The sequence below is a fragment of the Pinus tabuliformis genome, chromosome 1_1 (assembly GCF_031772625.1).
Source record: "Pinus tabuliformis cultivar Carrire ecotype Pingquan chromosome 1_1, CPIR1, whole genome shotgun sequence".
NCBI classification, from domain to species: Eukaryota; Viridiplantae; Streptophyta; class Pinopsida; order Pinales; family Pinaceae; genus Pinus; species Pinus tabuliformis.
In genome coordinates this window covers 923,460,820-923,532,908 of record NC_142297.1, presented here as the reverse complement: position 1 = coordinate 923,532,908, position 72,089 = coordinate 923,460,820, and the positions used below count along the sequence as shown (strand labels likewise).

At 37.6% G+C, this 72,089-nt stretch overlaps 1 protein-coding gene across 1 annotated transcript; it reads right to left on the bottom strand.

The window, feature by feature from the left end:
- Positions 1 to 44,491: 44,491 nt before the first annotated feature.
- On the bottom strand, positions 44,492 to 50,082 carry LOC149217458 (uncharacterized). The gene is made up of 4 exons (XM_089391370.1): positions 49,619 to 50,082; positions 49,205 to 49,417; positions 46,501 to 46,656; positions 44,492 to 46,417 (listed from the first exon to the last, which is right to left on the bottom strand). Exons 1-4 carry the CDS (start codon positions 49,790 to 49,792, stop codon positions 45,194 to 45,196), a joined length of 1,767 nt encoding a protein of 588 aa, XP_089247496.1. The 5' UTR covers positions 49,793 to 50,082; the 3' UTR covers positions 44,492 to 45,193.
- Positions 50,083 to 72,089: the final 22,007 nt, after the last annotated feature.

Sequence of the window (72,089 nt, the reverse complement as noted above, 5' to 3'; positions counted from 1 at the left end):
TTCTTATCTTGGATTCCCAATCCATAAATAATATATGTCCTCTTCAGCCACGCTTATCTTGGATACATGTCCCATCCTCAAAGAGTGTCAGTACGTTTCCTTTTGTTGCATGCTTTATCCTTAAGGAAACCATAGATGCTTATCCATCCCTCCTATATTCTCTCTCCATTTCCTTCACTTAGACTTATGATTGTTAGTCCTCATCAAGTGCTTGACATGTGAAGAAGAGAATGCACATGTGATGTCCAATACCACTCCCTCTCAACTAGACAGGATATCCCCATTCCCTCTTGATTTAGGGAATATATCCTTGGTCCAATTCAAGGAGACTCCTTTGCTCCCTCTCAAATCTAGAGGAGATTCTAAACTTCCTTTTTATTTTGGAAGTCAACACCACAAGCCTTATAGCTTGTCTCCATAAGAATATTGGCTACATGTTCTTGATGCATGGCTCCCTCTTTCCTTCGCATCTCATTGTATTGAGATTTCCTCCTTCTGAGGTATCATGGAGCCATATTCTTCTCCAATCTTGTGATAGGATCTAGGTCATCAATATTTCACATCACTTTCATCTTGTCATCATAAATGAAGGCATTATATTGAGCCTTTCCAAACTTTAAGTTGATCATAGGTTCCTCATGAAATTGATCTCCTTGTTGTTGTAAGAACTTTGTCCTTCAGGTTATCTTCTCGCAGTTCTACCTTTTATTCATAATATGAACACATCTTTACTTCATAATTGCCAAAATAATATGTTGATCTTGTGTCAACATTCATCATATATTCCCGTGATATCCTTCCAGCTAGAAAAATAAAATGTTAACCATATAACCAATAACAAAAATATTAGACTTACCTCATTGTGATGGATTTCTCATCAAGGCATCAAAATCCTCATGGTCCATCTCCACACAAACCTTCCTTCATGCATTAGAGTTCCGAAGGATCGAACTTGATTACCAAGTTGCAATTTTCTTCCAGAGAATATACTAGTGAGAAATTCTTGATCCTTCATTCATTCTAGAGTAAGTCAAATTATTCATTATATAACCATATAGAAGATATATCAAGCATATTTTATGACCAAGGCTTTTTACATATGAGTCCTACCTAAGAGATGCTTCAAATATGTAATTCTATGCTTTTATTCAGTCATCTAGCTATGTGCCCTAAAATGAGCTTGTAACCTTACCAACTACATTACTTCATCCTTCTAGAGTATTTTTTCCATAGTAACCTTGTCATAATGCTTCTTCTAAGAACCTTTGAGGATGATGCTTCTTATAGGATATTTATAATCCATCTTAGAAAAATGACTATCTCTAATCATAATGTTAGACAATGTATGGATGATCACTATGCAAAATGGTCCCAAGCTTCTCATTCTTCAAAGACTAGATGATTTCTACAAAGCAACTCATTCGATTAGACTCTAAATATGATACTATCACATGCTTCTATCTATGATGTTATGCATTTACCAAACCAGTATTCACTTAGAGAAAATAGAAATGCATGCTATTCTAAAGGAAATACCAACTTCCTAAATAACAAGGAGGATTCCTTCTTCAATAATAAATATTCTTGACATCTTCTTCCTTTGGTTTTTTCTCCCATTTCCTCAATTATGTGAGATTCACTTCTTTCCTTTATTTTGTTGTTTTTCTTGTTTGGACAGTCCCTCTTAAATTGTCTATATTCATTGCACCCAAATAATTGAACCTTCGACATATAAGGCTTCTTCTTGGACTTCCAAATATTCCCTTCTTCAGCTTCTTAGTGAGACTGTTCATTTGATTCAATATCATCCTTTGCATTGATTCTAGTTTTTTCCAAGATGCATTGAGCCCACAACTCATCAAAAGGAGTTGAATCTTTCTTATAGAAGATGATAGTTGCAAAACTACTCCATTATGGAGGCAAAGCATTTAGTACACATATGGTCATTTCAGAATAAGAAATTGTTTCCGCAAACCACTGCAATTGATCTCTTATTGGAGAAATATTCATAAGAAAGGAGTCCATGTCCTCGTCCTTTGACTTCTTCATTTTATATAATTTGTTTCTCAAAGACATATTTTGACCTGATGTACTTATAGAGTACAAATTCACTAGCTTGTCATACATAGCCTTTGACGAATTCAAGTTGGAAACAAATGGAACAATATTATCCTTAATGGATTCCACAATGATCATGTATGCCCTTACTTCCCCTCTCTTGTATTTTGCTAGCACTTGATTCTTGTCTTTGCTAGGTTCAGTGACTTTCCCAAGAACGTATTCCATTACTTCATGTTATGTAAGTTTTAGGTCAATCCTTTTCTTCCATGCTAGGAGTTTTTTTGAACCAGTGAGCTTATTGTTTTCCTTGCAAAAAGAACCCATATGACCTGTAGATTCAAACATATAATAACAATATTATTCTTACTTGTTAATCAAGATTCTTCCCTTCTCTAATGATGTCTCCAACTACCTTGATGCTTTCAAGATATTCAAAGAGACTTCAATGATGTCCTTGAGAGATTTATTCTAGGATACCTTCAGCAACAACTTTCAAAGAGTGATGAATGATACCAATATTCCTTAATGCTTCCTTCAAAGATGTCCTTCTAGGTAGGTTATATCAGCAAGATTCAATCTTGCATCAACTAGCTACCAGCTACACCTTCGATCCTCAAATTCGAAAATGAAACTTAGATATGCTCATTTTGATCCACAAATATTGTATGAATCCTATTTCTAGTACAACATAGTTCTTTTAAAAGTTTCTACTTTGAGTGAGATAGATCTTTCAAAGGTCAAAACAGAATATATGCTCTTCCATCAACTTGATATTGCAACTTCATCTCCTGCAATTCAGACTAGCAACTTAAACCTTCATTGAGGCTTGTCAAAACCCTAATTCTTCAAACAAACCCTTCTTTGTGTCCACAAGATTATCTTTCCAATTACCTTTTTCTTCACCTTAGCTCTAATTCCATGTTGGAAAATTGTAATATAGTAGCTATCAATTCAGATTTTCCTTATTCATTAATACTTGTTTGTGAATCTTATTTATCTTCTTGTGTTTCTTTATTAGATATTTTCACCAAACAAATATCAAGATCAAAACAGTAAAGACAATGGACACAAATATTAGGCTCCAACGTATGGAAAAAAACCCTCCAAGGGGAAAACCTAGAAAACCTCTTCTCTTCTTATTGAATTTGCTTCAAATGAGAAAACCAAGATTGAAACCCTAGACCAAGTCCTCCTCCTAGCACCAAGTCAACCTTCCAAATATACCTTACAATTAGGTCAAAGTCAAATAAAGTCAAAACTAATCTCAGAACCCCCCTTGCAATAGAATTTAGAACCTGCAATTACTTCATAAATTTCAGCCCCTGCAACTACTCCAAAAACTCGCACGTGTGAGAGAGAACTAGGGAAAAACTTTGATTTTCCTTCCTTCAAGCTATTGCTTCCTTCTTCCTTGTCTTTCTTGTTTTTCTTCCTCAAATTCACATCGCAAATTGAGTTCCTTGATTACAATTTAATTGGTAAACAAATGAGGTCAAACTAATTCTATTTATACTCTTCTGTGTGTATTGAATACCCCTTTCTGGGTCGACTTGTCTTTACTATGGTCGACTTGTGCTAAGAGGCTTCTAGGACTTTCTAGACTCAAAAAACAAAAATATTTTACAAGGCACATCTTCCTCGGAAGCGTTTACAATCATGATGTTGAATCTCTTGACTCGTGATAGTATATCTTATGACCTAACCAACCCTAAAAGCAAGAAGAAAATGCTTTTACATACAAAATCATAAATAAAGAGCATTAAACCCATGCTCTAAAATAATAACATTTTATTTTCTTATTTTGTTTGTTACATAAGATACATATTATAATGAGTACAATAACAATTATGACAATCGAAACTAGTTACATTTCCAACACTCCCTCTTAAGTAGGGAGGCCTTAATAAATGTACAACTATTACAACATCATTCTCAAACAGAAGAGTTCTTATAAGAAGAGTTGGATTGATAAGCCAACTGTAAGCATAAAAAATTATGATCAACAATATGTTTGAGGCCTAACTAGACAAGTTAAAATTCATTCAATAGCATTATGATGGGAGGCTTTATGTGTGATATCACACTACCTCTACAAGGCACACACCCCATCTGGATGTTCACAAGGTATGTCCTTTTAGGACTATTCTTATCTTGGATTTCCAATCCTCAAATAATATTTGTCCTCTTCGACCACTCTTATCTTGGATACTTGTCCCATCCTCAATGAGTGTTAGTACATTTCCTTTCATGGATGCTTTATCCTCAAGGAAACCATAGATGCTTGTCCAATCCTCCACCATTCTCTCTCCAAGGCCTTCACTTAAACTTATGGTTGTTAGTCTTGGTCAAGTGCTTGACACATGAAGAAGATAATGCACATGTGATGTCCAACATCACTCTGTCTCATCTAGAGAGGGTATCCCCATTCCCTCTTTATTTAGGGAATAAATCCTTGCTTCTATTCAAGGAGACTCCTTTGCTCCCTCTCAAATCTAGAGGATATTCCAAACTTCCTTTCTATTTGGTAATTCTACACCAAAAGCCTTATAGTTTGTATCCATAAGAGTATCAGGTACATATTCTTCATGCATGGCTTTCTCTTTCCTTCACATCTCATTGTATCGATCTTGATTCCTTCCAAGGTATCATGGATCCATATTCTTTCTTCAATCTTATGACAGGATCTAGGTCATCAATCTTGCACATCACTTTCATCTTGTCATCATAAATGAAGGCGTTATATTGAGCCTTTACAAACATTAAGTTGATCATAGCTTCCTCATCAAATTGATCTTCTTTTTGTTGTACGGACTTTGATCTTCAGGTTATCTTCTCACATTGCTACCTTTTAATCCCAAGATGAACACACCTTGACTTTATAATTTCCAAAATCACATGTTTATCTTGCCTCAATATTCGTCATATATTCTTGCAATACCCTTTCAAGTAGCAAAATATAATGTTAACCACGTAACCAATAACAAAAATGTTATACTTACCTCATAATGATGGATTTCTCATCAAGGCATCAACATCCTCATGGTCCATCTCCACACAAACCTTCCTTCATGCATAAAAGTGCCCAAGGATCAAACTTGATTACCAGGTTGCAATTTTCTTCCGGAGACTATACTAGTGACAAAGTCTTGATCCTTCATTCATTCTAGAGTAAGTAAAATTCTTCATCATATAGCCCTATATAAGTCTTATCAAGCATATTTTATGACCAAGATGTTTTACACATGAATCCTATCTAAGAGATACCTCAAATATGCAATTCTATTATTTCATTCAATCATCTAGCTATGTGCCCTAAAATGAGCTTGTAACATGACCAACTACAGTCCTTCATCCTTCAAGAGTATTGTTTCCATACTAACCTTGTCATAATGCTTCTTCTAAGAAACTTCCATGATGATGGTTCTTATAGGATCAGATCTTGATGATCCATCTTATCAAAACGACTATCTCTAACCATAATGCTAGACAATGTATGGATAAACACTATGCAAAATGGTCCTAAGCTTCTTATTCTTGAAAAACTAGATGATTTCTACAAAGAAACTCAATAAAGTAAACTCTAAATATGCTATTATCACATGCTTCTATCTATGATGCTATGCATTTACAAAACCAAGATTCTGTTAGAGCGAACAACAATGCATGCTATTCTAAAGGAAAGACCAACTTCCTAAAGAACCTTCCAGGGAGGATGCCTTATTCAATAGTAAAAAATTATTTACATCTTCTACGTTTGGTTTCTTCTAAGGTTCTCCCATTTCCTCAGCTATGTGAGTTTCAATTCTTTCCTTTATTTTGTTGTTCTGCTTGTTTGGACAGACCCTATTAAAGTGTTTATATTCATTGCACCCAAAGCATTAAGCCTTGGACATATATGGCTTCTTCTTGGACTTTCCAAATCTTCCCTTCTTCGGCTTCTTGGTCCTCGCAATGGAGGCTTGAGATTGTTCGTTCGATCCGATATCATCGTTTTCCTTGATTCTAGTTTTTTCCAAGGTGCATTGAGCCCACAACTCATCAAAAGGAGTTGAGTCTTTCTTAGAATAGACACTCGTTGTAAAACCACTCCATTCTAAAGGCAAAGCATTTAGTACACATATGGTCATTTTAGAATCAAAAATTGTTTCCTTAGGCCCCTGCAATTGATCTATTATTTGAGAAATATTCATAAGAAAGGAGGCCATGTCCTCATCCTTCAACTTCTTCATTTTATATAGTTTATTTCTCAAAGACATCTTTTGACCTAATGTACTTATAGAGTACAAATTCACTAGCTTGTCCTACATAGCCTTTGAATTCTTCAAGTTGAAACAAATGGAACAAGATGATCCTTAATGGATTCCACAATGATCATTTGTGCCCTTACTTCCCATTTCTTATATTTTTCTAGCTCTTGAGTCTTGTATTTTCTAGGTTAAATGACTTCCCCAATAACATATTCCATTACTTCATGTTATGTAAGTGCTAGGTCAATCCTTTTCTTCCATGCTAGGATATTTGTAGCTTATTTCTTTCCTTGCAGAAGGAAACCATCTGACTTATAGATTTACACATATAATAACAATATGACTCTTACTTGTCAATCAATATTCTTCCCTTCTCTAATGATGTCTCCAACTATATTGATGCTTTCAATATCTTCAAAGAGACTTCAATGATGCCCTAGAGATATGTCTTCTAGGATACCTTCAACAATAACTTTCAAAGAGTGATTAATGATACCAATATTCCTTGATGCTTACTTCAAAGATGTCCTTCTAGGTAGGTTAGATCAATAAGATTCAATCTTGCATCAACTAGCTACTAGCTACACCTTTGATCCTCAAATTCGACAATGCAACTTTGATATACTCCTTTGATCCTACAACTACTACATAAACCTTAGTTTTGGTATAAGATAATTCTTTTAAAAGTTCCTCCTTTGTGTGAGACAGATCTTTCCAAGGTCAAAACAGAATATATGCTCTTCTAACAACTTAATACTACAACTCGGTCTCCTGCAATTTCAACCTTCCTTAAGGCTTGTCATAACCCCATTTCTTCAAACAAACCATTCTTTATGTCCACAAGATGATATTTCCAACTTCCTTTTTGTTCACCTTAGCTCTAATTCCATTTTGGAAAATTGTAATATAGCAGCTATCAATTCAAATTTTCCTTATTCCTTAATACTTGTTTATGAATTTTATCTATCTTCTTGAGTTTATTTATTAGATCATTTCATAAAACAAATATCAAGATCAAAATAGTAAAGATAATGGATAGAAATATTAGGCTCCAAGCCAGGGAAAAACCCCTCCAAGTGGAAAACCCATAAAATATTTTCTCTTCTTATGGAATTGGCTTCAAATGAGACAATCAAGACCCAAACAATAGACCAAGTCACCGCTCCAAAGAGACCTTCCAATTAGGTAAAATTCAAATAAAGTCATCCAGAGAAAACTCTTCCACAACTACACTAATCTCATAATTTTTCTCCCCCTGAAAAAGATTTCAAACCTTCAATTACTTCAAAAATTTTGGCCCCTACAACTGCTCCAAAAACTCACACATGTGAGAGAGAACTATGGAAAAAAAATTATTTTCCTTCCTTCCAACTGCTTCTTCCTTCTTCCTTATCTTTCTTCCTCAACTTCACACCTCAGATCGAGTTCCTTGATTACAAATTGAATTGGTAAACAAATGAGGTCAACTGCTTCTATTTATACTCTTTTGTGTGGGTCGAATACCCCTTTCTGGGCTGACTTGTCTCTATGAGGGCCAACTTGTGCTAGGAGGCTTCTAGGACTTTCTAGACTCAAAAATAAATTATTTTACAAGGTACATCTTGCCCAAAAGGGTCTTACACTCATGATGTTGATTCTCTTGACCCGTGACAATATATCCTATGACCTAACAAACCCTACAAGCACTAATAACATGGTTTTACCTAGAATACCATCAATATAGAGCATGAAACCCATCCTCTAAAATAATAACATTTTATTTTCTTCTTTTTTTTGTTACACAAGATGCATATTGAAATGAGTACAATAACAATTATGAAGATCGAAACTAGTTACATTTCCAACACTCACTCTTAACTAGGGAGGAATTCATAATTGTACAACCAGTACAACATCATTCTCAAACTGATGAGTTCTTATAAGAAGAGTTGGATTGATAAGCCAACTCTAAGCATCAACAATTATGACCAGCATTTTCATTGAGACCTAACTAGAAAATCTCAACTTCATTCAAGAGCGTTATGATGGGAGGATTTATGTGTGATACCACACTACCTATACAAGGCACATACCCCATCCGGATGTTCACAAGCTATGTCCTTTTAGGACTATTCTTATCTTGGATTCCCAATCCTCAAAGAATGTATGTCCTCTTCGACCACCCTTATCTTGGATATTTGTCCCATCCTCAAATAGTGTTAGTAACTTTCCTTTCATGTATTCTTTATCCTCAAGGAAACCATAGATGTTTATCCAATCCTCCACCATTCTCTCTCCAAGGCATTCACTTAGACTTATGGTTGTTAGTCTTGGTCAAGTGATTGACACATGAAGAACATAATGCACATGTGATGTCCACCATTATTCCCTCTCAACCAGAGAAGATATCTCCATTTCCTCATGATTTAGGGAATATATCCTTGCTCCTATTCAAGGAGACTCCTTTTCTCCCTGTAAAATCTAGAGGAGATTCCAAACTTCCTTTCTATTTGGGAATTCAACACCACAAGCCTTATATATTGTCTCCATAAGAGTATCGGTGACATTTTCTTAATGCATGGCTACCTCTTTCCTTCACATCTCATTGTATTGAACTTGCTTCCTTTCGAGTTATCGTGGAGTCATATTCTTTCTTCAATCTTATGACAGGATCTAGGTCATCAGTCTTGCACATCACTTTCATCATTTCATCACAAATGAAGGCATTATATTGATCCTTTCCAAACTTTAAGTTGATCATAACTTCCTCATGAAAGTAATATCCTTGTTGTTGTATAAACTTTGACCTTCAAGTTATCTTCTCGCACTGCTACCTTTTAATCCCAAGATGAACACATCTTGACTTCATAATTTCCAAAATCATATGTTGATCTTGCCTCAAAATTCATCATATATTCCTACAATATCCTTCTAGGTAGAAAAATAAAATGTTAACTCGATAACCAATAATAAAAAATATTATACTTACCTCATTGGATGGCTTTCTCATCAAGGCATCAACATCCTCATGGTCCATATCCACACAAACCTTCCTTCATGCATCAGAGTGCCCAAGTATTCAACTCCATTACCAAGTTGCAATTTTCGTCTGTAGACTATACTAGTGAGAAAGTCTTGATACTTCATTCAATCTAAAGTCAAATTATTCATCATATAACCATATAAAAGGCTTATCAAGCATATTTTATGACCAAGATTCTGTACACATGAATCCTACCTAAGAGATACTTCAAATATGCAATTCTATTATTTCATTCAATCATCTAGCTATGTGCCCTAAAATGAGATTATAACTTGACCAACTACATTCCTTCATCCTCAAATAATATTTTTTCCATACTAACCTTGTTACAATGCTTATTTTAAGAACCTTCCAGGATGATGGGCCTTATAGAATCTTGATGATCCATCTTAGCAAAATGACTACCTCTAATCATAATGTTGGACGATATATGGATGAACACTATGCAAAATGGCCCCAAGATTCTAATTCTTGATATAATAGATGATTTATACAAAGCAACTCAATCAAGTAGAGTCTAAATATGCTACTATCACATGCTTCTATCTATGATGTTATGCATTTACAAAACCAAGACTCTCTTAGAGAAAACAACAATGTATGCTATTCTAAAGGAAAGACCAACTTCCCAAAGAACCTGTCGGGGAGGATTTCATCTTCAATATTAAATATTCTTGACATCTTCTTTCTTTGGTTTCTTCTATGGTTCTCCCATCTCCTCAGTTGTGTGAGCTTTGCTTATTTCCTTTCTTTTGTCATTCTGGTTGTTTGGACAGTCCCTCTTAAAGTGTCCATATTCATTACACCCAAAGCATTGAACCTTGGACATATATGGCTTCTTCTTGGACTTTCCAAATCTTCCCTTCTTCAACTTCTTGATCCTCACAATGAAGGCTTGAGACTATTAATTTTATGCGATATCATACTTTCCCTTGATTCTAGTTTCTTTGAGATGCATTGAACCCACAACTCATCAAAAGGAGTTGATTATTTCTTAGAGTATATGCTCATTGCAAAACTACTCCATTCTGGAGGCAAAGCATTTAGTACACATATAGTCATTTCAAAATCAAAATTTCTTTCCTCAAGCCACTCTAATTGATCTCTTATTTGATAAATATTCATAAGAAAGGAGGCCATGTCCTCATCCTTTTACTTCTTCTTTTTATATAGTTTATTTCTCAAAAACATCTTTATGTATTTATAGAGTACAAATTCACTAGCTTGTCATACATAGCCTTTGACGTCTTCAAGTTGGAAACAAATGGAACAAGATGATCCTTAATGGATTCCACAATGATCATTTGTGCCATTATTTCCCCTTTCTTGTATTTTTCTAGATCACGAGTCTTGTCTTTTCTAGGTTAAATGTCTTCCCTAAGAACATATTCCATTAATTCATGTTCTATAAGTGCTAGGTCAATCCTCTTCTTCCATGCTATGAAAATTGTTGAGCCAACTATCTTATTTGTTTCCTTGCATAAAGAACCCATATGACTTGTAGATTCAAACATATAATAACAATGTGATACTTACTTTTCAATCAAGATTCTTCCCTTCTCTAATGATGTCTCTAACTATCTTAATGCTTTCAAGATCTTCAAAGAGACTTCAATGATGTTCTAGAAAAATGTCTTCTAGGATACCTTCAGCAACAACTTTCAAAGAGTGATGAATGATAACAATATTCCTTAATGCTTCCTTTAAAAAATTCCTTCTAAAGTAGGTTATATCAACAAGATTCAATCTTGCATCAACGAGCTACCAGCTACACCTTCGATCCTCAGATTCTACGATGCAACTTAGATTTGCACCTTTGATCCTACAATTGTTGTATAAACCCTAGTTTTGGTACAAAATAGTTCTTTTAAAAGTTCTTCCTTTGAGTGAGATAGTTATTACACCTTCGATTCTCAGATTCTACAATGCAACTTAGATTTGCACCTTTGATCCTACAATTGTTGTATAAACCCTAGTTTTGGTACAAGATAGTTCTTTTAAAAGTTATTCCTTTGAGTGAGATAGTTATTTCCAAGGTCAATGAGGTCAAAACAAAATATATGCTCTTCCAACAACTTGATATTGCAACTCGATCTCCTGCATTTCCAACCTACAATTTCGACCTTCCTTGAGGCTTGTCAAAACCCTAATTCTTTAAACAAACCCTTCTTTGTATCCACAATATGATCTTTCCAATTTCCTTTTTGTTCACCTTAGCTCTAATTCCATGTTGGAAAATTGTAATATAATAGTTATCAATTCAGTTTTTCCTTATTCCTTAATACTTGTTTATGAATCTTATTTATCTTCTTGTGTTTCTTTATTACATATTTTCATCAAAAAAATATTGAGATCAAAATAGTAAAGAAAATGGACACAAATATTAGGCTCCAAACCAAGGAAAAACCCCTCTCGTCTAAGGAAAAAACCCAAAAAATATCTTCTCTTATTATAGACTCTGCTTCAAGTGAGATAATCATGACTCAAACCCTAGAGCAAGTCCTCCTCCCAACACCAATTCAACCATCCAAAGGGACCTTCCAATTAGGTAAAAGTCAAATCAAGTCAACTAGAGACAAACCCTTCTAGAACTGCACTATTCTCAAAATTTTGGCCCCCCCTGCAGCAAAATTTTGGACCTGCAGTTACTTCAATGCTTTAGAAGCTCACACATGTGAGAGAGAACTAGGGAAAAACTTCGATTTTCCTTCTTTTCATCTACTATTTCCTTCTTCCTTGTCTTTCAAGTCTTCCTTCCTCAACTTCACACCTTAGAACAAGTTCCATGATTACATATTGAATTGGTAAAAAAAATGAGGTTGAACTGCTTCTATTTATACTCTTCTGTGTTGGTGAAATACCCGTTTTTGGGCTAGCTTGTCTCTATTAGGGCTGACTTGTCTATGTGAGGAAGCTTCCAAGACATTCTAGACTCAAAAATAAATTCTTTTAAACGGTACATCTTGCCTGGAAGGATCTTACAATCATGATTTTGACTCTCTTGAATCATGACAATTTATCATATGACCTCATGACAATTTATCATATGACCTAACAAACCCTAGAAGCACAAAGAACATGTTTTTACCTAGAAGACCATCAATAAAGAGCATGAAGCCCATGCTTTAAAATAATAATTTTTTCTTTTCTTATTTTGTTTGTTACATAAGATACATATTGAAATGAGTACACAATAACAATTATGAAGACCGAAACTAGTTACATTTACAAATTTTGGCTAGCACACTCAAGCACACAAACAAGTAAGGTGCAGCCAAAAGCACACTAAATAGCCCCTACGTCACAATATCTAAAGAGACTTGTGAATAAGAAATGAGTTTGAGATAGTAAATAATGAGATTTAACCGTGACGATCCTCTTGACTTAATAATAATAATAATAATAACAGAAATAAAAAACCATATAAATCTAAAAAATTGAGCCCGTGATAGGTATCATCTCTCTGTATTTGGGGGAAAAGAGTTACGATCACTCCTTGTACATTAGAAAGGATAAATGAATCTCTTTTTCTTGGCCCATAAAGAGTGATGAAGGGGGAAATGACATTTTTTCTTAGATCAATTAATATTTGTCAAACCTAGTGGATTTGAAGCCTTAAACAAACGTGAAAGAAACAATTAAACCACATAGTAAACTAAAAAACTACACATACCAAGGAAATCAACCAAATGTGAATGCATGTTGAATATATATTCTTAATGGAGTCACCACTTATATTGTAAGGAAAATCCCTTTGTTTCATATGAATATTCCCATAAATTTACCCCTAATCTGTGACAGAAAAATGGATATATCATGATAGAAAATTTCTTTGGATATAATAGAATTAATACTTATTTATGCCTAAGAAAGATAATATTAGCATGTATGTCTAATTTTTTCTGGTTTTCCTCATATGATTTGACTAATGTAGCTTTAAAAATCAATGCCCCTGCTCCGAACACCTGTTGCCTACACATAAGAGACCAAAAATGCCAAACTCAAACTAACATGATCTACTCAAGGAAAGAAAAGACTAGATCTATCAATTACTTGCATCAAATGATGAATACACAAGACAAATAAAGGGGAAAACATGAAGATCTATATTAATAAGAGAGTACAAATACATCAACCAATGGTTATACCTTAATTATTTATTAAGTATTCTCATAGCTCCTTGGTTCCATACTCCTGCTTGGATCACACCCCTAAGAATGGTTACTCCTAAATGTAAGCTCATTGCAAGAAGTATATCTATGATATTTTAGCATCATGTAGTCACGTGCATTCTTTCTCTCTATACTTTCTCATAGGAATGGTTTCTTCAAATGGACTTGGTGAGGAGGTGAAAGATGAATCTAAAGCCCTAGGTATCGATGAATTCAAAGTCCAATACAAGTTCCCAAGCCATTAAATGAGGTAATCCAACTCTTCTCAAACTGATCTCCTCAAGAAAGAATAAATTTAGAATCCTGGTAAGATCAACGCTTGCTAAGTGTAACAATTGATTATCACTTTTTGCAAGAAGGAAAAGGGTGATGTATCACTCCTTATTAGTGGTTAAGGAGGAAGGACCTACATGATTTATGTTTTTCAAGAAGTGGTGAATGTGTCTCAGCATAATGACATCACTAATTCCCTCAAATAGACTTTAGGGTGAAAAATAAGGTTATAACATGATGTCAAACCTTTTAAGTCAAAAAATTGATAACCATATGGAAAGCCAAAATCAGTGCCTTCCATTGGTTTGAGACATTTTACAAGATTTTTCTTTCTAATCTTATCCAATCCAAGTTGGTAGGTCAAAAGATGTACTTTTGAATCAAGATTTTTCTTGATAAGTTGTCTTTGGTAAGCATATTCAAAAGACATTTTTCTACCAATGCTTTTCCAAATAGATTAATGTCATTCAAACCCCATCCACCTAATGAATTAAGAATTACCAATTTCCTCCAATTGACACAATGTGTTCCCTTGTAATCACTACATCCTTGCCAAAGAAATTTGAAGCAACACCTTCTAATGATTTCTATAATCCCTTTGGAGATGTCAACCAAAGCATGCTAGTATACGAAGATAGCCTCCAAGATAAATTTTATCAATAATAAACACCCCTTCTTGGATATCAAATGGTTGCACTATTGTGATATATGTTTTCCCATTTTCCCAAGCAACCAATTCTAATTATCTTTCCCATCTTTATTAGGTTTTGTATAACAACTCAAATATTTGACCCCACTTTTGAAATGTAAATGGAAAATGGAAAGTATTAATCAATTTTCCAGACCTTCTTCCAATCCAAAATTATACATGGCTACTTTGACATCATTAAATTTCATCCTTGTGGATTTTCTGTAAAGAATAATATATTACTAAAGAATGTCAAAACACTAGCAGAGAAAAATAAAATGGAAAACATCATCAACAAACAAGATTTGAGTCAATTTCTCTCTAGAACCCACCTTAATGCCTTGTATGATATTATTCTTCTTATGTCATCCAAGGACCTACTTAGATTGCAATGCAACCCCCTAAAGGGTTAAAGAACTCAAATGTTACTCCATTTATAAGGGGACAAGGGACATCATTTCCTCAACCCCCTAGAAGGATTAAAGAACTCAAATTCTACACCATTGACTAATACTACAAAAGAAATTGAGGAAACTCATGTGGTTATCCATTTGATTAAATCATATGAGAAACCTATCTAACTAAGAAATAATCTAAGATAAACCATGGAGACACTATCATAGGCCTTGGATAGATCAAATATTACTACCACTACTAGGATTTCTAAAAGTCTTAATGTGTGCAACCTTTCTTGTGTAGCATGAGTTGCCTCATGTATTTGCCTTCCTTCTAAGAAGCCAATTGTTTTGTCGAAATGAAGTTTGAAAGTAGATATTTAAGCCTTAATACCAATGCTTTGGAGATAATCTTATATATGAAATTGCAAAGAGATAGGCCTAAACCCCTTAAAGGTATCAAGGAATTCCACCTTTGGTATTATATTTATAAAAGTAGATTTAATATTGGAAGGAACCTTTCTCAAAATTATAACTTCCTCCACTACTCGAAGAATATCATCTTCTAATACATCAAATAACTCCATAAAATATTCAACTATCCAACCATCTAGACTAGGATTTTTGTCTTTCTTAAGGGTACTTAAAACATTATACATCTCATCCTTTGTGATAGCCCTATAAAATCTCTCATTTTCTTTAGTAATCAACCTTAGGACAAAAGAATCACACATTTAAGATCTCACAAATATTAACTTCTACAAGCTCCTTAAATAACATTTTAAAATGGTTAACCCTTAATGCATCCAACTCCTTAATATCCCTTGCCCTACTTCAATCTTCTCCTATCATTTTCCAAACGATATTACTATTTTTCTACATATGATTGGAAAGTTTTTCAAAAAAATACTATTTTGGCCCTTGCTTCTAGTTAGGTGGCCCCTATTCTTCATTCACCAATCCAAATCCTCATCAAGTATTAGCTTGCCTCCTTGTGCCTTCAAATGTTTGATGCTAATAAAGTACTCTTCATTAAGGATCCCCTAATCCATCTCCCTTGCCAAATATTCTTGATCCTTCTCCACCTCTTATAGTTGTGTCCCTTCTTTCCTATATCTCTCCCAAAGCTAGGAAACCACATTTTACTTCACACGTTTTAAAGAACATGTGAATTGTTCACAAGAAAAATTTTCCAATTCATGTGAAAAACTTTTCCACTCGCTAAATACTAGAACTCTAAAATTTTCTTTGGGTATCCAACTAGAATTGAATTTAAAGGGGGTGCCTATCTTGTATCTCATATTGTCAATATCTAACCATTTTGGCTAATGATATAATATTGTGAAGGTTTCCACCCAAGACATTCACTTATCCACTTCCTGTAAATGTGTATCTTTAATATTTCGAGCGACAATTTTTTAGCCTATCTTCCTAACTTATTAACATTAGCTAACAATACCTTCCTAAGGAAACTTATAATGGGACATGTCCCAATTAAAGGACCATAGTTATCATTATATGCTTACTTAGGTTAATTTCTTTTATATATTTCTCTTAGTATAATTTTAAATGGACTTCCAACCAATAGAGATTGTCAATTTCTCCTAACACATCCAACCTCAAACCCCTAGCAAGGATACATTCCTTACAAACATGTTTCTTTGCTCTAAGTAAGCAATAACCTTCCTTGTTGCCCATGGTCTCCGTTGATCCTAGGATCATGGTAATTTTCTATATTAACCAAGATATCCCCTACCAGTTCATTAGGATTAGGTTTTTGAATCATATTTGGACTACCTTAGGGATTTTTGGTAGGGTAGGGATTTTCCAAACCACCCATTATCAAACCCATCAAAACATTGTCACTTGTCGCAAAAATATAAGAGAATTGACCACCTTACTTGATGAAGCTAAACTATCAATGGTGTGGATCTTATTATCCTTTTTGGTATAGGAAGGTACATATCAAGTAGGGCCTACATCTCAAATGTCCACATGATATTTATCATTTCCCAAGGGAGGACTCAAACCAACTATTGGAGAAATAGAAATATCCCCAATTAGTATGTTAGGGCCACACTCAATTATTCCTCTAAATTTGTGGAACCTTGCAACACTCCTTTCCCATGCCTTGGAAACTTTCAATACCAAAATCATTCATCATTCATCAAACCTTCATCACCCTCATCTCTTAGCAAGACCCCCTTCTTCCTTGAGGCCTTTTAAGTTTAGGGTTTGGAATAATCCTTAAAGATATGTCCATACAAATGACACCTAAAACATTGAAAAAGTGTGTTAACATAGTCTAGTAGTTGCAAGTACCTCTTCTCTTTTGAAACTAATTCAATTATCTCAAAAAATCCTCTACTTACATCAAGATCAACTAAAATCATTGTAATCAATATTATCCTTTTAAAGAGAAAGAAAAAATCCACAATAATAACTTTTCCAAGATGGTTGCTAATTATGCTTAAAGCTTAAATAATCTAGAATTCCATGAGGAACCCTAGAAGTTTGTTTCTACATTGGTGTGCCTAACATGGCCTCTTACCTAACATAAAAAGAGGGTGGTAAGGTTTTATGGGAAAATATGATATATCCATAAACCAAACCTTTTTTAATACAAAAAATGCATCTTCTTCCTTGTGAAAGACAATCTAAGCTAAACTATTGCTAATAGGTGAGCTTCTAGTGTATAACCTAAACTTAGGCCCCAATTCTCCTCTACCCATCTCAAAAGGCAATCCATGACTATCCTCTTGTAATATTGTCTCTAACTTACAATGACACATACCTCATTGAATTCTAATGAATTTATGTTCTTTCTACTTCCTTTGATCGATGTCTTCTTTGTGTTACCTTCCCTGCAAATGAATCAAGTCAACCATTGAACCAATGAACTCAAAAATTTCCTTGGAATCCAAGAAAACCACCTATTCTTTCAACACTTCCTTGATGATTCTTTCTTCCTATTGGTTTATAGGTTTCTGACATGAAGGAGGGTGTTAATTTTCTCAGATATGGATTTCCAATATGGAAAAAACAGTTGAAGACAACACAACTGAAGATGTGGCCTATCTAGGAGGCCCTTATAATAGTCATCATTGATCATGCCATTTAATTTTTGGACTCTAAAATCCCTTAGCTTCACATTGTCTAGAGTACGGAAAATTGATTTTATCTTCCCCCAATGATTGATACCTAGTATCCAAAATCAATTCTACACTTGGTACAAAGAAAAAGACTCGATTTTCAAACAAAAAATCATTTGATTAGTACACTTATTGAATCTCTTCTTCCATGGCCATCTCCTTTAAAATTTCCACTTATGTACTTGTCCTAGTATCTTGTATTTTTTTTAGATGAAGAAACCTCCAACTAGCTAGTAAAAGAAGTTGATAAAGACAATGGTTATGGATATAAATTGACCTATGGGGTATGAGAAACTCCCTTCCCTATTGTTGACTCCTTGAATATCTCCTTATAGTAATGCACAAACTACAAGTCTATATTGTGTAAACCTAGCACATCCTAGATAACTATAGGAGTGGTGGTGCAAGGTCTCCCATTCATGCATGGCCACCAACCTTCACATAATAGTTTTATCTGTATATAGAAGCATGCTGGATGTAGATTTCCTAAGCCTCATAAAAAAATCTATGAAAGATGGTATCCTCTTATAATCCCTCATTTTAAAGATGTATAATGACATTGATTGAACTGTTATCTTCCATTCCTTGCCAGCCACCCTAATCTTCCATCATGTAACTGTTATAGATCTTATTTTTAACCTAATCCACCATCTCACAACTATAATCACTAGTGAATCGAAAACTTGACTTCCATTTCTATCCAAAATCACTAATCTATTGTCTCATAATTATTTTAAATTCTAACTCTTTACCTAATCCACAATGTCACGACCCTAAACCCCCAAATTGAACTTATTTGTCTTTTCACTACAAACCTGTTTGATCTCCATTTGTAGGTTAACTACAAGCCCTTTGATTTCCCTATATGATTTAACCACAAACCCTTCAATCTCCCTTTACCATGTGTGTGTGTGTGTGTGTGTAAAAGAAAAATAAGTATTTAGGAAAAAATAACAATCTTTTGTAAATAAATATATATCACAAAGTAATTATTTATGGAAATTTTAAAAATAAAAAAAACTTAAAAAGAATTAAATATTTTAAAAGTGGGAAAAAGGAATTTTTTTTTTAGGGGGTGGGGGGGAAGGGGAGTTCTTAGAATCTCTTATTCTTTCAAACAAATATTTGAAAAACTTGTCCTTATGCAATTGCACTAGAATTGCACCTATGTAGAGGACATTATTGAGATAAAAATAAACCTCATAACATTGTGCTCTATTTCCTCATCACCAAAGTGTATAACTCAAAACTTTAGGTTATTGAATTCTTTTTTCTAACTTGCACCCTATGTGATTGAAAATTCACCTTTATAATAACCTACCTCTAGTTCCTTGGTAGTCTAGAGCTCCATGTTGAATGCCTCCAACAATGTTTCCGTATATCCTTAGGTTTAGTGTGTTTTCCATTAGGAAAGGGGCTATTCAAAACTAATGTTACAGTATGGGTCTTCATAAAATTGTTGTGGAGAAGAATTCCATATCTTTCTATGTGAAATAGTTTGGTTTCTAAAATTCTGAACACTTTTAGTGAAACTTCACTTCCCTCTATACTTTCCACATAATATTAGCCTCAATCTTTAAAACATCTTCTAACAATACAATTTTTTTGCTAAATGAAACTAATTAGATGGGTTTAAGGAAACTTTATCTATTTTCAATAAATATAAATATTAAGGAACCATGCTTGGAGGGAAGGGTAGAAGGAAGTAGGTGAATGAAGAGTAGGGGCCACCTAGCTAGAAGCAAGGGACCAAAATACTAGGAAGGAAAGAGGTGAATGGAAGGCCCGATTAGTTGCTAAAGGATTCTCTCAAGTTGAAGGAATTGACTACAATGAAATCTTTTCCCAAGTCACCAAAACGAATTCCATACGCATTTTTCTAGCCCTTGCTTCCTCACATGGATGGAAGGTCTGTTGGATGGATGTTAAATCCACATTCTTGCATGAGGATCTACAAGAAGAGATATACATCATGGATCAACCTCCTGACTATGTTCAAAGTGACTCCAAAATTGTTTTCCACCTCAAGAAATCATTATACGGTCTTAAACAAGCTCCTTGAAAATTTGAAAATTTTGAAAAAATTGTCCTTATGCAATTGAACTAGAATTGCACCTATGTAGAGGCCATTATTGAGATAAAAATTAACCTCATAACCTTGTGCTCTATTTCCTCATCGTCAAAGTGTATAACTCAAAACTTTAGGTTATTGAAGTTTTTTTTCTAACTTGCACCCTATGTGATTGAAAATTCACCTTTATCATAACCTACCTCTAGTTCCTTGGTAGTCTAGAGCTCCATGTTGAATGCATCCAACAATGTTTCCCTATATCCTTAGGTCTAGTGTGTTTTCCATTATGACGAGGCTATACAAAACTAATGTTACAATATAGGTCTTCATAAAATTGTTTTGGAGAAGAATGTCATATCTTTCTATGTGAAATAGTTTGGTTTCTAAAATTCTGAACACTTTTAGTGAAACTTCACTTCCCTCGATAATTTTCATATTATATTAGCCTCAATATTTAAAACATCTTCTAACAATATAATTTTTTTTTCTAAATGAAACTAATTAGATGGGTTTAAGGAAACTTGATCTGTTTTCATTAAATATAAATATTAAGGAACCATGCTTGGAGGGAAGAGTAGAAGGAAAGAGGTGAATGAATAGTAGGGGCCACCTAGCTAGAAGCAAGGAACCAAAATACTAGGAAGGAAAGAGGTGAATGGAAGGCCCAATTAGTTGCTAAAGGATTCTCTCAAGTTGAAGGAATTGACTACAATGAAATCTTTGCCCAAGTCACCAAAACGAATTCCATACGCATGTTTCTAGCCCTTGCTGCCTCACATGGATGGGAGGTCTGTTAGATGGATGTTAAATCCACCTTCTTGCATAAGGATCTACAAGAAGAGATATACATCATGGATCAACCTCCTAACTATGTTCAAAGTGATGCCAACATTGTTTGCTGCCTCAAGAAATCATTATACGGTCTTAAACAAGCTCCTTGAAAATTTGAAAATTTTGAAAATCTTGTCCTTCTGCAATTGAACTAGAATTGCACCTATGTAGAGGCCATTATTGAGATAAAAATTAACCTCATAACATTGTGCTCTATTTCCTCATCGCCAAAGTGTATAACTCAAAACTTTAGGTTATTGAAGTTTTTTTTCTAACTTGCACCCTATGTGATTGAAAATTCACCTTTATAATAACCTACCTCTAGTTCCTTGGTAGTCTAGAGCTCCATGTTGAATTCCTCCAATAATGTTTCCCTATATCCTTAGGTCTAGTGTGTTTTCCATTATGACGGGGCTATAAAAAACTAATGTTACAATATAGGTCTTCATAAAATTGTTGTGGAGAAGAATGTCGTATCTTTCTATGAGAAATAGTTTGGTTTCTAAAATTTTGAACACTTTTAGTGAAACTTCACTTCCCTCGATAATTTCCACATAATATTATCCCAATCTTTAAAACATCTTCTAACAATATAATTTTTTGTTCTAAATGAAACTAATTAGATGGGTTTAAGGAAACTTGATCTGTTTTCATTAAATTTAAATATTAAGGAACCATGTTTGGTGGGAAGAGTAGAAGGAAAGAGGTGAATGAAGAGTAGGGGCCACCTTGCTAGAAGCAAGGGACCAAAATACTAGGAAGGAAAGTGGTGAATGGAAGGCCCGATTAGTTGCTAAAGGATTCTCTCAAGTTGAAGGAATTGACTACAATAAAATCTTTGCCCAAGTCACCAAAATGAATTTCATATGCATTTTTCTAGCCCTTGCTGCCTCACATGGATGGGAGGTCCGTTAGATGCATGTTAAATCCAACTTCTTGCATAAGGATCTATAAGAAGAGATATACATCATGGATCAACCTCCTGGCTATGTTCAAAGTGACTCCAACAATGTTTGCCACCTCAAGAAATCATTATACGGTCTTAAACAAGCTCCTTGAGCTTGGTGTGCAAAATGGATAGCTTTCTTCTTGAAACTGACTTCTCTAGATGTCATTTTGACTCACTGTCTATGCCAAGAAAGTAGGAAGCCATCTCATAATCCCTATTCTTTATGTTGATGACCTTGTCCTTGCTAGAAGTGACCCTAAACTTTTAACCCATGTGAAGTCAAAGATTAAGAAGAAAATTGAAATGATAGACTTAGGATATTTTCATTGTTTCCTTGGCCTCCCAGTCTTGCAAATTCATGAAGGAAATTCTCTTTCCCAATCTAAGTATGAATATGACCACCTTCACCATTTTCACATGGAAGATTATAAACCAAACTCTTCTTCCTTTCAATCTGCAGTCAAACTTACTTCCACCTGCACTACACCTGAAATTGATGCCACTTTGTATAGTCAATTAATTAGCAACCTCTTATATTTGACTCATACCCATACCGATATTTCCTTTATTATCGCTCTTGTTTCCCATTATATGCAAAAACCACATGAAATTCATTAGAAAGCAACAAAAAGGATTCTTCGATATATTCAAGGTACAATTAATTTGGGATACATTACATTTCAAGGGGGTCTCCTTTGTTGGTTGGTTTCACTAATTTAGATTGGGCTAGCAACCCTGATAATTGAAATTCCATTGTAGGTTATGTTTTTAGTCTTGGATCTGGACCTATCACTTGGGCTTGTAAAAAGAAATAGGGTATTTCTCTTTCTTTGGTAGAAGAGGAGTATTGAACAACAATTAATGCAAGTCAAGAATTCTTGTGGCTTCAATAGATCCTTTAAGAGTTTGGATTCCAACAACATCATCTGACCACCCTCTGGAACAACAATCAGAGTGCCACCGAGCTTTCCAAAGATACTATTCATCATTAGTGTAACAAACACATTGAGCTACAAATTCCCTTCATTAGAAAAATCATTAATCGTCGAGTTATTGAAGTGCACTTTGGCCCTACAGATGATCAAGTTGTAGACATTTTCACAAAGTCTCTTATAGAAGCAGAGTTTTCTAAACTTCGATCTATGTTAGGAGTTCAAGAAATTGTCATTAATGTTTCCTTCTCCTATTGTGTAACCTTTGTAAATCCATCAATCCTATCCCAAATTTTTCTTGAGGGGGGATGTTAGGATATTTAAACACTCGGGAGTTGGTTAAGTTCAACTTGGTCTAATGTGACTATTAGGTAAATGTGTTTCTTTAGTATGCATTAGTTGCATTATAATCCAATAGTCATGATATGTTATAGACATAGAGTGATCAAACAACTCATATTTTCCTCAATACTAATAGGGGGATGTTAGGATATTTAGACACTTGGGAGTTGAGTTAAGTTCAACTTGGTCTAATTTGTCTATTAAGTAAAAGTGTGTTTCTTTTGTACGCATTAGTTTCATTGTAATCCAACAATCATGCTATGTTCTAGACATAGAGAGATTTGATGAGTGATATTCTCCTCTATAGTAATGACTATTGATCCTTGGGCTAACACTTGATTGGTCCATGATCTCTATTTAAAGAGCATGGAGGGTCATGGTTGATGGTTGATTGTGAGAACTCTCTTATGTAAATAATTTTCTTTTGCATTAATAAAATTTCCTCAAGTGACCACAATGGCTTGGGTCATGGACTATTTCCCTCTCAAAGGATTTTAACCACATAAAAAATATTGGCGTTGTAATATTTGATCTAGTCCTATGAGTGGTTATTGAAGGTGTTCATATTGTATAGAATACCCCATTTACCTGAACAATTAATGAACTGAGATCAACCCCTAAGAAAACAAAAACAATAAAATTATAAATAACTCTAAATTTGTTGAATTTAGGCTTCTATGATCCATAACAAGTTTATTGAGAGAGGTTTAGGCGAAAATCACATCATCATTCATTTGTCGATGCATTTCAGTGAAAGACCCTAAGGATCGAGTGTCAAGGGTTCATCTTTGTTGGCTTGAGGGGGCCTGAACCAGGTTCAGCATTAGTTAGACAAACAAATCCCTACACTACTGGCCCTTTCTGCATTAGCCCGTGGAGTGCAAACTGAAGTCTCACCCGAAGCAATATGGGGGGATGTTGGAACCAAGTTTCCACACCCTTGAGATGGTATGATGTCGGTTTATTCCAACTATTCCTGCCTTCATGTGGGTAGCTTCGCTCTCTGATCTATCCTTCAATGCCTTCACAAAGTGGTACAATCGGCTTTTGCGCAGCCCTTACCAGGGGTTGCAGTCTTTTCGTGTGGCTAGAGTAGCGATCTGCGTTGTCTCTCAAACTAGGCTAAGTATCTTACTTATCTTAATAACAGATCTTAGTTAGCTTCGTGAAAACAGATGTTCTTACTGGAATTCACTTAACCAATACAGTTATACACATTCACGCATCATATAAGCATTAGAAGTGAAATTCATACCCAATATAGCAGATGCATAAACAGGAAATAAAGACGCATAAATGATAGAAAAAATCTCTTTATTAATAATTCCAGATGATTACAGACTCGACTCGCCTTGCGCACTCAACTGCAGGGGTCCGCGTACTCAGCAGCAGACTACTAGGCCTCTACGCACTCAGCTGCAGAGCCTCTACCTATGCTACGACCCAAAACTTAGACTTACACTTCAGAGCTATCTCTCATACATATTCATTGCTTTTCCATATTTTATTAGATGCCTTTGACTACTTAGAGCTTCGCTCTATTTATACAATCCCATGGTCCACATACCATAGGTAGATCTTCTATAGTCGGCATTACATAAGGGTAGACAACCCTATGACTCCTTAACAACTACGTGCTCTGCGCCCACAAAATGCGGAGTCTTTACATTGGAATTACCAAATCGGACCAAAATCTAGGCTCTAAGCCCCAAAACTGTCCTTGGGGGATCCCGCACCCAACAGGCCCCCAACACAAACATCGTGACTCGCCCTCCAGTCACTCTACAGGTGTGGATATCTTAGCGCAAAGACCTCCCAGCGCTGTGCTGGATCCCTACAACTTCAGCAGCGCACTAAACGGTTGTTTGTTGAACTTCCTCCATGCGTTGTTCGGTGACTGTTGTTGTTGAACTGCTACCCTGATTCCTCTACTAAGTTGCTTACAGTTGCGCGAGCTTTGATTCAATGGAGATTATAATTGTATATGCTTCATCATCGATCCATGGTTGTAGGCGCGCTTTTAAGACTGCTTCCTTATGCCAAGCGGAATCTACCTGTTCCTTGAGCGCCTTTGCCTGTTGCATCCTTGCAAGCCTCTATGTAAGGGCAACCATCTGCGTGGTCCCTTTTACTTCGTCATACTTCTGTTGTAGCTCGCGCGCCTCTGTCTCTAGGTGCTCTACATTCGGGTCCTCCTATAGGGTAGTTAGGACCTCGAATGACTGCTCGAACAACTACATGCAGTATGCCACTGCATTGTCAACTGCCGTTGTTACTGCTGTAACAGAAATGGTTCGTTGTTCCCTGATTTTCGATGGAGTTGAAGGCTAAGCCTTCAACTGCAGTTCTATGATCTGCATATTCGAATCCAGCTGAACCCTGGCCATCTCTTCTCTAGCATCGCACACCTCTGTGGCCAATTTATGAATGCGCGCCTCCACTGATTCTTCTACCAGAATGTCCAACTCTGAGACCATTCAGCAAGCTTCCTCTATCACCTACATAATCTGTTGATTCTGCTTGACTGCCTCATTGTGTTGCAAGCCCAACTGTTCAATGTTGATGCGCTACTCGCTCATCACCTGCAATGTGTGACTCTCCCTGGCTCGAAGTTCTGCAGTGACTCCGTCTTGCAAGAGATAGAGCGTCTCCCAAGGGAGTGCGGACATATTTAATCCGACCCCTTTCAAACTACTGACCGTGGCCCTGTCAGCCTCCTTCTCTGTAGTAAGTGCCCCATCTGGTAGCACTATCATGTTGGTCACCCTTATGCGCAACATTTCCTCGACAGTCGAAGTGTCGATCGCGAGGCTGGTGGACACTATGCCAGCCTGTGGATTGCATACCTGCAACTCCTGTAACTCTATCCTGAGAGCCCCCAATAGCAATTGTTGTTGTTCCTCAAACTACTAGAGGGCATCCACGATGACATCCCTCACCGTTTCAACGATATCATGCAAATCCCCCTCAGTGAGGGTGATTGGGTCGAAGGACGTTTTGGATGCCTTGGTTTTCTTCCACGACACTGTTTGCTCGTGTGGTCACGGACGCTTGAGTTGGGTGGACGTCATCTACCGGTCCACGCCACCTTGTTCTATGTCTGTCTCTAATGCAGGAGAAGGTGACTTATGTCCTTCGCGCTCTTCTTCTCTTGTTTTTTGTTGTTGTTCCGCCAACCTCACAGCATCGCATGCTACCTGAGCCTTAACCGCTGCTTCTTCTTTCCTGTGCTTTTCCGCCAGCTACGCCATCTGAAGTTTTGTCTCTTCCTTCTTGCACTGCATGGCGGACTTCTCTTTTTCCACCGCGAATCCAACTAGAGCATGCCACTTCGGCAACCAAGACTCAAGGACTGCAAATATCACATCGCCAATCGCCAAATACAGTAAATCATGCCATGTCTTCATAGGGTCCTTCCACCCCCTGATGAAGACATGGTGGAAATCTGCTTTGAACTCTGCAAAGCTCTGTAAACTATTGTAGACTATGGGCGATAACCGCGACTTGTGATTGATCCCCATCTGGATATTCATCTCCATTAGTATCCAAAATATCTTGCTCTCCTTTATCCTCTGCGCGTCCCTGGTCGCCCACAGCGAAGCATACTTCGCTGCCTCTGGAAGGTCCGGCACAACCAAAGGGAACTAGCTATCTTTGGGCAGCTCCCATGCCACCAGTACGATCGACAATAGGAGCCATGCATAATGAAATGTTTTGCCCTACTCCTGTGCCTCGTAATAGTTCGCAAGGAACTCACTACATAGGTAGTTCGCCCAGTTGAACTAGACTCCTTTTGTGCATTGTGCCGCTAGTGCAACCACTGGCATGAGCACCTCATCCGCGCGGCACTTCCACATCACCTTCCCTGCCAATATTTTTGTCGCGGGCTTGACTGCAGGGTTGTTGATGCTGGAGATGGCATACCCTTGCTTCTTCTTCTCCAACTTAAACTTCTTTTTCATTGCCTTCGCAAGGGCCAACTCGCCACATTTTCCCTCTGAAATGTTTGTTGGATCCTCCCTTGAGCAAGGTAGTCATGTAATCCAGTGAAAAAGATGGTCTGTGATGGGGATGGGCTCCTCCAGCCACAAGCAACCATCATGCACCAAGTAGAGCAGCTTCTTGATGACGAAAACGGTCACTAGGGCACAGTGGTAATGCGGCACCCAGAGAAGGTTCAGTAACCCTACTTTCTCGACACCTCTAAGCCATTTGTGTGGCTCCAACTCAATCATTCCATTCGTCGCGTCCATCTTCTGGCACATTAGCTTCGTAGTCACTAAATTCGGGAACTTCTCATGGTTTGTGAGGTCCCAATCTTCAAATTTCAACACGGGAACCCATCCTAAGTGTGCTCCTTCGACACCTTGGCTTTACCCTTGCGCGGAGGCACATATTCAGGTATTTAGGTAATAGGGTCTGCACCCTAGGTTTCAACTTCCATCTCCCTTCTCATGCACTAAGATTTCTTCAGAATCCTCTTCGTCGGCCTCCAAATTAATAGCCTTCCCCTTTTCCTGCAAGGTGAGCTTGGTCCTCTGTGGATTTCTTGGGGAGACGTGCACTGGGATCATGGCCTACTTATCCTTCTTGGGTCTTGGTGTTCGCAGTGATTTAGGGACCTCAACAATTATTCTGGCACTCTCTTGGGCTTCCATTTCTGCAATTTCCTGCGCAGCTTTCTCGGTTGTCACTACTCCTATGTCCATGGCTTCTTTGGGTGCTGACATAGCACTACTCCATATTTCTTTCAGTGTCTCTGCTAGTTGCTCAAACAATGAATTTGCTTTCAAAGTCTCGAATAAGTCTCAGTTCATGAATACTCAAGCGTGCAACAACTAAGTTCTCAAATTGCCAAGTGTTGTTTGTTGGACAACCACTTGTAATTTATAGCGCCTTTTGAATTTTAATTCGACCGTTCCCCCCACATTCAGTCCATTAATGCTAGATTGGCGGCAAATTTTCAAGAATCTAGCCCATAAAGTTTGCCTTAAATTCCCGTCTCCCGCTCCATTTTGAATCAAATCGTGAATAGTGACTTTAACGGTTACTTTCTGGCAGATCTGTGCACCAGCGCAACTATCTTCATGCTGTCAAGGACCCTGTGACACTTCGCTACTGCGTGCAGTCTTGACATCGCGTAGTTCCTGGGCAGAGTATATTATAGTCCCACGCCTCCTTTCAGCTGCCTGGAGTGCTAAAACTATGCCACTTTCATATAGTCACATTGTTGGATCGCCGGTGTATGGCTTCAAGCGACTACCATTCAGCTTTCCTAGGAAGGGTTCTCCATTTAACTTGATCAGTTGTACTACACCTCTGTCGGTAATATCCTTAATAATATATGGCCCGAACAAGTGCATCTAGAACTTCCCTGGGAATTTATCAAACTTACTATCATACTACAACAACAGATTATTTACCTTGAATGTGTGCAGCTTGATGTGTCAGTCGTGCCATGCCTTTTCATGTTGTTTTTGGACCTGCTCATGAAATCGAGCCAAAAATCATTCTTCTTCGAGCTCATCCAACTAAGCGAGCCTCTCCTCCAAGGCTCCACGATCTGTCATACCTATGAGCGTTGTTATGTGCAAACTAGGCACAATGTATTCCATAAGCATTACGGTTTCCACTCCATAGACAAGCCTAAAAGGTGTCTGTCCCGTTAGTGTCTTGCATGTTGTTCAATAAGCCCATAACACTACAGGTTGCGTAGGTCTCAATCACTTCGTTGTGCATTGCATACCTTAGTTAGTGCATTTTCAAGCACTTTTTTGAACGCCTCCACTATCTTGTTAGCTTGTGGGTGATAAGGTGTGTTTTTTTGGTGATACAACTGAAATTCCTCCATTAGCGCGCTGATCGTCTCGTTCAGGAAGTGTGTGCCACGATCACTCATCAAGATCTTCGGACATCCAAATCGCGTCAGTACATGTTCAAATAGAAACTTTGTGGCAATCGCGGTCGTGCAATCCTTCACCGACTGCGCTTCTTCCCAACGATTCAGATACTCCATCACAGTGATAATATACCTCACACATGTCTTTCCTTGAGGTTTAATGGGTCCTACAAAATCTATTACCCATTTTTCGAAAGGTTGCAACATCGTTTGTGGATTCAAAGGCACTTCATCCTTTCATGATGGCCTACCTGTTCTTTTACATACATCACATGCTTTTGCAATATGATTTTGAATCCTGATGAAGGGTTGGTCACCACAACCCTGTGCGTAGAATCTTCTGCACAGTTGCTCGTCCTGCATAATGTCCTCCTGCGGTGCCCCCATGAGCGCTCGCAAGGATGCTGCTTCGTTCAAACTCAAGTACATACCTTCGCATTATCTCATCATTCCCCATCTTGTATAGATGCCCAGTAATGATAGAGAAGTTTTCTATGCACACCACTAATTCCTTCTTTTGCTGGACAAAGTATCCTTCCAGCGCAATTCCAGTTGTTAGAAAGTGTATTATATCTTCGAAATGTCCATCCGCTATGCGCACAACAAAGAGTTGCGCGTTAGGTAATCCTTCCTCCAAACTAGTAGGTTCCTCCCTTGTCTCGATGCACGACAGGTGATTTGGTCCTGCATTCAATTGTCCAGGCTTTACAACGAATTCAAAATCATACTCTTGGAATAATAAAAGCCATCTGCAAATTTTCCCCCCCAACACAGGCTTATTGACCATCTACTTTAGCGCAAAGTGATCTGTATACATCTTAAAGTGGCCTCCTAGCAAGTAGTGTCGATACTTCTAGAGTGCATACACCATAGCTATCCCCTTGCACTCAGTGGTGGAATAATTCTTCTCTGCATTGGATAACCTGTGGCTTGCAAACGTGATAGGGTGATCCAAGCCTTCTCCGCCATCATGTGTTAGTACTGCCCCCAGCACTATACACGATGCGTCGACATGTACATGGAACTCTTTCTTCTAGTTTGGGAAGACTAGAATTGGTGTAGTAACCATCTTTTCTTTCAATATATCCAGGATTTTCTTACAGTCATCGTTCCAGCAGAACGTGACATCCTTCTTCAACAATTTTTCCATCAGCACGGTGATCTAGGCATAGCCTTTGATAAACTTTTTGTAATACCCTGTATGTCCCAGAGTAGCGCGCAGCTGTTTCACACTTCTCAGCACTTCCAAGTTCAGAATCACCACGATCTTCGCGGGGTCTACCATTAGCCCTTGTCTGCAAACCACATGCCCCAATAGGTTCCCAAAAGGAACAAGAAACAGAAACTTCTTGAGGTTGAGCGCGATTTGGTATCTTCGACAGGTATCCAGCATCAAGTGCAAGCTCGCTACATGGTGCTTAACCAGCCCAAAGACAATCCAGTCATCGAAATAGACCTCCAAGAACTTATGAATATACTCCTTGAATTCCGCAACAACCACGCGCGAAAATATATCAAGCGCATTCTTCAATTCAAATGGCATGACAGTATATTGAAAACAACCCCACTCAATTGCGAAGGTTGTCTTGCTCCTATCCTCTGGTGCGATTTTGATCTGGTGGTACCCCGAGAACCCATCAGTGAAAGAATATGCTTCCTGACCACCTACATTGTCCAACACTTCATCTGTGAATGGAGTTGGGAATGGATCATGCACACAAGCGTCATTCAATTTTCTGAGATCCATGCATATCCTTATCTCGTCCTTCTGCTTCTTCTCTTGCACCACCATTGGGCTTACCCAATCAGATTCTTCCATAAGCTCAATGATGTCTATTGCGAGCATTTTGTCTAGTTCTACGTGGACCTTCTCCTCATATTTTGGATTTAAGCGATAAGGCCTCTACTTAACTGGCTTCGCATCGGGCTTTAATGTGATCTTCATCACTCCTAGATCTCCAATTATTCCTTTCAAATCCGTGAACTTGGTCAGGAATAAGTCCTGATATTCGCAGAGTAATTTAGTGACCTTATCCACTGTCGCGTCGTCCTAGTAGTCTCCGATCTTCACGAATTTGGTTCTGCCTCCGTACCAATTTTCACCTACTTAGTTTTCACTGATGCGGTTATATCAGAGTTCTCAATCTATGGTCCTTGAACCTCGCGGTGGCCTTCTGTTTCTAGAATGTTAATATTCTGCGGATCCTCATCCTCCTCTTCAACAGTTACATTATAACATTCCAGCGTGCGACTCAGCTGAGTATCCCATTCAAGCTGAATCAGGTCTAAAGGCTCCTGTGGTATCCTAAAGATGGTTGCTTTTACCTCTTGTAGTGCTTCATCAATACTATCCCACCCATCCTCAAAACTGAAGGTCATCATGAATCCTTCGCGCAGGATATCCCATTCACCTATCCCATGGCGGAGCTCTGTTTCTATATACCAGTTCATTGGTATAACATCTAGGGTATGACAGAATAGGTGCACCCACTTAGGTTGTGGCTTTTCTCCATAGGCCTGCGTCCACTTGGCCAGATGCATGCACGGATCATCTTTTCCATCATACTTTATCAGTCGCATCTTAGGCTTCCCAAATCATGTTCGCATCATTCTCCTACACTCGCACCAATCATCAAAGCTTCCTTTGTGTGTACCCCACCACCTTGCGAGCATAGCGCACAGTACCCAGTCCAAGGCCTAGAAGCATTGCTTTTCCAGCACCTCCCTTTCGAATGCATCCAAGAAGGTATCTACCTCATTTAGACCATCATAAGTAGGCATATTTATTTCTTCTGATGACACGCAGTGCAGTGACCGGGTCATCATATTGTAATTCAGCGTAGTTACCTCATGTAACCGATTCTGCCATCGTTCTACTTCTTCTTCGAAGTCCGAAGTGCAGAAACTCTCGCACTTCCATGTAATCCGTCCATCCATAGTGGGATTCACCCAATCTTGGTCTCGCGCTATTATCTTGTAGATGGAGTCCAGATCATCATCACTCTCGTAGTTGTAGACTAGTTCCGTATAGCGTGATCCTTCAGCAGGATCCAAGGGTACTATTACGCGTAATGACTTCTTCTCAAAGATCATCTTCCGCTTCTTCAGATTGATTACCCCATTCATATCAGTGGCCCAGTAAATTCCCAGGAGCATGGGGTAGGGATTGCTGCCATCAACAATTTCTATTACTTCAAAATCTGTCAGCGCGCTCGCTCCCTCAATATCCACAGTTACTCCCTGCAATCGCCCCATGGGTATGATTTTCTGTTGGTTTGCCATTCTCAGCTAAATCAAAGACCATTGCAGCACAGGACTTCCCATTCGCTCCCATGTCTATTTCAGTAGAACATTCGCATCTGATCCCAAATCCAAGATGACTTGATCCATTTTGTATTATCCGATCTCGCAGTGAGTCTCATTTCACACCCCATCTTTGTTTTATGTTTTCCGATCTTTCGGACACGTGCGGTTCACTTGGCACGGTCCCAACACATCTATTGATAAGTTCCTGTAACCCTTTCACAGCCTTACTGTCGCACAGTAACTTCATATAGGTTTCCAGGAAAGTAGTGAGCATAGAGGGGTCCATCTCTGGTTCTGGCTTATCTTTGTTTCCTGAAGTGGAGGCCTCAGCGAAGCTCTTCTTAGCTTCCATGAAGGTTTCCCAAGCGCGCTCCAAATCAAACTCAACTTCTTTCGTCGGGGCCTTGCGAACCCAGGTGTTGTCTTCCTGTTGTTTCCCTTTGTCATCTCCTGTCCCGATTCCACTTTGGAGCACAATATTAATGTTCGGATCTTCCTCATGTGGCTCAAACTTGATCATCTACAAGTTCTGAGTCAGGGGAGGTGGTAGTGCTCCTTTGTCACGTATCCTAGCTATCAGCGTAGGACAATCTTCTGTATTGTGATCAAACAGCGTGCAATACTTGCATGACAGACGCGTTGGATTAGTGCAATTGTGGGCATAGTGTACTGGCCCTCCGCAATTGTAGCAAATCAACTGTCTGTGACCTCTACTAGGTCCTCCTTTGCCTCGGCCTCGTTCGCACCCCTGAAATCCTATCCACGACATCCCTGCATTCTGGTCAAGGGGTCACGTTTCGGCATGAACCCTGTAGGCGGGAGTTCTATCCATCATCAATTCATAGCTCCTACAAGTACGCTCGTCATGTCCCACCGACCTACAAAATTTATAGAACAACAATTGCGGAGATTATGTATACTTCTGTAACAAGTGGCAGTTATCCGTGGCATGATTTTCGGCTACTTGAAAGATAGTGCACCACAAAGCAGGAGTCGTGCTAGGTCTTGCTTGAGTTTTCGGCCTTAGAGGCATTAGTCCTCCTCCTGCAAGGTAATTTGTAAAGACCAGGCAATGGTCTTTGTCATGACCCTAACTCTTGCATTTCACGCACCACACTTCTTCGCGCACTTTTGGTCAAATCGTCCTATCCTATTTCAAGATTTGCATCTCAAGGCACAAATTCTTCAGCTGGGCATGGATCTCCTGGACTCCCAGATTAGGTCTTGCATCGGGGTAACATGTAGTCTCATAAAAATCTCCAGGGCCTCTGCCTGAGTTGTTATCTTCCGCTGCGGCAGCGCACTCCTTAGGTGTGGTAGTAGCAAAGCTACAAACCACTTGCAAGGTTGTCCATCTGTCAGATTCATATTGGCTTCGCGAATCGTACATTTCAGCCTTTGATCTAGTTCCCAAGGCATCTCGCCTGGTAGCATCGTGATCTCTTTGAATCCAATAATTGACTACGCTTCAGATTTAGGCCTACTAAATTCCCTATTTAGTGTTGCTTCGATGTCTGCTACTCTCGCATTCGGGTTATTGTTGGAGTACTTAATATACCAAATCAGCACGCGATTCTGCAGGGCACTAACCAGTGTTGCTTTCTTTGTATGGTCATCTTTGACACCTTGAGCTTCTCATACAGCCTTCACTATGAACTAGAATTGGTATGGATCCTCATTTCCCAAGCCTCTGAAAAAAGGCAACTTCACTGTGTTCACCATACTGAATCGCAATGGTGGTGGGGGTGGTATGGGTGAGGATGGAGGTGATGGCGGTGAAGCCGACGGTGGTGTGGGTGGAGGTGGTATTCGCGAAATTCTTTGTCTTATCAGATGAATAGCACTTCACAGAGAGACCTTCGCGAGCTCTTCCTCGTCCCCTCATGGAGGTGAAATCAAGGGGCTATTTTCTAGACCCTTATTTCCTTCATTCTTGTAAATTCTTCTGCTTTGCGTAGACCCGAACATCAAGGTAACTGCATAACACACTTTTCTCACAACAGAATTTTAATCCAAGTATTCAACAATTTTACGTACTTACCTCATGGTCCTTTGAGAAAGTGTCGCTCTGCCTCATTGTAGCTGACTGAGGTGTCAATCGCGAACTCAATAACAAATCCTCCTATAATGTGATCGAGCCAATGATCGATGGCGCGCGCGATCTTATCCTCTGATGCTTTCAACCTTCGCACTAGCTCTGGGGTCCACACAATAGGACTGTCAAGTTTCCACCTTCCTTCGCTATATGTTAGCTTCGCTATCCACTCGTATAGCTCAGTAGGGAAGGAAGCGAAAAATATTTCGTGGATCTCCGTATACAGGTAGCTATCTAACCACTTTTCTTTTGACAGTCGCTGGTTTCTGTTGCCCTGCGCCGCGAACTCGTGAATTCTTCTATCCAACTAGCCTTTGATTTCTTTCTTAGGTGGATTCCAATGATACGACATCACACATCTCTATGTAGATTTCGGTCCCGGCAACGGAACCATTTGCTGGTTTGAGGGGGCCTGACCAAGTTTGGCGTTAGTTAGCCAAACAAATCCCTACACTACTGGCCCTTTCGGCATCAGCCCGCGAAGCACGGACTGAAGTCTCACCCGAAGCAGTATGGGAGGATGCTGGAACTAAGTTTCCGCACCCCTGAGATGGTATGATGTTGGTTTATTCCAACTATTCCTACCTTCGCGCAGGTAGCTTCGCTCTCTGCTCTATCCTTCAGTACCTTCGCAAAGTGGTACAATCGGCTTTCGCGCAGCCCTAACCAAGGGCTGCATTCCATTTATGCTACTAGAGCAGCGATCTGCACTGTCTCTCAAACTAGGTTAAGTATCGTACTTATCTTATTAACAGATCTTAGTTAGCTTTGCGAAAATAGGATGTTCTTACTGGCATTCACCTAACCAATACAGTTATACACATTCGCGCATCATATAAGCATTAGAAGTGAAATTCATACCCAATATAACAGATGCATAAACAAGAAATAAAGACGCGGAAATGATAGAAAACTTCTCTTTATTAATACTTCTAGATGATTATAGACTCAACTCGCCCTACGCACTCAGCTGCAGGGGCTCGCGCACTTAGCTGCGGACTACTAGGCCTCTGCGTACTAAGCTGCAGAGCCTTTACCTACGCTATGACCCAAAACTTAGACTTACACTTCAGAGCTATCTCACATACATCTTCATTGCTTTTCCATATTTTATTAGATGCCTTTGACTACTTAGAGCTTCGCTCTATTTATACAATCCCATGGTCCGTGGACTATGGGTAGATCTTCTATAGCTGACATTACATAAGGGTGGACAACCCTATGACTCTTTAACAACTACGTGCTCAACACCCACAAAATGCGGAGTTTTTACATTGGAATTACCAAATCGGACCAAAATTTGGGCTCTAAGCCCCAAAACTGCCTTTGGGGGATCCCGCGCCCAACAATCTCCCTTTCATCCAAGGGATCACCGCTAAGATTGCAAGAATCCTTAGGAGGCATAATGTTCCCTCTACCTTTAGACCCCTTAACACCATCTATAGCTCCCTTAGATCGGTAAAAGACCCTATTGACCCCAAGGACATGAAAGGTGTCTATGTTATTCCTTGTTCCTGTGGGACCCCCTATGTTGGTGAGACTGGGCGCTCTATTAATCAAAGGATTCATGAGCACTCAGCAGACATAAAACATGGGAGGACCCGGTCTTCTGCCTTGGCAGAACATGTGGAAAAGACTAAGCATCACATATGTATTGAGGAGGCCCGTGTTATTGCCAAGATTGCCCCTTTTCATCACCGGAAGTTTAGGGAGGCCATAGAAATTGAAAAAAGGCCAAGAAATCTTAATAGGGATGACGATTAGAAAATTAGTAGTTGTTGGATCCCTGCCCTTTCATCATAACCCCCCGTCCCTGCCCCTTGTGTTGTTCTTTTCAGTGAGATCTTCTCTATTTGATTTTTCCCCCCTCGTCTTCTGGATTGTTTGTTTTCCTTTTTATCCCTTCTCTGCCCTTTGGTTTTTATTCAATTTTTAATATTTTGGTTTTTATTTTACTAGTTCTCTTCTAGATTAAAAATAAAGAACTGAGTAGCTCTGTTTGAATAAGTAATATAAATATTTTTAAATTAAATTACTGTATAATTTTTTATTTTTTATTTTACCAAAACATGGATGAAGGTATTTACCCGTTACATATAATTAAATTAGTTAATTATGAATTAACTAACAACTATATTCTGTCTCAATGACTTGAATCTACGTTCCCGCTGGTTTTATTTATTGTTAAATAATTGAATCTACGTTCCCGCTGGTTTTATTTATTGTTGCATATTTAACTAGCTAAGTTAGTTATAATAATCTTTTATTAATTTTTATTAATATTATAGTATTAATATTGATGCCTTCAAATATAATTAAGCAAAGTTATTTATGAATTAACTAACTAATTAATAACAACTATATTCTTTAATGACTTGAATCTATTTTACTAGTGGTTTTAATTAGAATTTTTTTGCATTAATTAACTAACTAGATTAGTTATACTTTTAATAGACTTTTATTAATTTTTAATATTTCATATACTATTAATATTATAAGTTTTTATTTATCTATATAATTAGTAAATACAATAAATTAATTTAATTCAAATATAGTAACAAATATAACATAACTAACTTTCAAATTAATTTTCTGATTTCTCCCCTATCCCTTGGTCCAGTCCAGTGAAACTTAGCCATTTTCTAGCCTATTATAGTTATTTCCTAGTCAAATATAGCTGTTGGATGATCTGCACTCTCTCTATTTAACATGTAGCCTTGATTTGGTCCTTCAACTTGTCCTGACAATGAATCACACTTATTGGTTCGAAATCCGTCGACAAATGAATGATGATGTGATTTCTGAAACCTCTCTCAATATACTCTAAATTCACAATATTAAATTACCAAAAAAGAAAGAAAAAAGAAAAAAGAGAGAACCTACAAGTTTAACAAGAAGATGATATTGCAAATATTTCCTAATCAAAAGTTGTAGCCAATGTTAGTCTTTTGAATAGAGTATACTCCAAACACTTTTTGTTCCTTCAATGTTAAACATGAGCTTAATGATGGGATGATATTGAAAATATTTGTTAACCGAAACTTGTACCTAAAGTTGGTCTTTTAAACAAAGCATATTCCAAACTCTTTTCGTTGCTTCAAAGTTAAACATTAGCATTGGATGTTTGATTACCAAAAGGAGTTGTCTTTAGTGCGATTTTTTGAACATTTTCGTGCTAGGATCCGGTGATTATTTTTCATGAAATCTTGATTTGTGTTATTTAAACTGGCTTTTTGACTGTATATATGGATTCAATACCCTAAAAAACCCCTAGTGCACTTCGATTGTGCAAGGGTTACCCATCAAGCTTGTGATTGCTTGTGATTTCAATAAATTGCTACTAGATTTTAGAGAAATTAAACCGAAAAAACCCACCATAAAAGCTTCTAAAAATCTCACTAAAAACAACTCGTTACCAAAATTTCCAAATTACATTGATGGTGACACACAGTAGTCCAATCCACAGGCTTGAAACTTGTTACCAAAGTTGTCTTTATGCAAATTCTTTTTGTTTCTTCAATTTTAGTCATTAACATTGGATATCTGATTACCAAAATCTCGAAGCAGTCCAATCCAAAAGGCTTGAAATTATGCTTCTAACTATTAAGAGGAGACATAAATAATCAACAAATATTTTTATTTGTTATTTTCATTCCCATCTTTAGAGCATGGAGTGGAAAAATATTACTGAGCATTTTGCCAAGCGTTGCCATCAGGGTAACCATCCTAGAAGCCAAACATGCTAAAATTTTGTTTAAGAAGACATTCAATCTTTGGACTTCAGTGATCTTAAATATGCCAATATATTTAATTGATTGCCAGTATTAAGATTGATTTCCACAATATATACTAAGCCTGCATGGATAAGTGTCTTGTGAGCTTAAATATATCAAATTAATCCCAGGTCCAATGCTTAATAATAAATACTACTGCAGTTTTCCAACCATCTACTTGCCTGGAGGACTTCTCCCATAACGATGAAATCATTTATGAAAAATCAATGACTTACTCTGAAATTCTCGGTTATTTAAATACCATTGAAAATACCAACTCCCACCAGCCATTTTAAAATACATAACATGCCATATAACATAAAATTTAAGAGAAGGTTTTATACATTAATTTGATATCTAGCTAAATTTTGATTTTAAATCAAATCACTACCATTATAATATATTTTATTGTTAAAAGAGAGAAAATAACCTTAATGAACTCCATTTAAAGTAGAAAAGAAATCTACCACATTTTATTTACATGCACATCAAAAGTTCCTCTTCATACTATCATAGGCGTTGTGACTGCCTCTTTAACTATTGTGACAAGCCCCTTTAACCTTGTTTGATTACGGAGATGAGTTCTAACATAAAATGATTCTCTTTGTAATAATTTGCTATAAGAATTGCTGCTTTCATAAAGAAATGGGTCTCTAATCCGGTTTTTAATCAATCTGCCCGACATTAGGCACTAAAGCTCTAGAGTTCACTAAAGTTGTAGAGTTGTATTAATGGATAACATGAGTGAGATTTCTTGCAAGTCGATTTTAAACATCAAAATTTTAGAGATTAGAATGCAGTTGTCTATAACGCGACTTTTTGAAAGTCTTTCCGGCGAGTTTTTCCGGTCCAAATCCGGCAGGAATTTATTAGAATGGCAAGTTTGATAGCTAGTTTCTGCACAATGAAAGCGTCCCAGGGTTTTCGAGGGTGCTGAATCCAAATATGCAGTTAAAAAACCATTTTAACTGCAACAAATCAAGATTTAACCTCAATTTCTTCCACCGGATTCCGTCACCGGAATCTCCAAAAAGTCGCATTATAGACAACTCCGATTAGAATTGGTAATGGGATTTGTTTTCATATTATTTGTATATCTTTTTACATTTCGAGATTCTCAACATTACTATTTCAATTATTTAAATACCATTGAAAATACCAACTTCAATAAATACCATCTTGGTTATCTAAATACCATTGAAAATACCAACTTCCACCACCGACCATTTTAAAATACATAACATGCCATATAACATAAAAATTTAAGAGAAAAAAACATTTATACCTGGATTCTTGCTAAATTTTGATTTTAAATCAAATTGCTACCATTATAATATGGTGTTGTTGTTAAAAGAGAGAAAATAACCTTAATGAACTCCATTTAAAATAGGAAAGAAATCTATCACATTTTATTTACATGCAAATCAAAAGTCCCTATTCATACAATCATAGGCGTTGTGATTGCCTCTTTAACTATTGTGACAAGCCTCTTTAACCTTGTTTGATTACGGAGATAAGTTCTAACATTTGTAATAATTTCCTATAAGAATGGCTGCTTTCATAAAGAAATGGGTCTCTAATCCCTGTTTTTTATCAATCTGAGGCACTAAAGCTGCAGAGTTGTATTAGTCGAGAACACTGCTTTCATAAAGAAATGGGTCTCTAATCCCTGTTTTTTATCAATCTGAGGCACTAAAGCTGCAGAGTTGTATTAGTCGAGAACACGAGTAGGATTTTTTTTTAAAGTTGATTTTAAATATCAAAATTTTATAAGTTAGAATTGGTGATGGGACTTGTTTTTTTCTACACTTCGAGTATATGGGAGAGATAAATTTTTTGCAAGTTGATTTCAAATATCAAATTTTAAAAGTCAGAATTGGTAATAAGATTGATTTTTCTTCTACCTTTCGAATGTATGGAAAAGATAAATGAAGCGGATATCCAGGTTTTCTTAAATTAACCACCAATAATATAATTTGAAGCCAGTATCCTAAATTTCTTTAATGGTAAGGCCAGTAAGTTCAGGGGACACCCAAAGGTAAAATTTGTAATTTGTTAAGGAGTTTATCTAATAAAGAGAAAACATTTTGGAAATGATCATGCTACAACTACACCCTTGAGTTTCTACGAGTCTTCTTCAAGGTAGTTGAGATTTCCTCTCCAATAATTTGGCTTTGTTATGCATATTATCAATGAAACTGGAACTTTCATTCCCACTTAGCCCATTTTCAAAAAAGTTCTCTCCTTTTGATTTCACTAGTTCAAAATCTAGCAACCTGGAAACCATCCCATCCTAGTCTTCTAAAAAAAAAATTTAGTATTTTCAATTAAAACTAGCACTAGTTTAAAATCTACCATCCTGGAAACCATCCCTTTCAAAGTAGTCTTATTGAAGAACCATCCTTTAGGATAATCCTCGCCTCGCCCTACAGCAGTTTTCATTCTGCCAAAGTTATTAAGGAAGATAATCCTTATTGCTAAATACTCCTTATTTAACTTTTTGCAAATTTTCCTCCACCTCTCCTAAGAAGCGCTTGTATTCAACACATTCTTGGATGCTCTTTGCCACCGAACTTCAGCTATGAAAGTTTCTCTTTAATGATGCTCAACTGAGTCGACCATTCAAAACCTCAGCTAACGCCAATTTCTGGACTGAATTTTTCTTTACTGCCTGCAAGCTCAAGTTCATATCTTGCTTAGCTGAGCCAACCCTACTGGACATTACTGGGTGGATCTTTATTTTAGAGTGATATATATACTAATAATAATAATCTATTAATTTGTGATAATTTATTAATTTATTTTAAGATCACAACAAAACTAAACACCAAATTGGTGTATAAGACTTTTTTGTTTATGGGACAATGAATTTTTCTCTGTGCAGTTATTTGACTACTAAAATTTATGGAGGCATGCATACTCTAACACTTTCTGATTTGACTGCTAAAGTCTATGGAGGTATACATACTCTACCCCTTTCTAGATTTGAACTTCTGACCTCTTAAGAGGAAACACATATCCTTAACCCTTAGGCCCACTCAAGCAAGTCAAGAAGTGTTGACGTACAGTCAAGCAAGTCTAATTCAAACCATTCTTAACTTGCTTTATCAGAATCAAAGATGTAATTGAGGATCATTCAACTGCTAAAGCCTACAGAAGTATACATACTCTACCCCTTTCTAAATTTGAATTTATGATTTCTTGAAAAAAAATCTCATGTTCTTAACCATTAAGCTCGCTCAACCAAGTGAAAAAGTGTTAACTTACTTTTTCACTTATAGTCAAACAAGTCTAATTCAAACCAGAGTCAAAGATGCAAGTGAGGATCAAATTTAAATGCTGAGCTACCTTCTGGACCGTCCATGTCTCCATAGGACAGGCATCTAAAAGGACTAGATAATGATAAATTCGAAGCCAATGAGATCACACAAATAAATAATTTTCTCACACATGCTCATGTCCACAGGAAAATAAACTAGGGAAATAAACTAGCTCAGCAGCTTCGAAATCATGCCATGATCCAATCAAGTAAATGGTCGATCAGCTTGCTAGTCTAACACAGAGAGGTCCAGTCTAATTCAAACCATTTTCAACTTGCCTTATCAGAGTCAAAGAAACGTTGTTTACGGGGAACGGTTTCCCGTACCTTTGTCGTTTCTCGTTTCGTTTCCGGTTTCCGGTTTCTGGTAACATAGAGGACAGGCATCTAAAAGGACTAGACAATGATAAATTCGAAGCCAATGAGATCACACAATAAATAATTTTCATACACATGCTCATGTCCACAGGAAAATAAACTAGCCTAGCAGCTTCGAAATCATGTCATGATCCAATCAAGTAAATGGTCGATCAGCTTGCTAGTCTACCACAGAGGGGTCCAGATTCTGATAGAAGCACTGCAAGCCCATGTTACCCAAAACGAGAAACATGAAAGGGAATGCAAAACGGATCCTGCGTGGAAAACAAATATTCTCAGGTTTCACAAAAGTAACATTTCTGGGTTTTGGGGTTTGGAGAGTAGGTTTTCCTTTATCTGGATTTCTTGTCTCTAATCTGATCACTTTCGTCAGAGTCCCCCAAAGCTTGTCATATAAATTTTATTTATTCATCATCTCCAAAATGGTTTTGCAAAATCTCCCTATTTTACTGGAAGTTTCTCATGCTGTGCCTACCTTAAGCAAGAACCTAAACTTCCAAAACTGAGCTTGAAAAGGAGGAGATGTACCTTCGTCCGTCCCTGGAGAATCAGATCTATCAGATCCTCAAGTAGATATGAACGTACACTTGATTTTCTCTAGCAATGATAGAATTGTCTCCGTTATGTCCACTTTCTATTGGCCCGAGTCCTGATTGTGTAGATTGACCAACTATAGAAAATCTCCAGGTCAGTTGAAAACATTGCTGCACACTTCCACACCCTCGAGTTGCTGAAGTTCTTTTTAACACAATCTGATAACATTGATTGGTAATTGGGTCTCAGGTTTTGATGTTGATTTTCTCTTTGCATACTCTGTAGTAATGTCCAAACGCAACCATCCTTTGAGATGTCTTAAAGGTACATTTCATTACCTTTATTCCCCTGAAAATCTTGTATCCAACTCTCTACTTGATGATCTCACAGTAAGGGAGTTTGGCTACTTGATGGTCTCACAGTAAGGGAGGTTGGCTACATACTATGTGGGCAAGGAGATCTTCTGAAGCAAAAAGAAGGGCATTCAAGACTATTGAATAAGGCTGAATCAATAGAATGTAGTGGAATAGAACAGAGCATCCAAAAAAAACCCATTAACTTTTGTAAATAAAGATTAAAAATAAAAATAAAAGCAGGAAAAAGGAAAAACTGCGCTTAAAATTTCACAATGAAAAATGAAAGGAGATAATAATCCCCGATGGTCGTACACATTAAGGGAGCTTGGCTATACACCATGTGAAACAAAGGGCAGAGGGGCAGTGAAAGATAGTTTCATTTGTGGATGAAACTTTATAGCAAAGATATCCTTGCAAGGTATTATGTACGCACTATTAGGTATCCATGTACTTGCACATACAAGATTGTATAGCCCAATAAAATCACAGGAGCTAGCATTTTTACTTAATGTGTATAGCCATGTGACAGGAGACAAAAATAACTTTAAAACCCTACATTCCATAGTAATTATGTACTTACAATAGGTGTCTATGTTCTCTTTGTGACTTGGCAAGTGTATAAATATGACATAAATACAAAGATATGTACATATGGGATTCCTAATATGACATAAATTACAAAGATATGAAAAAGCACAGTAAAAATAAAATATAATTTTGAATAAACTTCCCATCTTTATTTTCACTTAACAACCATGTCTTTAGTCAAATTTAACTTTTACACCAAAGTAATTTGTATGCCGAACTAAAAAGTGAGACCATACAAGATTTTATAGTTCTATGAGACAAAATTTTAAAACCAACAAATTCAAACATTGCCAGGTAATTATGTATTTATAATAAGGTGTCCATGTTCTCTTTGTGATTTAGAAAGTGTACAAATATTCCAAATATGTACATATCTTACAACTCCATAAAAAACACAGTAACAACAAAATATATGTTTGAATAAAACTTCCATCTTTATTTTCACTAACAGCCATGTCTTTAGTCAAAATTAACTTTTACACCAAAGTAATTTGTATGCAGAACCAAAGTGAGACCATAAAAGATTCTACAGCCCTATAAAATCACAAGAGCATGCATTCTTACTTTCATTTTGTAGCCATGTGACAGGAGATGACAGGAGATGAGACAAAATTAACTTGAAAACAAAGATTCCAAATATGACATAAATACAAAGATATGTTAATATTCTACAAACCCATAGAAAAACACAGTAACAACCAAATATAAGTTTGAATAAACTTCCCATCCTTATTTTCACTTAATAGCCATATCTTTCATTTAAAATAACTTTTGCAGCAAAGTAATTTGTACTACGAGCATTCTTACTTCCATTTTGTAGCCATGTGACAGGAGATAGACAAAATTAACTTTAAAACCAAAAAGTGATTCGCATGCATAACCTGAATGCAACCAGACAGACAACCCTTGCATATCATGAAATAAGTGCTTCTACTCATTTGGTGAGGGCACACATAAAAGATCTGCTAGTTTAAATTATATCGGAGAAATGCAAATAAAACAGATTAGAGAAATGACAGGAAAGGCAAAAGTACTATTAATTTGTAACAACAGAGGACAACCAAATAATTGTGAAATCTGCTGTGAACAAAAAATGGCAAGCTCGAGCTTGAATCAAAACCAATAAATAAATTGCTTTAAATTGCTTTCTTCTTCCATCCTTAAGCAGGAGGAAGAAAATAGTACATAACGAAAAAATAATAACATTTAATAGGACAGACACCTATGTTGTAAGGCACCACAGTGGGAAAGAGTATCCAACAGCTAAGCCAAAGAACAAAATAAAACGGTATATCTTCTGCTACATTGTTCTGTCTCAAGTTTATCCGACCCCACCTGGCCTAAACTAGCTTTTATACTAGTGCAATTCTTCCATATAAATAATTCCACAGTGGCTTTGATGGAAACTCGTTTCCGAGGACACAGGTTTCTACTCTTTTTCGATCCAAGACAATATGCTTACAAAACACAGCATGTGTGAAATCTATAACAAAACCCATGATCTTGGTCTTGTCGACATTCATGGCGACAAAGAATGTCGCCACCACTTTCTATTTTTTAAAGGAACGTTCCTTTCTTTTTCCATAGCTTGTCTACGTCCCGGTTCAGACCTTTATTTTGATAAGAATCCAGATTCCAGATTCCTTGCAGCAATCAGAAATGCAAATTTCGTACTTCTTTACCACCCACATCGGTTCTGGATACAATCTGCCAAGCAATTTTCAGTATTCCAGTCCTTTGGACTGGAATTCATGGACTACCTAAAACTAAAAGGAATGCATGCATTATGGTATTTTTGGGGGTGCAAAGATCATTCCTTAGGGCTTGGAGGAAGAGTAATCTCCTGAAAAACTCGGAGCCTCCTCTGAACTTTCTCCTGATGGCTACTGGGATTGGAATCACAGAGGGCAGCCAAAATGGCATCTTCAAACTCCTGGTTGTCAGGCCAGGGATCGGCCTTATCCTGAAGTGGAAGCGAAATTGAATTAGACTTTGTGAGAGATCTGGTCTGCATAGGTTGAGATTGGGGTTGAGGCTGAAGTTGAGATTGTGGGTTATGAAGGACATCAAGTGCACCATCCACACCCCCAAATGAGAGGGAACGCCTTGGTGGACGGTTTTCGTTGTGGAATCCAGGTGGTCTGGTTTTGGTATTCTTAACATTTCCAAAAACCTTATTTGCTAATGGAGATGGAGCAATCTTCTGGTCATTTGACTTGTCCATTGTCAAAGGCATTCTATCTTCAATGCCTTGCTTATTATTCCTGGAGAAAAATGGAGGTGCGGCACTGTTCAGGGCACGCTCAGCATTTGAAATTGGAGGGCGAAATGCATGTTTTGAACTTCCATTTTCTTTGAGACTTACTTGCTCTAGCTTACGCCTTAGTGTCTCTGCATGACTCTGCATTTCAGGACCACCTACATATGGAGGTATGTTCTGTACTGGCAGTCCAGGGATGTTAACGTTTGCATTTTCATCTGCAAAGGCTTGCGTGTCTCCATTCTCTTCCCAATAACCATTGCTGAACACTGAAAACTGGGAATTAGGTACTTCTGCCGGGGCCAATAGAACTTTCTGCTGATGGGATGTATTCTGCAAAGGCCCAAATCCTGCTGTTGCCATAAATGTGGTTGCTTCATCCCCCACTGGATTCCTATGCTGCTGGTTTTGGATTGTTGGGTGTCTAGGACAAGGCTGAGGCTGCCATACAGAGGACTGCAGAATTTCAACAGCTTCAAAATCTAGATTTTCTTGGGAGAAACTAGAACAGACTGATTGTGATTCTAGCTCTCTCAACATCTCCTGAGCTCGTTCATATGATTTGAGATGGGAATCGAGGCCCCAAGGCCCATCTGAAGCAGGTTTTACACACTGAAGCATGGTTTTTGCCTCTCCAATTCTCCCTTGCTTCATTAGACAAATTCCGAGATTACACATTTTGTTGTTGTCCGGTTCAATGGACAAAGCCTTTCTATAAACAACCTCTGCAGCAATATAGTTATTCTGCTGCATGTAAGCCCAGCCCAAGTTACCCTGCATACAAAGGCGTAATGTTAACATTGCACCATACATAAAAATACAGATTCATTATGGTATATTAAAAAACCAACTCATACCAGCAAGCGGGTGGCCTCCTGTTCAATTGACACCTGAAACTTCTTCCCCTGAGATCTAGCAGTTTTCGTCCTTTTGCCATTGAATGCCATGCCTTGATGAATGAGATTCAACTTGTGTTTCAGCAGGGCTATTTGATCATCCAGTCTTCCACATCTCTGCAAACAAATGATGAACACTAATATCAATATCTAATGCCCATAGAAAGCACATGTTTGAGACCATAGTTACTAAAGTTTGTGGACATGGCATTTTCAGTAGTTGGGTTCCTTCAGTATTGAAAATATGCTGAGCTATGCATTGCAGTCCCTCAGTGCTGGTGGTTTTAGAAGTCCAAAATAAAAATCCAAGAAAACGATTGATACGTGTCCAGGTTGACAACATCGAAGCATGAACGCCCTGATCTTTTGTGATCTTGCCCTGGCAAATCTGAGGGCTCAAATATAAACTATATGACATAAGTAGCTCAAAAAAGGAGAAGGGTGGGGGGTGGTAGAAATCTACCTCTATATGCGTTGCCATGAAAACAGGTCAGGGCACCGGTTTACACCTACATACATTGCTCTAACCTTACAATCTGTGGCTGTTTCACAATGCTCTGGACATCAATCAATAGCAAAATTGATCAGCAAAAGGCTGAAGTTTCCTAACTATACATGGCTCTAGCCTTACATTCTGTGTCTGTTACACATTGAGATCATTCGATGATAAATTTGACCACCATTCAATCCGTACAAAAATTAACCCGCAAGAGGCCAAAGGCTCCTTTGGCTGAGAGGAAATACCCTACTCCATGTTCTCAGAATTCCACACGGGAGGGAAAGAAAAAGGCCAGAGGCTGACTTGATTGAGAGCAAAGATCCTTCTCCGTGTTCTCAGAATGCCACAAGGGAGGGCAAGAATTTTGATGTTCCCTTCTGGTAATGAAGGATGCATTCGAAGCAGCTTTTAGTCATTTCATTTAATGGACCTAAAGGGTATGAAGCCTACAGGGTGTGAATAAAAATACATGTTGAAATCCCATTGCCTATCCCTTGAATAAGGAACAAATTCATCTCTGAAAACTCTGCGTGGACAACAAACAGTTGTCTAGCCTCTGTCTCTTGATATTCATATCAAAAGAAATGAACAAATGACAATTACAAATAATTACACTAAGGATGACGTCCCATTATAAAAATGGTTAACAAATACAAAATTACAAGTAGTTAATTACACTATGCATGACATCCTATTATAAACATGGTTAATTCTGTCCTCTAAATATCTTTTGGTATAATGAACACTTTCCTCTGGGTTGTTAAATCACTAATTTTGATGTTTCCTTTTGGTACCAAAGGATGGATTCGAAGCAGAAGCAGCTTTCAGATATTTTAGGCATTTCACTTCATGGACGGGTATGAAGCCTATCGGACGTGTCTGATGTTTCCTTCTGGTAATGTAGGATGGATTTGAAGTGGCTTTAAGTCATTTTGCTTAGTGGAACTACTGGGTATGAAGGGTATGCGCTATTTCAATATCCCATCCCCTTGTAGGCTAATTTCTTTGAAATTAAGAACTAATTCATAACAAAGGGCATGAACAAATGATAAGGTTACAAATAATTACGCTAAGTTTTAACCCTATCATCTAAAAATGGTTGATTTCCTGTAAGCCGTCCTTTACCAAACTTTGATGCTTCCTTCTAGTAATGTTGGATACATTTATAGCAGCTTTAAGTCATTTCACTTCATGGGCCAAGGGAGTATGTGTATATGACTTTGACATCCCATCCTCTGGCAGGCTTGTTCCCTTAAATTGGTAACTATTCGATAACAAAAGCCTATAACAAAATGACAAAATTACAGAAAAGCACATAAACCCTGACACCCTGTTATAAACAGGGTTAACTCTGGCATCTAAATATTCTTTACTGACAACAAACAGCTAACAGTTTCATTGGGCTGTCCAATCATACAGCCCCTGTACCCTGATATTAATCTAGAGAAACTAGTTGACATCCTTCTCATAAACATGGCTAACTCTGTCACCTTAAAAAACATCCCCTTGTAGGCTAATTTCTTTGAAATTAAAAACTAATTCATAACAAAGGGCATAAACAAATGATAAGATTACAAATAATTACACTATGTTTTAACCCTATCCTCTAAAAATACTTTGTAGAGAACAAACGATTTCCTGTAAGCAGTCCTTTAACAAACTTTGATGCTTCCTTCTAGTAATGTTGGATACTTCATGGACCAACAGAGTATGTGTATATGACTTTGACATCCCATCCTCTGGCAGGCTTGTTCCCTTAAATTGGTAACTATTTGATAACAAAAGACTATAACAAAATGACAAAATTACAGACAAGCACATAAACCATGACATCCTGTTATAATAAACAGGGTTAATTCTGGCATCTAAAAATTCTTTCCTGACAACAAACAGCTAACAGTTTCATTGGGCTGTCCAATCATCTTATAAACAAGTTGACATCCTTCTTATAAACATGGCTAACTCTTTGTAGGTAACAGATCATTTCCTTTGGGCTGTCCAATGGATCCAGACTCTATATCCAAATTAATCTAGGGATCTAGTTGAGTGGCCTTTTCTTAACTGAAAATAAAAGAAAAGATATTCTACCTACTTATGGGACTCATCTACAGAAAAGAGGGATCAAAATGAAAGTCAAAGATAATTAGTGTTCCCAGTATTGGTTACCTTATAGAGATCCAGCAAGACATTGTCAAGGGATTCTTGTGCTTGGTCAGAGCATCGATTGCGCAAAGACTTGATAGCTTCAATAGCCTCTTCTGGCCTATTTTGCTGTTTCATCACAATGGCCATGTCCTTGAGGGCACTGTCAACCCGATCGCCAGCATTGATTGCTGCCCAGAACAGGGCAATTGCTTTGTCAGGGTCCTTGTCCACCAGCTGCAAATCCAATCCGTGAGATTTAACCGAAAATTTTCACAGATCAATCCTAGTTGGCATCAAGAAGACCAAGCATATAGACATAGAGTTGTCCATGACACTTAACCCAACAACTTCACAGATCAATCCTAGTTGGCACCAAGAAAACGAAGCATATAGACCTCTCTTTGCACTGGGAGAAAGAACGGAAAAAAAAATTACCTGAACATGTTTTGCCTTGACATAAGGGGTGTCGCCCACGGGAACCTTGTGAATGATGTGAAAAGAATCAGCACGGGCTGGAGGCTTCTTCAGAGCAGGCTTCACAGGGCTGCAAGGAGCAGATTTTGAAATCCGGTGGCCATATGGAGGAATGCTTCTCTTTTGTTGCTGCATGGTGCTATTGTTATAATTTATCCCTCCTTGCTTGCTTTTTGCTGTGTAGTGCTATTGTTATAATTTATCCCTCTTTGCTTGCTTTTTGCTGTGTGGACTGCTGCACAATTGAAGCTTTCTATGACGCTTACTGCATTTTCAGATGAAGCTAAGCCAAGCTCTCCTTCGCATGGTCATGGAAAAGGAGCTCAGCTCGGCTGTTGGGCTCTTGAAAATGAAATGATGGATGAATGAAATGCAGCAACTCTTCCGGATTGATGGGCTTTTCATTGGGGCAGAAGGATGAATGACAAGAAGAGAAAAGGCAGGGCATGTAATCTGGCCGTTGGTGCGGAAAACCGACCCGTTGATTCACATTACCGTTGGATGAATAGTTAGCCGTTGCAAAAGTAGCCGTTGCAAATATGTATTTGGATAGCATGTGCTAATTAATTAATATTAATTTGTTCTTTCAGTTGTGGATAATGTTAATTATTCAATTAAATTTTTTGAATTAAACGAAAGTAATGTGACAAAAGTAAGGCTAAAGGGCTTTTTATATAGCATCTCCTAGTATGTGGCAAACGTGATTCGAAAAGTGTTTGGGGCATTATTTCTTTAAATACGATTTTTGTTTTTTTATTTTATTTTTTTAAACCATTAACAAAATCTAAAAGAATTCCCCGGATGCGGGTGGCATTGAGATATTTAATGGCGAGCCACATGCCGGGCATGGGCTGCCACGTGATGGCACTTCAACCTTAAATGCTGCAAGCCGCCGAAACCTCACTTCTGAAGCGGCCTCTGAGCATCCTTAATGGAGCCAAGGGAAGGAATGGCTATCATGCGAGGGGCATTCAATGCTGGTCATTCCATTGGAGATGCTATGTGGTTTAAGTATGTGGATTGCGTGGGGAAGGGAGCTCATTCTGGCAAGGGGAATTCACAGAGCGTTGAGCGACTGTGTTGTGAGCCGGAGGTTGAAAGACGGGCGGAGGTTTATAACATACCTGCGTTCCCTGGAATGGTTATACGCCTATTTATGCTTTGCTCTGTTTCAAACTGGGGACTGCACGTTGTGGGGAGGGCGCAGATACAGTGCCGGACCTCATCTGTCGGGGAACGGAACAAAGGTTTGGGGGCTATTATGGAGCGTGAGAGGATGCCTTGCCGCAGAGGATCAGGGCGTGGAGAATCCTCTCGCCCCCCAGCTGCAGATGCTCATCATCATTGTTGTTGTTGTTACTGCTACCGAAGGATGGGAGCCACCCCTATCCCAGCCTGTCAGGTCATGGAAGTGGGCAGCTCTAGTGGTGGGGAGCCCAAGCTACCTGCATTCGGTTCTGTTATATTCACTTTGGGAGGCTCTGGGGATAATCCAGGCATCAACGCACACATATCTGTGCTTTTCACCCAAATTCAGGAGGAAAACGCAGAAGAATCATCTCTGGTCCTGGCGGAAGACAATATTGCGCGCGGTAAGGGGAAGCTCCCATTGGGGGAGACGTCAATTGAAGCAGAAGGCTCAGCTAGTGGTCGCGGGAAGCTCCCAGTGGAGGAACCGGCGAGTGAGGAGAGCAATTCCGAGACTGACCGCTCTCAATCCCCCATCCAACATCAAGCTCCCGCGCATCCAGTACCAGCGCACAATCCAACGGCGATGGAAGAAGAGCCAGAGGATTAGCTCTGGAGGTGGTCCTGTGTTTTTCGCCTTCCTCTCTCAAGACGGGTTTCGGGGTAGGAACAATTTCAATTTCCTGTTTTACTTGGTCGTATGTGTTTTTTTTTTTTGGCTAGTTACTGTATGCAGTCTCCACCATTGCAGTGGGGACGTTGTCTCCTGTCGGGCGCAAATCCTTGGTGATTGCCTGGTTTTTTGTATGTTCATGGTTATGTATCCAGTTTCCATAGTCTGTCTGGGTTGTAGGTCTTTTTGGAATTGCCCCTGCGTGGGTCGTCATGGAGCCATTCTGGAAACTCGTAGCATTTTGAATTTTGATCCCTCTGATCTTATAGCCCTGCGTGGCAATGGAACAAGTCTGAAAATGCAGCCCAGGAGCCGCAGTTGGCCTTGGGCGGCCAGTTTCTTTGAATGTAAAGTTATCTGTACATATTAATAGAAAAGTAGTTAATCTTGCCGAGAAAAAAAAAACAAAATCTAAAAGAATTATTAAAATTGTAAATATTTGAATTAAATTACATATTTTATATAAATTAAATGTTTTTTTACAAAGTTGATTTTACGAAAATTGTAAATTTATTAATAGTGATTTGCCCAATTTCAATGATAATTGTTTAAAATCTAGATGCATTTTTTTCATAAAGGTGAAGATTTTGAATAAATAAATAAAAAGATTTTTCGAATTTGATTTGGTTTTCGAGAGCGAGAGCGAGAGCGCCTACAGCGAGACCAACCAGCATCCACTAGCAAGGAGGCCAGCCTACAGTATGCAAGAGCGTATGGAGCGGGACGAACCAGAGGCCACCTGCATAATCTAAGGACCAAGGGTGGTCGTTCCCTAAACCTTTCCTTTTTGTGCCGCCCTGCATATCCGCCACGTCTCATATCCTTATCAGCCATAGTTACTAGCTTAGCTCTCAGCCTATGCACTGGCATTATGCCCTGCATATCCGCCACGTCCCATATCCTTATCAGCCATAGTTACTAGCTTAGCTCTCAGCCTACGCACTGGTATCATGACTTTGTTCCACGTTTATGCATGCATGTGATTAGTTGCGTGGACAAATGGCCGATAAAGTGTTTAAGCCTCAAGCGCTCTAAAGTCTTATAAAACCTTCCTGCATTCAATCGCACGTGGTTTTGGCCTTTCGGCCTTTCGTCTTCCCCTGGTCTGGACTGGGGAGGTTCACGCTCGGTTGTCCTTGTGCCTTAGTCTGAATTATCATCCCTCTGCAAAATGTTAATATCAAAATTCCCCCCGCTCGTTGATGGATTGATGATGCACAGTCGCATGCGGTCTCTGGCGCTCTCGCTCGTGGTGGTGGCTCGTTGTTAAGGTTAGTACCCTGTTTTCTTTTTCTGTAAGTTTCTGCTTCCAAACTCGTTTAATGCCTCATTTCATAGCACCTGTGACTTATATGATTTACTTCATGAATGTTCACATCTAGAATTGAGTTTAGGCACCTACAATTCATAAATGTTTATTCTGGATTGCTTTATCCTCTGAACATTCTTCTCAAGATGTTAAAGGATATTATACAAAAATTCAGGAAGCTCATAGTAGTCTACAAGCCGTGTAAAGACATAAGGTTCAGAATAGGGGAATGCTGGTGTATTTGGGAGGTTTACTGCTGTTGTTTTGCATGTAACGATTCTCCACCATTCTAAGTTATCCCACAGATGTCTCGGCTTCGAATTCTCCCTGCTCTACTGGTGTGGAACAGTTCCTCCTTCCTGTGCCGGAAAATCTTCTTTTTCGGTGGCCGGTTTTTTCATGAAAATTCAAAATGGCATTGGGATTGGAAAGTTTGTCCTTTAATGCCCTGTCATGTACCTGAAAAATCTGCTAATTCCTAGGAACATCCCTTTTGTGGTCTAAATGATGGCCAGCGGCTGTCATCTTTAAGTTAAGATTCCGAACCCTTCTGGTAGTTTTCTCTGAGCTAGTACATGCATTTATTTCTGGTGGTGCACTTTCTTCGTCCTTTATATCCTCTCGATTATTCTATAATCCTACTTTGGTGTCAGAACAGCCCCTTTCCCACACTTATCCTCTCCAGGTATTTATTCTATCAGGGCTCACCCATACGACGCAAGCCAGAGGGCTTTTATGTTTCTGTACTCATCCGGTCTGGTAATCTGACTAAAATCCTGTTGCACCCAAGGAAAGATTTTTTGGAGGCGTATGGAGGGTGGGTCCGATGCTCCTGCCACGGAGGCTCTCATATGGGCCACCATGGAGGCTGAGCGGGCATGGGAGAATGCCTCGCTATCCAGTGGATGGCAAACCACCCTGGATGATGTGGCTGTTAAACCGTCCCTCCAAGGTGTTGAAAGAACACGTCATTTATCCCGTAGAGGAGGCAGCGCGGAACAGAAGAAACAGGCCCCGCGCGATCGTTATAACAAGTCGCAAAACCCTGTCAAAATAATTGCTCCGCCCTCTGCAATCAAGCTTGATAGTGTTCATCTGACCGAAAGGATTGAAAGCTTACAAAACCTCGCCCTTATAGGTAGATGGCATTTCCCTGAAATGAACGATGCTGATATGAGGAAATGGATTGCAATCCATTGGAAACCTGTGATAGGATATACCCCTATTATATCAAACCTTATGAAAGAGTGGTACTGCTTTCACTTTCTTGCTGCTGCAGATGCTGATGCTATTCTTAAAGGTCCGTGGGTGTTTAGAAGAAGTTTCCTCACTCTTTACAGGTGGTATATTGGGTATGATCCGCTGAAAAACACGCCCTCCAATAACCTCATCTGGGTTAAACTTCCTAACCTTCCTTTAGAGCTGTGGTCTAAGGAAACCCTTGAGGAGATAGGCAATTCTATCGGCAGATTTGTCTATGTAGACCCCTGGTGTTTGGGTGAAAAGGACAAGAGAATAGCGTGGATCCTCATAGAAAAATCCTATAGGGGGAGATATCCATATCACATTGAGATTGCCTAGAGAGATCAGATAATCAAGAAACGACTGGACTTCTGGGGCATCCCATTCAGATGTGCAGCCTACCATAAAACCGGCCATCTGATTAAAAATTGTCCTCAGCATAAGGTTCTCAAAAATAGGTTTCTTCGACAAAAGGTGACAAGACAGTTATCGTCGGCCAGTCTATTTTCCATAGAGGTGCTAGAAGATCAACATCCTAGATCATCAACTCCTTTGCGGGTTTTGTCACAGGACCCCCCTCCATTTCCAGGATCCAGACCTGGCAGCCCTGTTAATAACGATGGTCATCCGATAAATAGTCCTACAGTTTTCCACTGCTCTCCCATTCCGGAACCAAGAGATGATAAAGCTATTCCTTCCCCTTCTCCCAAGCTAGTAAAGGATTTCTCCTTGGGATCAATTCCCATTCCTATATCGTCTTCCTCTCCAACTCCTGATAAAAACCTCTTATCCCAAATAAAAGGAAAAGACCCATGTGTGTCTGTCACCCCTGTAAATTCCCCTGCTTCCCCCCCAATTAATCCATATGACAGTGATCTGGATTTTCTTCTCAGCAGAAAGTCTTTCGAACTGGAGCCATTAATTATCCACAAACCTAGGAACCAGGCCTCGCCTTTCATAAGCCTGGACTCTGCTAAAAATATGACTGCAAGGAAAAAGACTCGAGGAGGCAGTAGACATTTTAGAGGAAGAACTACTGTTACGAATAGTGGGGTCAGGAACCTTTCTTTGATTGATGTACCTATTTATGGCATGCTAGATCCACAGCCTCTTAGAGCAAGCGCGGTTGGTGAATCCTCCAAAAGACTTTTATTATCTCTATGAATATCAGAGGTCTCGGCATTGACCCTAAATTCCTGACGCTGAAAAATTTCTTCTACTCTTCCAGGCCAGGGATAATTCTAATCCAAGAAACAATGCACAGTTGTGAGGCCTCCATTTCTTACTTTAGGAAGATGTTCCCATCATGGTATATGGTGGCCACAGAGGCAAGAGGACTGTCAGGGGGTTTAGCAACTCTATGGGATCCTATGCGGATCAGAGCTAAAGCATATAAGTGTTTTGCAGGGATCATCATCTCGGCCTCCATCAGGGGCAAAGATCTTCCTATAAACATTTTAAACATTTATGTGCCTTATAAAAACAGAGCTCCTTTCTGGGAAAAACTGTTCACATCAGACATGTTTGATATTGAACATTTGATAATAGCAGGCGACTTAAATGTAACACTGAGCTCGGATGAATGCTGGGGATGTTGTAAGAAAAAGGACTCGCTTGCAGATAGTATTAAGCTCGAGCTTCTAAATAAAAATTTGGTGGATATCGCTCCCTCGGAAAAGAAGCCGACATGGGTGAATGGTAGAACTGATAAGGCCTATATTGCAAAAAGGATTGACCGTTTCTTAGTGCATGTAAGTATTATTGATAAGATGGGCATGCCTCATTCGTCAGTGGAGAATGTTCTTGTATCCGACCACAGACCAATTCTGCTATCCTGGCCGGAGAAAGGTTTCAAAAAGGGGTATCCATTCAAATTCAATAGAACTCTACTACAGGACCCAGCCTTCAATGAACTTATCTCAAATGCATGGAAAGAGTTGTCAGCTAAAGCTATGCTCCCTCTGTTTCTTACATTCAGAGAAAAGATGGCCGCTATGAGAAAGCTAGTGAAAAAATGGCAAATTGAAAAAAAGGAAAAAAATAGGAAGGATCTTCTGACTGTTCAACAGGAACTGGATATTATTTTGAATGAGTCAGATGCTAACTCATGCTCTTTCAGCATGAAATGTAGCATACGAGAGCTCGAAAGGAAAAAATTTAAACTGTTGAAGCAAGAGGAAACCTTTTGGAGGCTTAAAAGCAGGGCTTTATGGATTCAAGAAGGGGACAAGAACACGAAATTTTTTCATAATTATGCAAGTGCCAGACGTGACAAAAATTCCATATGGAAGATAAGGAATGGAAATGGTGGCTCATCTGTAACTCAACATGACATCACAAAGGAGGCCGTAAATTATTTCAAGAATCAATTCAGCAGAAGGAAAGATGTTGCTTTTCGGGACATTCTATGGGGTATTGAACTGGCTCCTCAGATGTTTGACGAAGAAAAAAATGAGGCCCTATTTCAGCCAGTTACAGAAGATGAGCTTCTTGGAATTTTGAAGTCCTTCAAGAAAGATAAGAGCCCTGGACCGGATGGTTGGACAATTGAATTTTTCACCCACTTTTTCGACCTCATTAAGCATGATTTACTGAGGATGGTGGAAGCGTCTAGGATGACTGGCAATATTCACCATATTACTACTTCCACTTTGATTGCTCTAATTCCGAAAAAGGGGGAGCCAAAATCTTTTTATGATTACAAACCAATATCTCTATGCAATATCTCCTTCAAAATCATCACCAAGGTTATTGCTGAAAGAATTAAAGGAACTCTCGCCTCCTTTTTATCTAAGGATCAACATGCTTTTCTGAAAGACCGCAACATTCTGGATGTCGTTGCTAATACACAAGAGTGCCTCTTCTCTATGTCTTCTCAAAATACAGTAGTGGCCATCATGAAAATAGACCTGCAGAAAGCATACGACTGCTTAGACTGGGGGTTTATCGAATGTCTTTTAGCTAAGATCGGTCTAAGATCCAATAACATTCGATGGATTAAGGCATGCGTAGAGAATGTGAACTATGCGGTCATTATCAACGGTATTCCCTCTCATTTTTCAAAGCCGAGAGAGGCCTGCGACAGGGATGCCCCCTCTCGCCTCTTTTGTTCATTCTGGCCATGAACTCTCTAAGCATCCACATCAACAAAGCAGTCGTTGAAAATAGATGCAGGCCTATTAAGATTTGTAGGCACAACTTCATTTCACACAACCTTTTTGTTGATGATGTCCTCTTATTTGCAATGCTATGCAAAGCATTGTGGATGTGCTTAAAAGATATTCTTGAAAGATTCCAAAGAGTCTCCGGGATTTTTATCAACAAAGCAAAATCCTTACTCTATCACAATGATGTCAACATGGAGATGGTGAATTGGATTTCTGAGATTTTTGGTATAGAGTCAAGATCGCTTAAGGAAGGTCTCAAATACTTGGGCTTTCATCTCAAAGCAAAAGGTTACTCCAAGAATGACTGGCTATGGCTGACAGAAAGATTTTATAAAAAGATATCTGCATGGGAACATAGGAGCCTATCCTTGGCAGGTAGAGTTATCCTCTCTCAAACTGTCCTATTGCAGATGGTGGTTTATTGGGCACATTTATTCTTCCTTCCGGCAAGCATTATTCAAAAGATGACCAAGGTCATGGCTAACTTTATCTGGGGTGGAAGTTCTGAACAGAGAAAGTTTCACCTCTCCAAAATGGACAGTATTTCAGTGCCAAAGCATCTGGGTGGATGGGGTTTAATGGACTTGAGGGTTTTTGGCAAGGCTCTATTGTGTAAATCGCTCTGGAGAGGGATATTTGGGGATGGGCCATGGAGTGTTACTATAAAACAAAAATATCTGAAAGGCAAAAACCTGGAATATTGGTACAGAACAGGAGCAATTGGAACCAAAAAAGGGTCTGCCATTTGGCTTAGTTTTAGAAAGGTTGAGAAATACTTCTTGATGAATCTAAGGTGGAGGATTCACACTGGAAACAATGTCTTAATAGGTTTTGATCCTATTGCATGCAGTCGGGGAAGCTTCTCCATTCCAGACAACCTATTTTTTTTCCTTCACAGAATAGGTTTTTTTACATGGGATAAACTCATTTCCGATTGGTTTGGCCTTGTTCCCTTATGGAAGGATGCCTCTGACATTGGTTTGCCTGGCGAACTGTCTTCAACTTGGAAAGCTGTCAAAGATGCTCTAGATGCATGTGGGATTCATCGTGGAGGGCCAAATGACCACCTAACCTGGTCCATGTCAAATACTCTTATGCCAGCCCGAGTAAAAGATATTTACTCTGATATTATCTCCTCAAAGGTTCTGCTCTCAAGCTCTAAATTTCCGAAGGTTCTGTGGAAATCGGGATGCCCACCTAGAATGATTCTTTTCGTATGGTTGGTGTATAATAATAAGAACCTGTCATGGGACAACTTGAGGAAAAGAAGTTGGCACGGCCCAAGCAGGTGTTCGATGTGTGAATCAGATGAGGAGTCGAATCTCCACATGTTCTTCCAATGCAAATCCTCACAGGAAATCTGGTATGATCTGGCCATCCTTTTTGGTTTTCCTCATATGGTTTTTGTTTCTATTCATGCAGCCTTCCAATGGTGGTGCAGACAAAGGGAGCCAAGGCGTTATCTCATCGTTATTATGATTTGGTGTGCATGGAACTGGAGGAATTATAAAATTTTCAGAGACTCAAAGGCCCCCTATAATTCCATTTTGCAGCGCATCATTTCAATTTTTGATTCAGTTCCAAAAAAGCAGCCCAAAAGTCCGGGTCCCTAACATGACTATGGCCTCTTGTCTATGGTTTTTTTTGGTGGATATGATCTTCAGCATGTGTATTTTTGAGTGCTTTTTTGCCACGATCTAGAACCCGTTCTAGATGTTTTGGATTATTGGTAGATCCCGTTTTCCACAGTGTTTTTTTTGTTGTGCTGAGCTATTTGTCTTTCTGTTCTAGACGCTATCATGGATATCTGTTTATCAGTTTATCCTCAAAAGATGTATGTACTTGGCTACTCAAGCTATCTTTTTTGTATCCTATCTCGGTTTTTATATTGACTCAATATAATCTATGAAACCTTTTTCTTCTGAAAAAAAAAGAAAAAAAAAGATTTTGAATAAATTATATTAGATTTTGTAAATATTTGTAAAGAAAAAAATTGTTACAATGGATAATAATTTTTCTTCTTAATTATTTAAAGGGAATCTAATTAATAATTTGATAAATTATATTATATGTATTAGTATGTCATTTTAATCTTGGATGGGGTAACATGGGAGACATCGTGTGGGAGGGTACATGGTAGCCATTCCACTGGGATGCATAGGTGAGGGCATGCTACCACGACCTCCCCAAAGAGGAAATGTGGTAATAGTCCAGAGAACTACACATTACATGTCATTACTCCACTTCGATGTCGCACCAGTTTGAAATTTTTGGCAATGCGATAAGCGAAATTCAGTTGAAGATCTTGGTTGTAATGCTACTTATTTTTCATTATTTGGAGTTGCTTGTGGGCATTAGCTTAGCCTATCCCTCCATCCTTGATTATCCTGGTTTGTAGGGGTGGTTAAGAGGTTTAGGACTCTGTCATAACTTCCAAATAATAGTTGCTTCATCCCAATATGTGGGATTGATGACTCTACACTTATTAGTTATCATGGTCTCAATCTTTCCATCCCCGTTGAAGCTACATGAATCAATTTTCTTTGAGTTTATTTTGAAAGCTTTCCATAGAGTGCTCACTTTTCCTTATTGTTGTTGTTCTATCCTTCAAGCAGCTGGCTTTCACAATATTGGTCACTTTCAAGATATTGGTCTCCGGTCTTTCTCACATGTTACCCATACTCCTTTATCTATTGTGTTCCATCTAAGTGTTGTCTCCTTTGGCTCACCATCTTCTCATACCTGTCTTAGGGTAAGTCCTTTCCAACTATAGACTCAACCTTGTTTGGTCATCATAGTCATCAGTTTTTTGGGAGCCAGAAATTCATCATGGCAAGATAGCATGCTCTACCATATGAGTGTGACATATTATCATAGCAGAGGGGGAACTCATGCTCATCAGCAAGTGGAGTCCTTAGCATGACACTACCATGAGCACGCACTACAAAATATACATGCTAGGCTTGATGAGCCAAAGAGAGATACCACTAAAGAGTGTGGCTTCTTAATGAACACGAACATCCTAGTTGAGGCGGTCTCCTCGATACTCAACATCGGTCATAAAAGAGGTAGACATAACTAATAGATGCATATTGTTGATTTGTATTGGCATATGAAGACATTGTTGGCTCTAGTTTTGTTAAACCATTATGAAGCTAAGGGGGGAATTTGTTTAAAACTAGATGAATTCCCACTGTATATGAAGACCTTGGATAAAGAAATGAAGAGGATTAAGGACCATCTCATCCTCCCACTAACCTAGATAGCTCTCCTCAACATGGAAAAGAATCAAGTGAGATGGAGGCTTCAGACTCCTCTTAGTCCTATGCTTTGTTTTTGTTAGCACTGTGTTTATTTCTAATTTTTAGTATTTAAAATAGATAGTTATGGTTTTCTAAACAACAACTAATTATGAATAAGAATATTTTATTTTTTAGTATCATTTTAAATTTTAAACTTATATTATTAAAAATTTAAAATTATGCCATTAATCTAATTTCCAAATAATAAATTATAATAAATCAAAACTTTGATATATATATTTGTTTAATCCTAAATAAAATTAACTTCACACCAGAAAACAAACTATCTCGATATAACTATACATCTAAGATTTAATATAATATTTTTTAAAAATGTAACATTACACTCCTTTCCATTTAAGTTTATGGTTGATTTATATATTTTTAATTAAATCAAAATTTTCATAATTTATATATATAATTTATATATATATATATATAATTAGGAAATATAGGAATCCTTACCTTCTATTCGTGAAATTTATTTTATTTTATAGGGCTACATCGTCCATGCTTATTTCAACGACGGTCATATCAAAACGTTTAGTGGGGCAGGTAAAGATTTATATTTTAATATTATTTAAAGAAGGACATTTTTCGCTGATAAACTTATAGGGGTTTGAGTTTCATTGGAGCTAAGAATTGTTTTGGTTGTTTTTTCGTTAAGAATTTAGGAATTGGTAAATGGGTTGATTTAGTAATTTTGTTTTGACCACTCTTACTTCAATTTTTATTTAGGGATTTGAATCTTAAACCTTATACATAATATTTCATTTTTAAGATTATGATAAATTGAGTTTCTTTTACACATTCGTTATTTCCACAAATGTTGTTATGTTTTGCCATCTTCGAAAAAAAAAAGTTGATTAATTGTAATTATAATATTAAATATTACTATGTTTGAATAAGTTAATTAATTATAATTATAATATTTTTAATTAAAATTATGGTCAAATTAATTAAATAGTTAAAATTATGTTGTTGTTAAAGACTTTTTGAGAACTGTGTTATGTTTATGAATTTGCCCAACATTTCGGGTGTATATTGTTTATTTATTATTTCGCAATGGTGTGTACAAATAAGTATGTACAAAATTGTCATCTTACAAAACCATTGTAATATTATAATTTTTTTTAAATATGGATATTAATCTCTATGTGGATGTTTTCTTTGTAGGGGATACATTTTATAATTGTTTCAATTTAGAGTTTTGGATAATTCGTTATTAGTTATTTGGGTTTGATTATTTTTTGTACTTATTTAACAAAATTGAAAATTATTCACGACTATGTCACTTAACTTACACCCACAACTTCATGAAGCTTTATGACCTATATGCCCACCAAAAAAAAAAGCTGAAACCCATTAAATTACAAGTAAAACCCATTAAAAGAAACCTATTAAATTACCAATAAAATCCATTAATAGGGATATTATTTTGGTGTAATCTAACTTATAGAAGAAATAACCTTTTTAAGTGGAATCCACCAAAATCCAGCAAACAGTTTCAAGGCTTTTTGTTGATTAAAATACATTTTTGAATGCATAAATGGATTCAACACCTTGAAAAACCCCTGGGGCACTCAAATTATGCAAATTAAACAATTTAAACTCAAGTTTTTAAAAATCTTTGGATTTTCATTAAAATTAACCAGAAAAAATGTTGTGAAAAAAGTCATTTCGTCTATAAGTTAGACTACAACATTTATTTTGCATAAAAGTGAATTGCACGTGCCTTTTCCTTATGCATTGTCTACCAAGACCACAAATTCACCCAGACAATAGATTTCTTGCCGAAATCTGGTAAAAAAAATCTAAAAAACAGAATGTTGGAGTGTTGAATTGTTTTTTGATGGTGCAAATGGATTCAACACCATCAAGAACCTTTGGGGCACCCAAAATCTTGAAGTTTGACAGCTGTAACCCAAATTTTAAAAAATTTATGCGGAATTTTGTCATAATCTTGTCTGAATTTTCATTATTTTCCGGGATAATTTGTGGGTTCTTTAGACTACACTTTAATTATATAAATGATCTCGGAAGTAATGTGATTTGATTTACGAGTCTCTATTCATTTTTATATGTGACTAGATTTAGGAGTCTCTATTCATTTTTATAATATATTTTTTATTAATGTTTGTAAGAAAGAAAGAAAGAAAATTATTTTTCTGTGAAGCCTCACAATAAATGCTCCCAACTTCTCGACAAATCTCTCGCTAAATAGATTATCCCAAGAGCTAGATGCCAGCATATTTGCATAACTTTCCCTATTGTCTTTGAAGGCCTCACATTCGAAAATGAAATGTTTTTCTATTTCCACCTTTCCAGAAGAACAAAAAATGCATACGCTTTCATCCCACACTTATTTTTGCATTTTCCAGCGCTTTGTTTCACAATGGAGCTGATGAGAATTAGTCTTGAACTAAGCAATAAGAATTTTGGCTCTCCAAGAGATATTGGCCTGTATGTATGGTTTTGGTTGATGACTGTGAGTGGGATTAAACACTTCAATATAGTAATTTTTCTTTCTTCCTAACCCCTTATCCCAAGTACGCTTGTGGAACTTAATAACAAAAGATTTTATCTCTTTGTTGTTTATGGGACATGTATTCAAGCAAATACCCCATTTACTAAACCATTTGTTATTTTGTTGCATCTAAGTATTTTTTTCTATTGCACAATATGTCATTAAAGAAAACCTTAGGCCATCTACCCTCTTCCATTTGCTCAATTTTTTTTAAATACCTTATGACTCGCACCATAGCAATTGCTTCAATAGGAGTAGCCCTTGTTTCACTTAACAAGATAGCATAAGGAACTGCACTTTTAATCTTGAATTTGTTTGTAATCAAACACTTCTGAATTTTCTCAATTTGTTTCCACTGCATGTCGGATGTATTGTTGGCCCATAGTTCACAACCATAAAGAATCATTGGAATCACTAGAAGCCCAAAAAAGGTTTGAGTGGTTTTCCAGTCCCATAACTCTACCTCTCTACACCTATTTTGAAAAGCATAAAATTCTTTCGAACCCCCCAAAGTTCTTTTCTTTCTACAACCACCCCATAGTAGATTTTTGTTGAAATCAATTCCGAGGTATTTGTAATCCGCAACTTCTTCCAGAATGTTTCCTTCAAAGTAGAGCTTATGCTAGTTATGTTTTCTTTTTTTAGAGAAAACTATTACTTTCGTTTTGCTGATATTAACTTTCATCCCCACACTTCTACAAAAATGCTCAACGGATAGTAAGTGCTCTTGCAAACCAACAGTTGATTTAGCAATCAGAATAAGGTCATCTGCATAGATGTGAAGCCTTATAACAAACTTTCCCAAATAGATACCGTCACCCCCTTGTGAATTTAACCACTCCTCAAGCTTGTCGATATATAAACCAAAAAGGGTGGGAGATAGTGGGCAACATTACTTAACCCCGATATTGCTTCTAAAACTTTTAGAAATTCCTGATGAAGTTCTAATTTTGACTTCACCTCTTCAGACAGCCTATGTTCAACTGCTCTCAAATGTTTAGGAACCCCAAGTTCCTCCATTCTGTGCCAAATCTTATTCCTAAAAACCATTTCAAACGCTTTTCTGAAATCAACAAAGCAACAAAAGACTTCTCCCTTTTTCTCCCAAACTTTTTCAATGATGTGCCTTAAAGTTATACAATGATCAGCTGTGGAATGTTTAGGTCTAAAACCTGCTTGCCCTTTCACATGCTTATCTCTTTCTTATGCCCACTTGCAAATTTTATTTTCTAACATGCTTCCAAATAGCTTTGCAAATAAAGGGTTTATCATGATGGTCCTATAATTGGAGGGATTATTGATGTCACCACTCTTGAAAAGAGGTATTACAGACTAGTTGTCCAATCTATGGGGAGCCCCTATTGTATGATGTTTTTGAAATTTTATGTAATGTGAGGTGCAAGAATATTTGAGCCTCACTTTAGATATTTTGCTTGGAGTTCAGCTAAGTCTTTTTCTTTTCCAACACCCAACTTCTTGATACCCATCTCTACCTCTTGCACCATGAAGATTTCGGTATCAGTGTTGACCAAGGTGGGAAGGTCAAACTTGGGATCCTGTTCATAGAGTTTTCTTGCATAGTCAAACAATTTAGAATTTGTAATATTGTTTCCAGTTTGTATCTTTCTTGGTTGGAGTTCCTTCCAAAATAATTTGGGATTATTTTTCCCAGGGAAGATTAGTTCTTCCCTCCTTGAAACCATGAAATCGACCTTTTTCTTACTTAGTAATTGTTTGTTAGATTTGAGCTTTATGTTATCCTTGTTTGACTCTTTCCACATTCTCCTTGCCTTTTTGTATTCCTTGTCAAACCAAGCATTAACTAGAAAGAAATCTGCTTCAGACTTCTTAATTTTTTCTCTTTTGCACTCTACAAGTGTGTATTGAATTAAATGTGTTAATTCATGACTATGAAGACCGTGAATTGTGATTTTCTCCTTCTCGAAGAGCCTCTCTAGCATCATTTTGAAGGTATTACAATTTTCTGGAGTCAAAAGAATTCTTCCCTTTGGAAGATTTTGTAGGACATGCTGATTTTTTTACTCTAATTGTTTATTTTAAGTCCAAGAGAAACTTAAATAAATTGGCTTGTGATATGATTTTATGTCCCAAAGTTGATCTCCAATCAAAACTTCCTCCATTTTCCCACACAAACCATGCGAGCAAATTACATAATCTACTACACTTAAGTATTGCAAGTGAAATTACTGGACTTTGCCCATCTAGTCAAGCCATTACAAATGACTAAATCAAAGGCCCCACATAGAGTAAGCAGTTGTTCACCAAAGAGATTGCAGCCATTTTCCTATAAAATTCTTTCCCATTGATGATTACTCTGTTGTGTAAGCCAAATAAGGTTGCAGTCTTCTTTACAACAAAGAATGCTAGCTTGATCACTTGCAGTCTTGGCATTGAAATCACCCACAATAATGACTTCACCTAGCTAAGAATATGTTGCAATATCTGCTTTTAAGACTACAAATGGATCTTTGTGGTCAAGCCCTCTACCTTTGTAGGTTTTTTAAACTTGCGGTGCAAAACAACACGCTGCAATTCTAATGTGGTTTCCATTTTTTGATATTTTAAACCAAATGAATTGTTTATTTGAGTCTTCTTTTTTCTAACTGAAAGAGACGACCTTCTTTCTCCCTCACTAAAACCATGACACCCCCATGCCCTTTGCCATTCCCTGTTGACTTGTTCCACACTTCCATCTTCCAGTGTCCTTCAAACAGAGGTGTCTTGCACCCTTCATGTTCATGTGTTTCTATGAGGAAAATTATGTCTCTATCTTCCACAATAGGCCCTAACCCAGGTCCTCGTCTCCATGGGTAACCTCTGCAGTTCCAACAAACTAATCTTAAGGAAACCTGGGTATGACTTGATTTCTATTTATTTTGACATGCAAGACTCACATTTGAGTCTTTGTCCTTGCTTTCCCATACTGACCTTGCTTCCTGATTTCCTATTGAAGAGTTTGTTGCCTCTTCTTTATTACCATCTTGCTGCTCTATTTTGGAAGGAGGTCCAAATCGCACTATCATAGCTTTACCTTTATAAATCCATGCTCTCTTGCCTTCATCTCTTGCTACCCTAACCTTTAACATTTCCTCCCTCCTTTCCTCCTATTGTCTTACAGTTAAATATTCTTCTAGAAAAAAGTGAGAACCCCTCAAGAGATGCTTCTTGCTTAGAATGATATATTTATCACACAAGCTAGGCATGATGACTTTTCCTATAGCAACTTGTCTTTCAAGAAGTCTCTTGCAAGGTCAATAGTACATTCATTTTTCCCATAGCCTTTCACCCCTTTAATAATTATGTTTGCTGCTCTATTTTGTCTTTCCTTGCCTTCTCTATCTTGCATGTTGTCAACCTGAATGTTTGTTTCTCCTTCCTTATTAGAAGAATTGCTAATAACTTGAGCCCAAGTTCTGGAAACTTTGGTGGAATCTCCTCTCCTTTCTTCTCTTGCTTTCTCTTCATGGTTGTCTATTTGGGCAATCGTTTTCCCTTTATCCTGGAATAATTTTGCATTCACCACCTTTATGCTTTCCACTGCACATTTCTTTATGTTTTGCACATCTGCCTTCATGCTTTGCTATTCTATCTTCCCTATCATGAGAGCTTCATGTAGCAATGCTACTTGTTCTTTCAAAATTGTATTTCTTTCTACTAAATCCTTGTTCTTAGTTGTTATTATATGAATTTTATGATCTATTTCCTTCTCTTTAACTTCTAAAACCTCCAACCTTTATTTTGCATTTAAAAATTCTTTCACACAAGGATCAGATGATCAGGTGAGAGGTGTGGATGTGGGACTATAGAAGGCAGAATCATCAATGTCTTTTCCTCTGGACTTCTTGTTGCCACATGATTGTAGAGGGGACTTGTTTGAGTTCTTATTGCGAAGGGTTCAAGTGCTTTCCCTTTGAGACCATTTTTTCTTTGTCTGCTCCCATTTTAGACGGGCTAGTCTTCATTTTAAAACGCCCTGATATTGTTTAGCATTGACCCAAACCCGCTTCCTAGCTTTTGTGGATGAGGAAATTTTCACTTGTCCAAAATCATTTGTCTCCACGGGTTTTGAAATTTCTTGTCCCATTTTCATGTTTGAATGCATTTTCCGTCCAACCTATTCTGAGAAAGATGTAGGTCCAACCTATTCCTCACTGCGTGCCTGTAGAAATCGGTCTCTACCCTGCTCCTCATTGTTGTTGTCTGAACCTCTATACCCCTGTTTTCTATTCGTTATCCCATGTCCTTTTGCCACACAGTCACACCAACAGACCTTGTTGCAATCCTGCGATGTCAATCCACCCCTACTGTCTCAATCGACACCCTAATTTACCTCTAGATTCTTGTTTCATCCACCCGCAATCTTGGACCCTTGAACATAGATATCCTCTTGAGCCACTGGTCGTCTCAGATTTGTTATATGTCTACTCGATGGAGGTTAAGCCACCCTCAAGCAACCTGCTACTTTTTGCTACCTAATATGTGGCCTTCCTTCGAGCTCTTGTTGCCTCAGAACACTCGGCTCCAACCTTTGTTGTGATTGATTGATTGATTGTGATTTAATTATAATTATATAATATATTTTTTATTAATATTTGTAGAAGATTGTGTAGGGATTATAGTGATTGATTGATTGTGAATTAATTATAATTATTTTATTTGTCAATTTTTAATATAAGACAACAATATCTTTTTTTTTCTTGATTAGGTTGAGAGCTTGGGCACCCCCTTAGGAAGTTTAATTCTTGCAAAATGGATTACATCCACAACCCCTCTCCATGAGGTTTGAACTTGTGACCTGGTGGGTACTATATTACATTGAAACCAACTCATCTACACATCATGGGTATAAGATAACAATATATTTTATTTTTATTTATTTTATTTTTAAAAGAAACGGATATAATAGTTTATATTAAACCAATATAGATCCATCTTAACCACGGATCTAGTGAGAGCTCAAAGGGATACAATATTTTTACTTTCAATTACTTCTTTTCTTTGCACATCAAGATATATATATATCTATATATCTATATCTATATCTATATCTATATCTCTCTCTCTCTCTCTCTATATATATATATATATATATATATATATATCTATATATATATATATATATATATATATCTATATCTCTCTCTCTCTCTCTCTATATATATATATATAAAGTTGATATTAAAATGGTTTATTTACATGCCATTAAAATAAAATTATAAATAATATCATCTTTATTTGTCTTTTGTTTTAATTACTTTAAAAGTTGATATAAAATTATCTTATTTCATATGGATATGGAAATATTTTATTTATAATTGAGAGTGAGAGTGAAATATTTTACCATATCTCCTTTGTATTGGGTTGTAATATCAACAACCAATAAAGCAAGCACAATTAGAGTGGGACTACGTTTTATAATACTTTTAAATAAAACTAACCAAATATGTATATTTGTTTTTTATTTTGATTATAGCCAACATTATTTTTTAATTTAAAGAATATTTTATTTTTATTTTAAAAGGGACACGTGTCAACTCCATGTTGAGCACGAATGGAATTACACATCACCCTCATACTAGGTTGTAGAATGAACCTCTCGACTCAAAAATAGACCTAAGATCCAACTCATAACCATTACATTTCTTCAGAGTTGTCAATATCCCTAGTGGGTTTGAGATTGAGCACATGAGCTCAATCCAAAGCCTCAAATGGGTACTCCATGAGACAAAAAAATGTATTCCTTTTATAACTAAAGATTTTCCAAAGTACTCCCAAAATCCAAATACATTTACATTCCATTTCTTACTGCTTATTAGTATGGCTTTGACTGAGTTCTCATTTTCTTTGGTGAGATGCTTTTACCCTTTTTCCCAACTTGGATCCAACCATTTTATTTTATTGACTTCAAGGGGTCGTATATGTTTTCTTTATCACTTTTTGAAGGTTCTTCCTCATATGCCTAATAAACCAAAGAAATTTCTTTCCCAATCTTGCTTCATGAGAATGAAAAGAAGGATCCAATGTTCACAAGGGATTGATGAACATGGGCCTCCTTTTACTTTGAATCCAGTGGATCCGCTTTGACATGCACTTCTTCTTGACTGTCTTTTTATTCCTTCTTCTCAGCCATGTTCCTTGTCAAAATATTCCTTGATTCCCCTATTGGCTCCTTTAGTTTCGTTGGGTTGTTATTTGTCATGTTTTTTGGTCTCACCGAAGGGCTTCCCACTGCTTCCCGCATTGATGGAATAATGCCTTCTTCACGCATTGGAATAGGGTTTTGGTTGTTCCCATCTAGATCATCTTCTTCATATTTTTCTGGCTCTTGAATCTCCCCATCCTCCTATTCAGCTTTTACCACTTCTTCCTCAGGGGTTTCTTTTCTATTGTCATTATTTGCTACTTCTTTTTCATTTTCCTCGTATAGTTGGGTAATCTTAAAATGGCTTGTTGAGGTTGAAGTTGCATTCTTACCTTGATTTGAGTGATTTTAACTTGTCATTTATTTTCCTTTGTTCTCCCCATTTCTTTGTGTTTGTCATTATTCCCCTTGTGTTTCTGTTGTTTGCTCACCTTTGCTTAGCTGAGACTTCTTGCAATCTCTTTTGAAATGGCCATATTCATGGATTATATGAATTTTAAAAGGCAATTGTTCAGTCCAATACTTGACAATGGCTCCACTCTCCCTGTGTGAGGTTGATCTCCAAAGGTAGGCCATTCTCCAAATCTACTTCCACACAAATATTTGCATAGAAAAATTGAGAACACTTAGGTTAAGCTCTATCCATATATTTGTTAGAAAATTATATATTACAGAGCAATGGAACACATAAAATATTGCAGAAATATAAACACAAAAAACACATAAAACAAGAGAGACACAGATATATGTGGTTCATCCAATTTGGGCTACATCCACGGAGAAACAGCTAGACCTTCTTTTTATATTATCCAGCAAACTGAAGAGATACAACCTACAGCAGATCCGTTGTAACTCCCTCTTCGCTCTCAATCTCCTCTCTCTTCCTCACTCAGAATACAGATATACATAGATGTAATACAATTCCCTCATATATAGCGAGGGGTTGCCTTCTAGGGCAAAAAAACCTAAATTAGACATAACTTCTACCATCAGATCTCCGCCTAATGAATGACCCAGATTGACTACGAAATTACAACATTTTACAAGGCAATTTTACATCTATTTTTAGCTTCAGGGGCGCTACCCTCGAAACCCCCGCCGGGGGACCGCTAGCCCCCGGACCCCCCCATCCGGGAGGGATGGGCCCCCCCCCGAGGGACAAGTCCCCCCCGCACCACCCCCCCACGTGGAGGGGTGTACAATCTTCCTGGGGTATACATCCCGCTGAAACCTTTGAATACAGAAGATAATCATGCTCCACACCCAACAATATTTCCCCAGACCATTCCCAATAGCCCTTAGACATCCATCACTCTAGCACGATAGATGGAGTATGGGAAGCTTTACCCAGACATGCATTGTGTTGGGAATATCATCTCCTGGGTCAAATTTCAGCGACCATTTATTCAAGTACATTCCCTATTTCCTAAATAAATGTGAGCCATTTCTGAATATTACATCTTTATCTTCTTTGTATTAGAACATGAAAGAAAATAAATTGTTCCCATAGACATATAAGCCAAGATTTCCTTTCATCTGCGACTTCCATGTTTTTTTCTAGCCATTGATCCATATATATAGGGGATGACCACATTCCAGTAAATTTTCCTACAAAGTTTCGATCAGTAAAAACCAAAGAAGTTCGTTGAAACCTTAGAGACAATGCAACAGAAAGAACGGTTTTCTCCTTCTTGACAAATTTATGCTTCATTCATTCGAGGTTTCTTGGAGAGTGATGTTATAAGAGGCTAAAAAGGTTTATGCCTTTCTTGACAAAGGGGGAGGATCCCCTTTAAGCCATCCATTGTGATTTCTCAGTTAGGGTTTCGTTTGATGCATTATCATATCCTTTTCTTTGATGGTCTCAAAATTATCTCCCATAGAAAATTATATTTTATTATATAATAAAAGATAAATATATTATTCCAAATTTGATTGAGCAATAAATTTGAGGTATTGTTGCACACTTTTCATTTTCCAATATAGTTTTTCAATGACAAACATTGAGATAACCTATGTTTTCAATTAAAATACTAGAGAAATACTCATATAAGTTTATGAAACTTAATTTAATCTAAGTTCAAGAAAAGCTACAACATTTCATATGCCTTTCTTTACATTAGGCTGAGACATCATATATTTTTCATGAAGAACACTTCTGACACCTACTATATTACAGTGTTAGTTGTGTCAGACAACTCTCCTTGCCTCCTTCAACCACCTATTCCCATTGCTTCATTGCCTCCCCATCTCCTCACTACTTATGTCCATTGATTGATATATAAAACTTGCATAACAATTTTTTATTAATATATAAACATGTGCATAGAGCATCTTGCATAGAAATCTAATTTGCAAAGAACCAGAGTTAGTATATTTAGAGAGACAATAGATGGACAAAGAAGTAGACCACTTACCAAGATATGTTTTAAACATTAGCCAACAACATTGCCTGGTATGATTGGTATCACGTTAATCATGTTATTTTAAATATTACAAATAATTAATCATGTTATTTGTGTAGTTATTCCACTAAGAATCACTCATAAATATAGAATGAAGAGAAATTTGGTGCTTCGAGAACTTTTCCAAAATCCCTCTAGCCACATCATTAGCATCATTTACTTTAGGAATTTACGTAGTGCATGTTTGAATTCTCTTTTACCGGGTGGATGAGAAAAAATTATAATTTTTTAACTGATAAGCATAAACATATGATTAAAAATCTCATGTTTGTAGGGCTATTGTAATAGCTTGGATTGTAGCAGAGTTTGATCTCACTATAAAATAGATAGTTAGAATAACAATGCATTGCCACAATACATAGCTAACCATGGTATTATATGTTCCCCCCAATAAAT

Bases quoted from the DNA above. Each gene is read 5' to 3' on its own strand.
- LOC149217458 (XM_089391370.1), bottom strand. From the start codon at position 49,792: ATGCAGCAACAAAAGAGAAGCATTCCTCCATATGGCCACCGGATTTCA. The intron at 46,657-49,204 runs GTAACCAATACT...ATTTGTTTGCAG, and splicing joins TCTTGCTGGATCTCTATAAG to AGATGTGGAAGACTGGATGA. The intron at 46,418-46,500 runs GTATGAGTTGGT...CTTTGTATGCAG, and splicing joins AGGAGGCCACCCGCTTGCTG to GGTAACTTGGGCTGGGCTTA.